Below are 70,431 nucleotides of genomic sequence, written 5' to 3' on the forward strand. Positions count from 1 at the left end.
GGAATGTTTCTAGATGTCTTGTTTATTATTCATTTATTAAAATTTATCCTAATAAATGCAATTCTAATCCTTCACACTCATGTAATTCATAATAGGCTTGTTGTTTACACACAATTTTCATGCACAAGTAATTCCTATCTATGGGGTTGCTAATTATTTAAATGATATTTACCAGATGACTAAAATTAATTTATTATTGGGAATTTAATTTACAAACAAATTCAATTTCAAATAACCCTATGTTTCTATTTAACCTAATTAATTAATTTTCACCAAGTTACCCTAAGGATAATTGAACTAAGTTAATTATGTACATGTGTAATTTATTCTAATATCACATAAGTCCCAAACACTCACATCCTAATAAAGATTTCTAACATGCAAATTTATTTTACAATTACCAAGTATTAAATTAAATTTATTTTACATGCCAATATTAGTTTAATTTACAAACAAGATTGATTTTAATTTACAAAGTATTTATTTAAATTAATTACATGCAAAAGTCAATTAAATTAAAAACAAAGTTAATTTTAATTTACCAAATGAAAGTTCTATTATTACTACAATTTCATGCCAATGGTTATTCGAGAAGTTTAGAACTACTTACTTGTTGGTAAATGCAGTTGCCATTGGGGCAAGCTACCCTTAAAAAAGGGTCTTCTCTTCTAGTATGGCAATGATATCCCTGGCTTACTCCCGTTTAGCTCCATATAAGCTCCACAAGAATGCCCTCTTTGGTACTTACCTTAGGGCTACTTACCAATTTTGTTTGTAATAAAAAATAAAGAAACTAAAGAAAATAAAAGAAATAAAGAAAATATTAATAACAATTTACATTGGATTCTAACTCTAGTCTCCTAAAGGGTTAAGATTCCTAATTAGTTACAACTACCTAATGGTCTGAGTCTTCTAACATGATCCAAACACTTTATAACACTTCTTGAATTAAAAGAATACATAAAATAGATCAAATATCAATTAAAACCTAAGAAAATACAAGAACATGCATAAATATACAATTTTCGAATTCTGGCAGATTAACAGTAGCAAGAAATTTGATTTTTTAAAAATAGTTAAACATGCCTAAAAATCATAAAAAAATTACAGAAGATAGCCTACATATCATACAGTAACATAAAATTTATAAATCAAACAAAACCCTAGCCGAATGATCTACATAAATCGCAACTCTTCTACGTGACAGAATCGTACTACTTTTTTGTAAAATTCATAACTCATTAACCACAAAAGATATGAATGCAAAACCAATTGGAAAAGATTCATAAGATTCTGAAGTTAATTTTAGACACTAGATTTGCACAAAAATATTAAGGAACAAGGGAGATATGGGCTCCACAAGTCGGATATCCTGCAAATCAGATTTTACAGGAACCCTAACTTCAAACAGCCATAACTTACAAAATATTAAAGCTTTTTTAGTGATTCTTGAGCCTAAAATTAATGGAATTTCGTGTAGAATATGAATATAATTTTTACAAATTTTTTACAGATTCGGAAAATAAAGAAAAATAATAAAAATACGAGAGACAGAAACTAAACATGTGTAGAGTTGTGTATCCCCTCAAATTAAACATGATTACATGATCAATATGAACATATAAAATAAATTGAAGACAAAGAGCATAGAATTAAAATATTGTGTGGCATAGATCTTGAAAAGAAAACAATAAAAACTGACCTTCTAGAAATCTTGTATGAAAATCTTCTTGAAGAAAAGAAAAAATAAGGAAGAACTCAAAGAGTCTTGAATATCTCTAAATTTCTTATAGCTTTGAATTTTCTCTTCCTCTTTCCTCCCATCATCCCCTCTTTTTTTTTTTTTTTTTTTTTTTCTCCAGTAGGGTATTTATAGGGTTTTGGGAGAGAGGTGTGATAGGGTTTGGAGTCTTAGGATGATAAAGTTTAGATGACTTAAACAACTACGATTGTAGAATTCGAATAAGACTGGGATATGGGAGAGGTGTTTCAACCAATAGGAAGACAGGAAAAAATGGAAGGCACCAATAGGGAATGAGGAAGAGGTGTGGTAGGATTTGGAGTCTTAGGGTGATAAAGTTTAGATGACTTAAACAACTGCGATTGCAGAATTCGAATAAGACTGGGATATGGGTGAGGTGTTTCAACCAATAGGAAGACAGGAAAAAATGGAAGGCACCAATAGGGAGTGAGGAAGAGAGTGGGGTCAAGGAGGAGAGAGATATTTTGTTATTTTAATTTTTAGAAAATAATTAAATGGGTCCCATTTAAAATTCCTAACTAGGCTTTCTTAGGCTCATAGAGCCCAATTAAACTTAATTAGATCCATTTAAGAACTACCCATATTAAATTTAAACAAAATAAAATTTTATTTAAATTTAATTAAATTAATTTCCCCAAAATTTTATTATTATTTTTATTTTTTTCAAGATCATGCCACGGAATTAATAATTCAGCTCCATGCCTCCAATTACATCTTACAGTCATATAATTTTTCATCATCGGGTTTCCCACGGCCTCAATGCACATACTCATCACAAAATAAGGGTCTACAATATGGAAATAAATATAAGACCTATTTGCCATTGTTGTTGAAAATGCTGTTGAAAAAATTATTTTTTTTAAATAGGCTAGTTAGAGGGTATTAAAAATAATTAAAAATTAAATTTAATAAGTTTTAGTTATAAGAATACTAAAATAACAAAACAATTTTTTCAAACTGTTTTTTTCAACAACATCTAAAATGATACTTTTATTCAGAAAAGTAATTTCAGCATTTAAAACTTAATGTCAATCAAGCTGACAATATAATGGTTGAAAATAGATGTATTATGCCATAATAAGTCATATGCCAACCAATGAGCTTTAGTTATGTGGTATTATAGTGGTTTCTAGAATGAAATATTTTAAAATATAATTATTATATGTATAATGATTGTATTATAATCATTGATCATACAAGTTCTTGTCATAATCAACTATTATAGTATATCTGTTGTACATATAACAATTGCATTGAATAAATTCTCAAATTAAGTCTGTAAGGTCTCAAATTCGAAAAGAAAATGAATGATAGATTATTAAATAGTGAATTTTTTTTATTTATACCCCATATATCATAAATACAAAACATATTATGAGATTTATCTATTAAATATAAAATCACATATATTTATGACTTGAGCCTATAATAAATCAGATTTAGATTAAGTAGCCATAGAAAACCATGCACCAATGATTAATGAAGGCTTTCAAAACAAAATGGTTATGATAGAGTGTTTATTAGTATATAAATGCTGCTTTTATCCATAGTCCTTTGAGATTATGTCTATACAAAGACTCCAAAATCTTACTTTCTCTCATAACAAAGCAAGTGCAAGTGCAAGTGCCCAATTATATTAAAGGACACAAAGAATATCTTTATTAAAGAAAGTTCTTCCCTTTGCTGAATTTCAAAAGCTACATACAATTCATTTTGACAACAACTCAATTATACAAAACCTCATTTCAGGGCAATTTCTTGCTTGTGACTTGAATCCACCTTAATTAGTCTCCCTTAGTCTGCACTCAAAGAACAACACCTCCAGATTCATATACTAAATCCAAACCCCTCCATCTCTTCTCCAACCAACCAAAAGAAGAAAAAGAAAAAATGTCCACACAACCACAGCAACAACCTGTTGTGGTTTACCCCAACACCGTTTCTGGGCAGCCACCACCAGCTTCCCACTCCCACTCAAATGGATCATTTGGTACTGTTTTTATAGTTCTTGCTGTGATTATTGTTATATCAGCGATTGCTTGTTGCCTTGGCAGGCTCTGCAATAAGCGTCAAGACAGCAAACACAGCAAACCCAGTAAGCAGAGCCAGCAAAACACTAATTTTCGCCCCAAAGAAAGGGGAAGGGAGAGGGAGAGGGAGAGGGAGAGAGTAGGGGACCTTGAGTTTGGGTTCGACAGAGGATTCCCAATAGATAGAACAGGTGGAAATGGAGATGGTAGAGGACACAAGCCATCTGAAAATGGTCGTATGAAAGCTGAAAGTTATCCTGTTGGTGATGACCATCTCAAGCCTGGTCCATAAAAGATCATGATGATAGGTTATTTTCTTCATGTATGTTACTTTCTCTGTTGATTGCTATTTCTGCCAAAATCCCTTTTTTTTTTCTTTCTTTTAATTTTCTTAGATTTCAACTGCAGCTTGAAATATGTAATTACAGAAACTTGATCAATTACTGTAATTTTTTTTTAAATCATATGAAATGATGGGGATTACAAACTATTTCGAATCATTTGATTGATAATTCACTTATCCAAAAATGTGCAGAAATCATTCCATTCTATATATGTTGGAAGCCTCTAAATAACTTAATTTAATGAGAAATTATTTTATTTACTGATATTTTTTTTTTTCAAAGATCAAAGATAACTTCATTAAACTTCATCAAACAGCAGGATATATCCAAATAAAATATGGATCCTAGTCTAGACAAAACCAGCCCAAAAGTCCATCCACAAGAAACAAGCCCGGCCCATACATGGGTAGCCCCTAGATGGAGTTCTAACGAAGCTTCCAAGCATCAATGCCCGTACATTTTCATTTGGCAACCTAAACAATGCCAAAATTCAATCCAAGCTACACCCAGTGGATCAAGAGATGTTGAAATCTATTTATTTTATATTTAAAACTCAAATACTTTAATTTTTTTATTCATAATAAATTACTAATAAAAAATATCTCAAATAATTATACTCCAACTCGATTTGAAATTTTGGATAATAGAAAGTAGCATAGTAAATTGATTTGAGCTATCATCTCTCTATGGAAGCAACAGAAAACATGATGAAACGAAGATTCATTGCAGTGGCATATGCGTAGTCTCCAAATAATATATATATATATATATATATATATATAGAGAGAGAGAGAGAGAGAGAGAGAGAGAGAGAGAGAGAGAGAGAGAGAGAGAGAGAGAGAGAGAGAGTATTTAGTTCAAATCGAATCGAACCAAATTAAATTATATATTTTAGAAATTGAATTGAAATAGATGAAAAATCAAATTGAACCGAACAACTCTATTTCGGTTCAGTTCAGTTCAAACCGATCAGTTTTTATTTTTGATTGATTTTTTAATTTAGACTTGATTTTCAAGTAATTTAGTCTGATTTTGACCTTGGTTTGAACCTAATAACCATTAATCAATGAAATTAAATAATTTATATATATATAATTCATAAATTCTCTATAAAAATAAATCAAATAAAAAATCAATAAAATTATTTGATTCGATTCAGTTTAATCAATTTTTTTATATTCAAAATCAAACCAAACCGAAATAATCAAAATTTTTATAATATAAAATCGAACCGAACCGAATTATCTTAAAAATCGAACTGAATTATCAAATTAAGATGGTTTGATTCGGTTTATTCGATTTGAACCGAATAAAGCTCACCCCTATATATATATATATATAAAATAAAAATCTATATGTAAAATAGATGTAATTTGCTTATCATATTTTTAATTAAGATGAACTAAATTTAGATTAATTTTTCGTGTTTCATGAGGTCCAAGATGAAAATCTTAACTCAGGGTATCTCGAATTCTGCTTCTTCTTAACTCAGGGTGCCCATCTAAATACTTAGGGCATCAAGCGTTGGATTTTCTTAGAGAGAGGTTATCGTCCAAGCTTCGAGGTTGGAAAAGTCGGTTCCTGTGAAGGGAAGGAAGTGCTAATAAAATAAGTGATCCAATCGATTCCTTCCTATGTAATCTGTTCAAATTTCTAGTGGTTCTAATTTTTGAATTCCAAAATTTATCTGCTAAATTCTGGTGGTCGCAATCAGAAGGGAATGGAATTCACTAGATTAGTTGGATCGCTTGGCTCGAAGCAAAAGGGATGGAGGTATTGGGTTTAAGGAGCTTGATTTGTTTAAATCTCCCTATTAGCCAAGCAAGCTTTGAGATTAGTGGCCAGTCTGGATGCATTGTGGGTTAAAATTCTTAAAGGAATTATTTTCCTTATTCAAACTTTATGGAAGCCTCATTAAGGAGAGGAACGTTGTGGGGGTTGGAGAAGCATTTTGGAGTATAGGTCAGCTTTGAAGATTGAACTTAGATGGAACATCACTTGTCCATTGTTCTTGAATGTGTGGGAGAATCCGTGGATTCCTTCCATTATAGGATTTAGAATTACTAGTGCCAGACCTCCTAATAGTCCTATCATCTACATTTCTGATCTTATTAATCCAGTATCAAAGACATGGGATGCTCATTTGTTGCATGCTTGTTTCTCTCCCCAAAGGTATAGAGAGATCTTGAAGATTCCGTTGGGTGAGAAAGCAAGGGAAGATAGAAGAGTGTGTCATTTCACTAATCATGGATGTCTCACTGTAAAATCAGTTTATTATCTTCTAAAAGGAGGACGTTCAGTAGTTCAAGAGGCGGGAACATCCACTTCCAGGCAATTATCTCATTCTTTTTGCGATAACATTTGGTCCTTAGATGTTCCACCAAAGATTCGCAATTTTTGTCTAGCAAGCCTCATGCAATTCACTAGCAACCAACGTAAATCTGTTTAAAAGGAAATGTTCAACTTCCCTATTTTAGTTTGAACACATGTTGTTTCTTTGCCCACATGCTATAGCAACTTGGTTTGCATCAAAAGGCTATGAATCTTTCCCTTTCTGATGGAGTTCCATACAACTGTTCATAAATGGTTCAGACAACCAGATGATGCAAATGGCAACTTTATTTTGTTGGCAAATTTGGAAAACTAGAAATAGAGCTATTTTTTATCATGTTATGCCTAATCCACTCTTGACTAACATGAAGGCTCAGAATGACTTTGAGAAAGTTCAGAACCTAGTGCTTCCACAACAACATTCTTTGCCTTACCCTTTTAGCTACGTCTATTCAGGTTCCAACAGTATGGATCCCTTCTCCACCAGGTTTTCTTAAAAAAAAATGTAGATGCTGCTTTTGATGGCTATCCTTTATGTTTTCTTGCGTTTGGCTCCCTGCTAATTCATCTGCAGATTGGGTAGCAAAAAAATTCTAGATTTCACATGTATAAGCAGGGATGGGTTTCTAACCCTCCAACGCAGCTAGAAGCTCTACTGTACAAGGATAGTTTTTCTCTTCGCTAATGAAATATATTTTTCAGAGAAAAAAAATAAAAATCTTAAGAAATAAATGGAAAATACAAAGTCTTTTATCTTACTGTTGGTTGTCCTTGATCAATGGTCCAGATCAGTGCCTGTAGATGATTGCATTGTATGGAAAGTACAAACATATGCAGCAACCGTACAATTATTGTTATCCCTAATAAATAATTTGCATTCGGGAAATTCCCACAATTGTCTCAACCTGCAAAAATAAGCTGCACGCTTTTAAGAAAAAAAAAATTATTATTAATATTATTAAAAATAATAATTAATATATATATATATATATATATATATATATTTCTGAAACTCAATTTCCGCCGGAGATAAAGCGCCAATAGACGAAGAAGGAATGGCGGATGGTGAAATGTTGTAGGTGGGACGTGAGATGGAGCAGCATCAAGGGAGAGTAGGAAAGCAAAGAAAACAGAAACATTCCTTTTTAACAAAATGATGCATAAGTTGCAGTGCAGTTATGGGTACCTTTCAATCCACTGCCCACTATTTACCTTTTGAACCATTCGATGGCCGTTTTCTTTGCCAGTCAAAAACCCTTTCTCTCTCTCTGCAGGGATCAGATTCCTCTCTGTCACAGATTTGCTACTGATTAGGACGATTCTCTCTTTCTTCCCTAATAAAACTCAAAAGAAAAAGAAAAGTTTGTTACTCTTGTCGCGTATTAGTAATTGGGCTTTAGTCCATTTGCTCTTTTCTTTTTAGAGAATACATGAAAATAGTGAAGGGCGTCTCTATCTGATTTTAATAAGAGAGAGAGAGAGAGAGAGAGACCTGTTGGGAAAGGAGGAGACATGAGAGGTTTGGAGGGAGCACTAGAATGGCTCAGACCCCTTGTTCACTCTAACGCTTGGGACTACTGTGTTGTTTGGAAGTTGGGTGATGATCCTTCAAGGTGCCTTTTCTTTATAATGTTCATTCCAGGGCTTTTTAATGCTTACCCATTTCTACTTTCAGTTTCCTTGCATTTCTCTCATTTTTCGAATTTCTTTTTATAGATTTATTCAGTGGATGGGTTGCTGTTGCGGTGGCGGTGGTGGTGAAGTGAAAGAGGAAAGAGGAGAAGAGAACCACTCGGCCGCTCTTTGCAGGGATATGTATTTTAAGCATCCAATCAGTACTAAGGCATGTGAGGCTCTTGCCTGTTTCCCTCCTTTCATGCCTTTATATTCTGGGTACTTACTCTCTCTTTCTCTCTCTCTCTCTGTGAAACTCCGATCAATTTGTTAAATTGTTTTTGTATGCATTTGGTAATATTAAGCCCAAGCTAAAATCTGATATGTGGGACTGGAAGCAGGATTCATGGAGAGGTGGTGACATCAACTCAATCAAAGTGGCTTACCCATGCCAATGCCTCAGACTCGAATCTCTCTCCTGTGATTTCTTCAAACTTTAGCTCTGTCCTTGTATCGTTTATTGCTTTGAAATGGGTTAACTGTTCCTGATCACATTTGTTTTCTGATAAAAGTGATGAAATAAAAAAAATTGTACCTGTGATCTCATGGTTTGTAGTTTTGATTGCCAATAAAGAATGGGAAGGTCAATACAATTGAAGGCATGCAGTATTTTAGAAAGTTCTTATGAGAAACCTTTTTTATGATTTTTTTTAATCATCAGGAACCAGAAATATCTTCATCCTTTGGTAAGTGATCATCCAAAGAATATGTCCATCATATAATTAACTTGAGAAATGAATTTGGCAGGAATTTGTTGGCACTCGAGTTCTGATCCCAGTATTTGGTGGACTTATTGAGCTTTTTGCAGGAAAACATGTAAGGTTTATATATGCCTTGCTTTTTACTAAATTTTCATACCATGATTTAGATATCCTCCTCTAGTCAAGTAAAAAATATGTTCATTTTCTCAGATAACAAAAGATCAGAAGATTATAGAATTTATTACAGCTCAATTTAATGTCCTAAAACAAGAGGCCTTGATTGCACATGACTATTCCAGCATCAATGAGCTGTGTCTTGATCCATTTCTTGAGCAGAACTTGCAAAACTTGCCGCCTCCCAGCCACTTGTTAAGTTTGATTCCTCGAACACAGTTTCATCACCCATTAAACCAACCCAATAACCATTCTAGCTTTGAAGGGTCTTCCAGTGTTTCCAATCCTTCAAATGAGCATTCATCATTTGACTCTCATTCTGGTCACTTATCTCGGAAAGGAATTTTGAAGCAATCAATTGGAAAACCCTGTGGCAAAAGAAAATCTGACTACGATGAAAACTTATTGAAGCAACAAGCAGGTCTATTTCCAGATTGTAACAATAAAGCTGCAAAAGTTATCCAGAGGTCTGAAAGAGAGAATTTCAGATCTAAGAATCTTGTCACTGAGAGGAACAGGAGGAACAGGATGAAAGATGGCCTCTTTACTCTGCGAGCTCTAGTTCCCAAGATATCAAAGGTTAAGATAGCTACATCTGTTGGCTACCATAAGAGTCCTTTTCTCTCCTGCAATTTCTGATCAATTGTGTCTCACTCTTTGAGTTCCATTTTCATTTTCTTCATGAATAGATGAATAAAGCTGCTATCCTTGGGGATGCAATTGATTACATTGGTGAGTTGCAGAAGGAGGAGAAGAAACTCCAGGATGAGCTCAAGGAAATTGAAGAACAGGAATGCAAAAATAGCAATGCAGAAATTATTGCTTCGAAGTTGGAGACATTATGCGAAAGTAGCAAACACCTGCTTCCTCCTGAGGGCAACCAAAATTCCTCTGGTTTTGGTGAAAATAAAAAGACTGAGGTATGAAGCAACAAGATATGATTTCCACTCTTTTCTCAGCTTCTGAACCCTATCTATGCTTGGCTTTGATACCACGGTTATAGCTGCTATATTTGGGAAGAAAAAAGCAGGAATCATGTGATTTTGACAATGTTCATTACATGCTGCATTAAGTTTTGCATCTGTTCTTTTCTCAGGTGCAGATAGAATTAAACCAGATTGGCAAGAGAGAATTCCTGATTAAGCTCTTCTATGAGCATAAGCGAGGAGGGTTTAGGAAGTTGATGGATGCTATTTATTCATTTGGTCTTCAAGTTGTTGATGCTAATATGACAACATTTAATGGCAAGGTGCTGAACATTCTCAAGGTTGAGGTGAGATTTACAAAATAGATCCTATTATTTAATCGTTATCATATTGTGGATTTAAGATCCCCAGAAATTCAATTAATCTGGTTCGTTTATCAAAAAAATAAAGGACTAAAGAAGTTGGTATTAACGTGATAAAGTCCCTGCAGGCATCCCCTCTTCTTTTCACCTATATTTTGTTCAGTTACTTCCAATATATCTATCAAGTTGTATCTCTTTTGCAAGGCTAATGCGAAGGACATTCAACCAAGAAAATTGAAAGAGTCGTTGCTGAAGCTGGGAGGTTAGACAATTCAGACAGATACCATGTAGCTAAGGTTACAGAAATTTAAGAGTAAAAATAAACTGGGGGCTCCCTCCTTTCATCTATGTTCAGCTAAGGTTGTTGTAGTGATCCACCCAAATAGCTATGAGATTCAAATATAACATCTAGTTGTAAACATTGTGAAAGTCTTCTTGTGACTGATACAGAATTATATTTCCCCCTACAGCTTTGCCCCTTGTATGGGCAGATTTTCGTTAATGGGGATCTTGTATATAACCTTTCTTACTTTAATATTAAAAAAACAAGATTACAGGAGCTTTCAGAAAAATTTTCCAGGATGTGCTTATAATATGCAATTATATTGGTGAAATGATGGTTCTTCCCGCACGGAAGGATCAAATGCATAGTTTTAGGAAGAAATAAAATACCAATAGTAGAGTGACTATTCCTAGCCTTTCACAAATAAAATTTAAAACTGAAATAGAAAGACGTGCAAGATTAAAAATTAATAATAAATTAAAGAATAAAGGATAACTAGTTTTTTTTTTTTTTTGTGAATTTCTACATATTTTACATCACAATTAGAAGTTTCTCACTAGAAAGTATTTGGCTATGCACTCAAGACTGAATCCATCTTGCTCTAGAGCTCTAGTATCAACAAGCCATGACTGCTGGTATTAGTGAAACCAAAAGGAATGTAGTAAATGCATAAAATTCTGGAGTAGACTCACTCTGAAAGCTTGAAATTCCATTGCTCATTTGAAGCAACTAAACAATTAAGTTAATTTTTTAAGTCGAAATGCAAGTTGTTGCTGGTGTGGCCTGCTGTGGTGTTGCCGTGTCCTGCTAATGCAAATGTCTGTTGCCCCATCACCTTTACATATTCCGACGACTGCCTAAGTTGTCCTGAGTCCCTCCATATCTCTTGTCGACACCATCTCTCATGGCTTGAGTTTCTAACTCTGCACTTGCGAAATTTGAAATTGGTGGTCCTTGGGAGCTATATTCTCTGCTGACGCTGTCAAATTCGGAGCTGTCATCACTGGCAAAAGCCATCTTTCTGAATCTCATAATGTCCTGATTGTACTGACCAGAATCATATGCAGTGCTTTGGCCATACTTCACACCATTTGTGAGATCAGACATGTCTTCACTGTCCAAAGCTCTCACCACCTACACAAGGGATAGGCGAGAAAGTTTATTTTTGCAACTAATTTGATTAAAAGAACCATAATTGTATTATCAATTCATTATAAAATCAGCTTAAAGAAAATGAATCAAACAAGTGAGGTTTTTAAATGATCACCTGCACCATCCTGGGCCGCTTTGGAGCAGAATGGCGAACACAAGCGGCTGCTGTCTCAATCATTCTCAACATTTCGCTCTCAACATAACGCTTTTCAAGCCTAGGATCAACTAATTCACCAAGATCACCAGTTTCAATGGCATGAATGAGGTTTGGACGAGCCTGCCAATGCGACAATCATATTCAGAAGGAATGAAGATACAAGCATCAGTTTTAACGGCAAAGTAAAGGTCCTGACAAGGAAAAAAGAAAATTTCTTATTCATACCCATTCAACCAAACTTTCATCCCCCAAAGGCTGAGTTGGATCAACAGGTTTCCTTCCAGTTATAAGCTCCAGAAGTACAACTCCAAATGAATACACATCAGACCTATCTGTCAATTTTCCACTTGATGCATACTCTGGTGCCAGGTACCTGAAAGCCAAATTGAACAATAATAAAGACCTGGTAACTCGTGCATTATTGACCTGTTGTTTAAATTAAAATAACTTGAATAAATTGTCAGGACACCCCTTTCTGAGAAGGGTTTGGAGTTAATGGCCGTCAGGTCATGGAATAGAAAATGATTGTTGGCCTTAACCAAGTAGAATTAAACTTTCTGGCAAGTTGTATGCCGAGGAGCTAAGGAAAAAGGATGTCAAAATGTGGAAACAAATGAAGCAAACAAAAGAATCTGTACCCAAAAAAAAATAAAAATAAAAATAAGAGAGTAGAATCTGAATGCAGCACAGATGTTGCAAACAATCAAAACCTACCCAAATGTCCCCATGACTCGAGTTGATACATGAGTCTGAGAAGTATCATTTAGTCTGGCGAGCCCAAAATCTGCTACCTGCAATTAAAGTAGTTCTAGAATAGAAGTTCAGAACTGAAGAGTTCATAAAGAAGGCACACATTGAGCAGCAGGGGAAGAGGAAGAAAGCAATGAACGCTTGCCTGTGCTTCAAAGTTATCCTCCAATAGAATGTTTGCTGATTTAATGTCTCTATGAATAATTTTTGGATTGCCTACAATCGGTCACATTGTGAAAAGAAATTAATCAGCATTCTGTTTTAGATGTTTAACAAACAGTGAACTTGAACTTTAAGAGCATGAACTTATTAAAATATATTGTTTTCTAGGTACAGATACTAACTTGCACATTATTAGCAAGGCATGTATTTATACATGACTGGAGTACTTACAATCTTCGTGTAAATACGCCAAACCCTTTGCAGCACCCATGGCGATTTTGAGTCTTTTAGGCCAATCCAACACCGGCATTCCTTTTGCTGTTGGCACAAATCAGCATCACACCAGCATAAGAACATAAAATTTTGCTAGAAAAATGAAAAAAACAATAACAAGAAGAAGAAGAAGAATGATCACCTTACCATGCAAATGATGCTCAAGAGTTTTATTTGGAACGTATTCATAAAGGAGCATGCGTTGACGATCACAGATGCAATAGCCTACCAATGACACCAAATGCCGATGATGAACCCGACTGATAATCTCAACTTCAGCCTTAAATTCCCGGTCGCCCTGTCCACTACCTATCTTAAGCTGCTTGACAGCCACCACTCTCCCATCTTGCACTTGCCCCTTGTAAACACATCCAAACCCACCCTCACCCACAATGTTTTGACTAGCAAACCCATTTGTCATTTCCATCACCTCTTCATAGCTGAAATGGGTCTTAGTGCCACTTATCAAACCTGTATCTCCGCTGTTGTTTTGACTCCCATAGCTATCTGGTGATTGTGAAATTTGCGAACCATATGAGTAATTCGCCTGGCCAGAGAAACCCGAAACATGTGGCAGCTGTCCGTTGTAATATCCATCTACATAAAGAAAATGGAAGAAAACCTTACATTAGATGATAATAAGGTATTAATTAAACAGTGGTGGAGCCTCAAAATGAGCAGAGAGTACTTCACCTGTTTGCACCACAAAATTTTTAGGGGGCATGTAATGGGTTGCATAAGGATCCTGTCTTTTCTTTTTCCTTTTCACAGCAAAAATGATTGCAAGTAATGCAATTAGTACTGAGCCCACCACTACTGCACCAATCAATACTTTGGTTGTGTTATTAACAGAAATCGTGGTGCTGGTTGCGTACGATTTCGTACTAGAGGAAGTTGAGGATGAATTTTCAGATGATGAGCCCCTAGATGCACTAGTACTTGCGGATTGTGTAGGAGGGGACACAGTTGATGAAGTGGAATTTGAACTTGATGATGTAGGTAGCGCATTTGAAACTGGGGGAGGAGGGGCTATAAATTCTGTTGGCGGAGGTGGAGACTCTGTTGTTCCCTGTGACGCAGGAGGTGGAACAAATCCACTTGGGGGCGGTGATTTTGGAGAGAAGTTACCAGGAGGAGGAGATGATTGGCCAGATACAGGGGGCGACACATTCTTCGAGGGGGTAGGAGGGGGAGAAGTGGAAGATATTGGTGGTGGTGACAAATTGGGCGACGGAGATGTTGAGGATGTTGGTGGTGGTGAGGCTGCCGGAGGAGGATGTGAATTTGTTGGGGGTGCCTGAGTATGAGGCGGAGAGTTGGAAGGCGGTGGTGATGACGATGCGGAAGAGTTGGAAGGCGGTGATGATGACGATGATGGAGGTGAAGGAGGAGGAGAGCTTGCACTTGCTGGAGGCGGTGGTGGTGGTGATGATGTTGGTGTTGGTGAACTATTAGAGGGTGGAGAGGCTAACACAAGACTGGCGGACAATGAATCTGGTGGTGGAGGAGGCGGTGAATCTTTTGGTGGAGGTGAAGTGTTCGTCGAATTTGTGGCAGCTGAAGCAGTTTCGGAAGAACTCGGCGTCTCCGCCGAGTCCGACATTATCCTTGCAGAGACAATCTTTCTCTCTCCTTTTCTATTCCCTCCCTTTATTTAACTTAAAGGATTCTTTCAATTGGATTTAACATAAAATTTTCTCTGGTAACAAAAATCTATAAGCGTTCTTCAATTTCCTCGATTCTCCAAAAACAAAAATCTTGAACCAACCAAAGAAAGAAAGAAAAGGGTGTTAAAAAAAATCAGAATTTGATTTGAATTTGCAGACACAAACCCAAAAGAAATATGAGATGAAAGTGCAGATGTTTCTCCAAGAACCACACCACCGCCAGCAGAAACCTATTCTGCAAGCCTAAAAATTCTCCATAAATTTTTATGGTGTAGTATTTGTTGGGTTTTTTTAAGATAAATCGTTTGATCGTTTGTTATCATCGTCGTCGTCGCCTTCTGTTGTCAATGTGTAAATCTTGGTCTCGTCCCTGTCAATGTCTGTGCTTCTATTACTCGTAGCCATGATTTCCGTTATTCGTTAACTGTCACTCCCGCGTTTTTTAAATATAGCACCTCTTCCCTCCTCAAGTTTCGGGTTACCGCGAAATTGAACGCAGCGTCTGTTTTGTTTCCGGGTAGAGGCCCAATACACCCATTCCAGTTAGGCCCAATTCATGTCATAGACCGAAGATTGAGCAGTTAGGACTATGGACTGGGAGGTTTCTTTTTTTTTTTTCCATAGAGGAAAAGATAGGCAATAGCTTGGTAACGGGAATAAGTTATACCTTAAAATTATGATAATTTTAAGAGAATTTTTATTTTTATACAAGTCACGCACGCGCTCAATTCACAATCGATGTGAGATCTCAAATGACTAACTCATGAGACACGCTCACTAACAGGTGGACCTCAACCCATAGCTATACCGAAAATAAGACTCTTTACTTATTTTCACTCACAAGGTTTCAATTTCTTTTTTGTTTACGTAGGAAAGACAGACAATTACTCAATGATAAGAAAACCTACTGGTAAGTTGATTTACTCATGTTATTGATTGATTAAGGTTGATTTAATTTATTTAATGGTTAAATTAATTTAAAGGAGAAATTGAATAATTTTCTTGCAATTTTAATTTGTGTTTGGCATTCTCCAAATAAAAACAAATCATTTAATCATTTTCATTGACCAGCATTTATATTTTGCTAGTCAAAACTTTTCTTGAGCTGCACTTAAGCAGTCATTTCTCAATGCGGACGCATCACGCGACGTCATTAGAGCGGCCAGATTTTGAAATTAAAACAATATGCAAATTGTACGTTATAAAATTAAAACAATAGTATGAAAAATTTATTTAAGATTAATATAATACTAAATTTGTTATTTACATATTAGTTATATTTTCAATATAATTTTAATTTTTAATAAATTAAAATAAATAACTTGAATTTGAGAATGAGATGCTAATAAAACTAATACTTTATGAAATCCATCTTTATAGATATCTCTCATATTATCTCTTTTTTCAAGTTTTCTTTTCTCCATTTCGTTATTATCTTCTCCACATATTATTATTATTCTTTGTCCATGTATTTTTTCTCCTTTTCTTTATCTATCATTATTATATTGATATATTTAATATAATTACAATAAAAATATAAATAAATTAATTGATATAAAGTATATACAATTTTATTAAAATTGATAGCCTATGAATGAATAAATTGACAGTTTTAAGTATATGGAGTAGTAAGAAATGAAGAATATTATATAAATAAAGTTATTTATGATATAATGAAAATGTATAATATTATGAAGTTTATGATAAGTATAAATGCACCCACATTTTTTTTTTATAACAATGCACCACTTATTTAGGGTCTATTTAGTATTATTGTTATAATTATTGTTAAGAAATTTTTTTTTTTAAACGTATTAATTATAGAATATTAAAAAATAATTTAAAATTAAATTTGATAAATTTTAATTATAAAAATATCAAAAAAATAAAACAATATTTTCTAAATTATTTTTTTAATAACATATAAAATAATACTTTTATTTAAAAAATAATTTAAACCCTACAAATTCAATATCAAATACACACTTACTTTAGGTGTAAGATTTGTGGCCCAATTTGATTCAAATAAATTTAAATAACCCACTTGATTTGTGGTGTGTTTCTCATTACAAGACCATAGGGTTGGCTGCCTAATTGCGAGTTTGGCTTCTCATTGAAAGACCATAGGGTTGGCTGCCTAAGTGCGAGTTTGGCTTCTCATTACAAGACCATAGGGTTGGCTGCCCAAGTGAGCGTTTGGCCGCGCCAAACTCCATCAGCAATCATCTGTCGCTTTCTTTTTCTAAAAGAATATATAATGAGAAAAAATATTATCCTATTATAAATTATAATAATAAGAGTTTTTACTGTTATATATAAATTTACGTGATTTAATTATAATTCAAATAATCTCTTTTACAAGACTTTTATTATTAACATTAATTTCAGTTATAATTCAAATTGAAATTACACTTAATTAGGAATAATAATAAAATATAAATTCTATATCACATAAAAAAACAACCCTCCCCAGATATTTCTCTACTTAAGCTAGAAAAATAATTTTTTTTTCTCCTAGTTGTATTAAAATATTGAATCACACACTAACATATCAAAATTAATATTTTTCAACCTTCATATATTCTTTTCATACTATGCAAATGTGATTTTTATGTATTTTAGTTATCTATCAAAACAATTTTTTATTAATTTCAAGAAGGTATCATCCATACATTCAAGGATTCTCTTTTATTTGAATTTTATTATTGAAAAATTACTATTTAATTTATATATTTTAATGAAATTAATTATTTAATTTTTATATTTTAAAAAATTTATTATTTAAGTTTTTTATTTTAGTTTATTAAGCTATTTAATCTATCATTTAATTTTTTTATTAGTTAATGAATTTTAATGTCAATAATCAAATTATGATTTAATTTTTATATTTTAACGAAATTAATTAATTAATTTTTATATTTTAAAAATATATTAATTAATTTTTGGAATTTAGTTTCATTAATTTGTTAGTCTATGTGATTTTTTTATATACCCAAATTATGTTGACCTTCTCTCCATATTTTTCTTCCCTTGCACTACAGTACTACACCCTTCTCTTATCATTCTCTCTCTATTTTCATCTTTTGAGAGAAAATAGTAAAAATCATTTACCACAAAAAAGTTAATTACTTCTCCTAAATTTTCAAGTAATCAACATGATAATTTAGAAAAATTATTTTTTAATAAATAAAATATAAAAATAATGCCCAACGAATTGAATAAAAATATTTAAATAATTTAAAAGAAAAAAAATTTAGTATCCCACAACAAAATTTTCATTTCATTTAGAAATATTTTTTAAAAAAATATTATTTTTTTCAAAATACATAAACTTATTAATTAGTTTCATTAAAATTTAGAAACTAAATAATAATATTCTTCAAAATATAATATAATGAATAATTAATTAATTTTATTAAAATAATAAAAATTAAATAATAATTTAATTGATATTAAAATTTATTAATTAATAAAAAAAAATTTGAGAAATGAACTAAAGAATTTAATGAAGGTAAATTTTAAGAACTAAAAAATAATTTTCTTTTTTTATTATATGATGCAATGAGAAAAGGCAAAGTGAAAAAGGGTTCTCATTTCTGATGAATGAGGACTAGCAAATTGATTCCAAACCGACTTTTAATTAATTAATATAAATTTTGTTGGCGTGGCAAAAGTCAAATTTCATTATTTCTTAAAGGAAAAAAAATCTCTTCCCACACAACATGCACGGCTATAAGCTTGCATTCGAAGTAAGCTAAACACAATCTTTCCACGCCCTTCTCGCTAATTCTTTAATTAATCACGTATTAATAAATAATTTAATCTAATTTTTTATGTAAAATTCTCAAAATGCCCTCAATTTTTTATGCCGTCTCTCTCCTTCCTTTTGATCAGTTGGGGGTTATTTATATAATTTTGCTGCTTATTCAGAAACCCAAATTCAACTGGAAGGAGGCGGCTTGAGACCGCCGCCTAGCTCCGTATTTCCAACTCCGATTTCGATTAGGATTAGAACCTGCGTTACGGAAGGTATTGAACCGCCAAAAATAACAAACTATAAAAAGAACACGAAAGATTGGTTCTTCAATCTTTACAAATCTTGTAGATGATACCCTTCTCTTTCTTTCTATAGACAAGTAGCTGTTTTTCATTCAGTTTTTTTTCAACGTTCTTGTTTCTTCACCAGCTAATTATGTTAACCAATCAAAACGCACAAACAACTAAACTTCAGGTAGGTAGTTTCTCTTCTTCTTTTTTATTCTTGTTTTCTCTGCTTCTTAATTCGTTTTGCTGGGTGTTATCGATGGTAAACGATTCTTTATCCCTATCGGCATTGTGGGATGTTTAGTTGTAAGCTTCTTTGTTAGTAAATACTTCTTTTTTTTTTTTAATTTGCTTGATGTGGTTTTTACGGTTTTTTGATTGTGTGTGATTTCTGCTGAACAGAAGGAGGAACTTGAAATTGAAGATAGAGGGTCTGTGATAGTTGACAATGATGACGACGAAACTGGGGATGCTGGTGCTGATAACGGTGAGGCTCATTCGGGTTACAATAATGACAGTTTCGAGGATTTTACTCGCAATGGAATGGTCAAGATTGGAGAAGGAACCCTGGAGCATGACATAATCAAGAAGACTTTGCTCGAGGGTGTGGGAAGATATGCAAAGGATACGAAGATTGTGGCCATACACAAGAATTCCGTTTCCGGTTCAGTAGGAAAAGCTCGGTGGCTTACTTTCAGGATTTTTGCAAAGGCGGTGGCTGAAAGGCGGGCTGGGAATGCTAATCTGCGGTTTGCTTGGTATGGTGCTTCGAGGGAGGAGATTTGTCAAGTCATATCCCATGGATATAGTCAGTGTGGTGAAACCGCCAATGGCCAATCTCATGGGGTTGGCATTTCTCTGTCTCCTGCAAAATTTTCCATTAATAGGTAAGTTTGATTTAATTGATTATAATTTTCACTAAGATTGCTATATATTCTGGTGATGCTCTGTTTGATTGCCAAGAAACTTTGGGAAAAGGGAAGAAACTGAATATTTCTAGTTTCAGAACAAGAAATACAAAAAGCAATAATCTTTACACAAACTAAAGAAAATTAGAATGGTGATGATTTTACTTTGTTCTTTGTATTTCACAGTGTGGAATCATCGGCTGTTGATGAAAATGGTCAAAGGCATATATTGTTATGCCGCGTAATACTAGGAAAGATGGAAACCATTCCTGCTGGTTCCATGCAATTTCAACCAAGTTCAACAGAGTTCGATTCTGGAGTTGACAATATTGTAGAGCCTAGAAGATTCATTGTGTGGAATGCTTTCATGAATTCTCACATCTTCCCTGATTACATCATCAGTATTAAGGCCCCTTCCTTTACTGGTAAGCAAAGTCAGAACTTCAATCTTTCTTTGTTTATTTTAAAATTTAGTCACATATTTCTGATTGCTTCCTATCTGAGGTTGAACTCATTAATTTATTTGTTAATTATTATTCAGGTATGAAGAGAAATCAAATGAGGCCCCTAAGACCCACCTCACCATGGATGAGCTTTCCTGTTCTGTTGTCTATATTGTCACAGTTTTTAGATCCTTCTAAGATGGCTTTGATTTTCAAATTTCATGATGACTTTAAAGTAAGTATATTATAACCATATCTATTGTAACTTTAAAGTTCAGTTTCGTTTCCAGAACTTCTTTCTGCATTCATTTATCATCTTGAGCATATATATGCTTATTTTGCAAATATGTTCAATTCGCAGAAAAAAAAGATTACAAGGCTGCAACTAATCCGAAGGGTGAGGCAGATATCTGGAGACGAGCTGTTAGTTCACATAATTAGATCTTGCAAGGAAAGGTATAACTTTCTGTGTCAATTATCTAATCTCAGGGGTATCATCCAAATATATAAAGGTATAGCTGAAATCTTGACTTTTGATCCTCTGGTTAGGTTCGGTAGCTGGAGAAGTATGACTAGAAAAATATTTCGATAGTTTCCCGCCTGAGCAATGATTGTGGCTGGACACAGTTTACTAGTCTGTGAATCTGAATAGCCATTTTGATATTAAACCATTTGCTGAAATAAAATTAAAGGAAGAAAGAAACTATAACTCACTTTCATTGTATGGACCAGGGAATCCAAGTCGTCTGCAAAGCAACACTTAACAGGAAAAAGAAAAAGTAAAGGAATAGAAATAAAGAGAGGATGAGGGTTATCAAAGCTTTTTATTTGCTTGGTTGAGGAGCATTTGACAATATGAACATGGAATCCACAAAAGAACTTATTATGTTATGGTTCAGTTCTTTATTCTCCAACTAAAAGATTGAAAATCTTATTCTAATGCAGCTTGTGATCAGAGCATCTAGCAGTGGCAGCAAAAATTGACATTCTTCCATTATGCAGCCAGCTTTTGTGACAACACCCAGAAGCAGCAACTAATACATGAAGAAATGTAGAGTAGCTGAGATTGATAGCATTCTTTTACAATATTTGATATTACAGTTGTTACAGGTGCAGTTGTTCCAGCAATTATGTCAATTTACAAGATTGGTTTCTTGAATATTATTTCAAGTACAAATTTACAAGATTGATTGGATTTTGGTTCAAGTTCCAGTTCTTTGTCATAGTGAAACGAATGGATTTTACAGCGAATATTATGTCCCACTTTGATTTAAAAACTGTTTTTGCCACTTGAATCTCGTAATAAATTTGTCATCAATATTAACATGACCGCACTAAACACATCATCCAAGTGGATAGGCACTTCATAAAGGAAATGCTAGATGGTGGCTTGATCAGCACTGCATGCATACCAACAACTAAGCAACTAGCAGATGTTGGGGCTATCAATTTCGAGATTTCAAGAGAGTAAAAGCAATCTAGGACTGGAGACATCTATTCACCAGCTTACTTAACTTCTATTTATAGAATAGCTATGTACAGCCAGAATATCCTTATAGAGTAAAGTTTTACAATTTCAAAAATTTTATCTTGCTACTGATCGGTAAAGAATTTCAGTGTTGAGGAAATTAGGAAGAAGCTTGCTAAAATGATTATAATTAATAAGTTGTCATTTAAGATTGTGGAGGCTGAAGAAACGATTCTCGCGCTTTGAATCAAGATTCGTGGTTCTATCTCATATCATTGTTGTTAAAGATTGCATGAAAATTTATAAAGAGAAAAAAATAAAATTAAAGCAAGTTTTTACAGTTTTAACAATTTTGTCTTACTACTGATACTTGGTAATCAATTCAAAATCTAAATTACATGTGTTTAACTGCTCATTGGATTAGTAGTGAATGAAACTACATGAAAGAATCGTAAATTTTTGTTTAGTTTCTAATCATAAAGGAGAGACAATTGGTAAAATGGTTGAGACATGTTTGTTAGATTGGGAGATGTATCATATTTTTACTATCACTGTTGATAATGCAAGCTCTAATGATGGTGCAATTGGGTATCACTGAAAAGGAAACTAAGGATTAGAAAGGTACCATCATGGGTAATGAGTTCATGCATGTGAGATGTTGTGCTCATATTTTGAATCTACTTTAGAGGACCTTAATGATTCAATTCTTAAAATTAGAAATGCAATGAGATATATGAGGTCTTCTCTAGGGGTAGGCATTATTTGGTTCAAACTAAATAAACTGAACCGAACCGCTTTAATTCGGTTCGGTTCGGATTTATATTATAAAAATTTCAGTTATTTCGGTTATTTCGGTTCGATTCGATTTTTAAAAGAAAAAATCAGTTAAACAGAACCAAACCAAATAATTATATTAATTTTTGAATTGATTTATTTTTATGGGAAATTTATGAATTATATGTAATTTTATATATATACATTATTTAATTCCATTGATTAATAGTTATTAGGTTCAAACCAATGTCAAAATCAGACTAAATAACTTTAAAATCAAGTCTAAATTAAAAAAATAATCAAAAATCAAAATCGATCTATTTAAATCAAATCAAACCGAACCAAAATAGATCGGTTCGGTTCAATTCGATTTTTCATCCATTTCAGTTCATTTGGGTTTTTAAAATTTATAATTTAGTTTTTATGATTTAATTCGGTTCGGTTCAGTTCGGTTTGAACCGAATGCTCACCCTAATCTTCTCCTACTAGGTCTCAAACTTTCAAGATGTGCGCAGAGAAAGCAAAAATAGAAAATAAGAGTCTTCTTTTCCTTGATGATGAAACTAGGTATATTTCTACTTATAAGATGCTTGAAGTTACTGAAAATTTTGAAAAGAATTTTAATAAATTAGAAGTAGAAGGCTCGAAATGATTTTCTTAATTTGATGGAATAAAAAATATTAGTCCTCTTAATAAAGAATATTGGAAAGTTGCTAGAGTATTTGTAAAGTTTTTGAGATTTTTTTATGTTATGACATTGCAGTTTTCAAGTTTTTTATATGTCACCTCAAATGCCTTTTTTTTCATGAGCTTATGGCCTTAATAGATAGGTTGACCATATTGGAAGAGAGTAGTGATACTTTTGAATTCAAAGGCCATTCAAATGAAGAAGAAACTTGATAAATATTGGGAGAATAAGGATAATCTTAATTTCTTATTATTTGTAACTGTTGTTTTAAATCTCGCTTTAAATGCTATATGTGAGATAATATTTTGGTGGAGTTTATGGAAGTGTGAAGGCTAAGGAGATGGGGGATAAAGTGGCAGCAACATTGATTAGATTGTATGATCATTAGATTAATTTTGAGACTCTTATAATTTGAGTTAAACTTCTGATGAGATGAAGTAGGCACACATTTTAACTTTTTAATCTAAATATGCAAAGAATAAGAAGGGGATACAAAGATTAGAAAGCAAGTCGGAGGGCAGCAAAGTATTTGTCAGAAGGTTGTCAAAAGCCTGAAAACAAGTTTGATGTTTTGGAATGGTGGAAGATTAAGGTTGTCATTTCTCAATTAGCTAAGGATGTTGTCTTCGCTATTCCTATTTTCACAATTACATCAAAGTATGCATTTAGTGCAAGTTGTCGTATTCTAGATCTATTTAAGAGTTCTCTATCACTTTTGATGGTTGAGTCTTTGATATGCTGTCAAAATTGATTGAAGTCACGTACTCCGTTAAACTTTTTGAGAAGAAATGAATAACGTAGAACAATTTCATCTGATAATGTGTTTTAATTCTTCTTTTAGCATATTTGTATTTTTTCAATTATTTTCTTTTTTTTTATAATTTTTAAAATGATGTCAAGGAGAGTAATATCTATCTTTTCTAATTAATGTCGATGAAATATATATTTTATTGTATATTTTGGATAAAATTATAGAATTGAGTTAATTTATAATAATTAATTAATATTTTACAATTTGTATATTTTTTTATTAACATTGATGACACTTATATTTTGGATAAAATTATAGAAATACATTATGACATTATGGAGATGCAGAGGGACATCCCACAACCCCACCATCCCAATTCAAGGCCTTATATGACAAGAGAAGACCAAACCAATGATCCAGTTACCATTGTGATCTCACCACAAGCAAAGCCCAACCCAAATCTAATCTTTTAGAATAGAAGAAAAAAAAAAAAAAAAAGGATATAAATGATTCCACTTTCATGAGTTCTCTCACAAAATTAAATCTTATAAAATACTAAAAATATAATATAATAGTTAGTCTGTCATAACATTGGGGTTATTGTAGTTTGTGGAGTTTCTCCTCCCCTTTGATTTATAGTTCAGTTATTGCTGTAAACAAATTGCCTCTAATTAAATAAGACTTAAATTTCATACGAATTATATGAATTTTTTAAAAATATATTATGAACTTTGTTCGAACATGGTGTGTATAATTTCTTGAAGAAAAACTGAAGAAGACAATGAATGAAATGAATAAGAAATAGCATAGAGAAGAATGGCAAGTTGACAATAGTAAATTTTGGAATAATTTTATTCATTTTAAAAATTATAAGGATTTGTTTGATTATGAAAATTTTTAAAAAACTAATATAACTATTTAAGGGACTAAAATTTTACCCACAAGATTTGAAGTAGGGGTGAGTATTCAGTTCAAACCGAACCGAACCGAACTGAATCGAATTAAATTATGAAAATCGAATTATATATTTTAGAAACCGAACCGAACCAAAATTTATGAAAAATCAAATTGAATCAAACCGTTCTATTTCGGTTCGGTTCAAATCTATCGGTTTTGATTTTTTATTGATTTTTTAATTTATACTTAATTTTCAAGTTATTTGATCTAATTTTGATTTTAGTTTGAACCTATTAATCATTAATCAATGAAATTAAATAATTTATATATATGTAATTAAATATAATTCATAAATTCCTCATAAAAATAAATCAATTCAAAAATCGATTCAATTTGATTCGATTTGAATATGTGAAATTACTATTCAGTTCGATTCGATTTAACTGATTTTTTCTCTTCAAAAATGAACTGAACCGAAATAATTAATATTTTTTTAATATAAAATCAAACCGAGCCGAATCGATTAAATTTTAAAATCGAATCGATTGAACTGAATTAATTCGATTTGATTTGATTTGATTTTTTAATTTGAACCGAAATCTGTTCACCCCTAATTTAAAGACACGTTTATTATAATGTAAAGACCAATCATACACATATATCTTACTAATGAATGGTCAACTATTTGACAATGATTATTCTAAAAAAAAAAAAATCCTATTTTAACAACTTTTTTCTTTACTAAGAATTTATTTTCTTTAGTATAAGACAATTAAAAATCCACAAGGTTAGAAGGTTCTTGCTTGTAGCATATAATCCATAAATTAGCTTAGGCCTAAAGAGAGAGCCAGGTTGATGGGTATGGTAGAGTTTCCCGCAAGGAAAGTGGTGGATTTGTCAACGATACGATGGGATGGAAGATCCACCAACTATGTGAAGAAATGACCAAGTCAAGTCAAACGCTCTCAACGAAGCTGAAGGCCTTTTAGACTTTTGAAGCTTTCTTGTAGCAAGAGGAGCCGCATGGGGCAAATACAATTATACTAAACAATTCTTGGTAAATTATCATTTAATATCTGTATTTTAATAAAATTAATTATTTAATTTATATATTTTTAAAAAATATTATTTAATTTTTATATTTTATCTCTGTTAGTTTGTTTAATTTTTTATTTTAATTAAATAAATTAATTAATTTTTATATTTTAAAAAAATATATTTATTAATTTTTATAATTTAACTTTATTAATTATTTAGTTTCATAATTATTTTCTATACATAAATTACTGTAATTTTCTTTCCCTTATTTATTTTTTATCCTCTCTTATTTAACTCTCTATATTTAACACTCACACTTTTCTCCTTCTTATTCTCTCTTTTTTTTATTTGCCTATAAAAATCAAATGATATATAAAAAAAAGTTAATCAGTTTTCTTAAATTTCTAAATAATAAAAAAAAATTATTTTGAAGTGGAGAAAATATGAAAAAGAAGATCAAAGAATTGGAAATTTAAAAAAAAAATTTATATAAATTTAGATTTAGTCTCCATATAGTAAAATTTTTATTTTTATTTTTATTGAATGATATATTTTCTAAATATATATATCAGATTATCTAATTAGTTTCACTATAAAATGACTAAATATTAGTATTTTTTAAAATATAAAAATTAACTAATTAATTTATTTAAAATAGAGAGATTAAATAATAATTTAAATATTATGAATAATAAAAAAATTTAATAAAGAAATTAAATAATTTAATAAAAATTAAATATAAAAATTAAATAATATATTTTTTAAAACTCAAAGATAAAATAATTAATCGACTAAATAGTAATCTCTCTTACAAAACTTTAACATTCGAGGTACTAATTAGAAGCTATTGTTCTGTAGTAAAATAAGTAATAAATTTGTACTCACAATTTTTATTTAATTATATCTCTCGATTTGATAAGATATTAAATTTTAAATATTTATTTTTTATTAAAAAATATATTTTTTTTCATAAGAAGTTTTTAATATATGAAAATAGATATATTCACCGTGTAAAATTAGCCAAATTAATATAATACCACTAATTTTAATAATAAAAAAGTTGGTTATTGTAATTTATTAATAGCTCTACCCTTCTGCATTTGATGTATACTAATATACACTTAAATTTTGGCATTTTTAATTCATAAATTAAATTAAATTGTCATTGAATTAGTAATTCAAGACTTTATATGAGTAAAATTAATTAAACAAATAATTAATAATCTTAATTTTTTTAAAATAATAAATAATTAAGGATACAATAATTTTTAAAAATTAATAAAAATAAATGGATGAAATATTAAATCAAAATTAAAATTGATTGATAATTAGGATGAGTAGTTATAAATCAAAGAAAATGAAATGATGACTACAAACATTTATTGCCACCCCACGTAGCCTATGTACTCGACCTTCTTGTTCTATGATTATTCCTTCTCAACTACCATTATCATATCCGATTATATATTAATCTAAGTAATATATATGAGAGATTAATATTATACTAATTAATTGATAAGATAGTCAAATTAATTATGGACTAATTAATTAAATTTCTAGAATCCAAATAATTGACCTAAAAGCTATAGAATTCTTGATTCTATGGATCTTGTGTGGCGTACTGACCCTTTCAATTCAACCTTTAGATAAAAGTCTATGAATTATATAATGTGAAATTCGTAGAACAGTAGCAGAATATACGTACGAAGCTTCAAAATTCATGCATTATTCTTTTAAATTAAATATTTATATAAAAATTTATGTAAAAATTAATTAAAATTTATATAATGAATATATGAATTTAATGTAAATGTTTAATTCAATTACTAGTAATTACTTGAAAAATTTACTACTGCATTTAGGACACGTGGGCAGCGGACAAGTATCCGCGTACAAGCTTGCTTTTTTTTTTTTTTTTTTTTTTTAAGCAGGGCGGACAAGGTTGCTTGTCAATTACTCACCTGGGAACACGAATATTCTCATTAACCGTCAAGGATCAAAAACCTTTTCTTTCCTCCTTAACATATCGCCGATATTTCGGAACTCCTCACCCAGAGATTTCGGTCTACCTTTCGTCTCGGAAATTTATATATAAACAATGAACTCTTGTCGCAGCCTCCACCACACGAAAAATTGAAACGCAAAACACCAAAAATAACCTCGTTTAAACAAACTTTCGTACTTCTCTCCCTCCATCCATCCAACCACCGCCCATCGCCACCACCACTACCACTAAAACATCGTGTCTTCCACTCCTCTGTAACACCAGAAGATCAAATTATAAGGAAGGAATTGTAGAGAAGAAATGCAGATGATGAGTTCCAGTTCGGCTGTCTCCGTACATCCAAGTTTCAATTCTTCTTCCTCTACCGAATTGGCGGAAATCGCCGGTAACTTTGAGGAGGATTTTAGCTTGAAATTGAAACTAAATGAAGCTTCAGCAAATGAATTAGAGAGCTTCAAGGATGAGAAACCGCTGCATGAAGAAGAAACAGAGGTTGAAGACGAGGACGAGGAGTTTAGTTTTGTTTGCATTAATCCCGATGGCTCGCCGATATCTGCTGACTGTATATTCGAAAACGGTCAGATCCGGCCGGTTTTTCCTTTGTTCAACAAAGATCTCCTATTCGCCGACGGTGATTCGGAAGCTAAAAACTCCTTCGCGCCAGCTCTCCGGCCTCCGTTGAGGAAGCTGTTTGTGGAGGAGCATGATCAAGTTTCGTCGGTTTCGTCCTCGGAAGCAGATGAACCAGCGGGACCGTCCTGCGCTTGGGAAAGGAAAGCCGTCGAGACTTCGCCGGAGGTCTGCAAAAAGAGCAACTCCACTGGATTTTCAAAGCTAAGGAGGTTTCGAGAACTGGTACTCCGAAGCAACAGCGACGGAAAGGACGCTTTCGTCTTCTTAAATCACCATAACCACAAAAATCCTTCAACAATAACAGCAACAGCCAGTGGAAAAACTATAAAGGCTGAGAACAGCGAAAAAGCCGTGGAGAAAAAGCATAAGCCAGGGGCGAAGAAGGAAACAAAGGCATCGTCGGCGCACGAGAGGCTCTACGTAAGCAATAGAGCGATGAAAGAGGAGCACAAACGGAAATCGTATTTGCCATACCGGGTTGGGTTTTTCACCAATGTGAACGGGTTGAGCGGGAATATTCATCCGTATTAAGTTTGCACTAGGGATTACTGTCAACTTTATTTTTTTTTTCTTTTTTTTTTCAGAATTAATTTATTTATTAATTTTTTTTAATGAAAAATGTAAACTGTAAAAGGTGTTGGATATTAGGAATCATGTCCAGAAGAGAGTTAGTGATGACTGGAATAATTCTATAATGAATAAAGGTTCAATTTTCACCCCCGTGTATTTTTGAGATATTTAATTTAAATTAAAAATTAAAAATTTTAAATTAAATTTCTTAATTTTTAATAAAATTAAGCACAAATTGATTTTTGAGTTCAAGAATCGGTTTCCTTTCCCTCTCAAACTCCACAAATAGAACTTTTAGAATATGGAGTTATGGTGGAAGAAGTATTGGGTTGTTTTCTTTTCCTTATTGTTGTAGTGCAAGAGTTGGCAGGAAGAAAGAAAAACTGGCAATTAAAGGACTTGCAAATGGCAATGCCTATGCTCCTCATTGTCAAAATTTAGACAGGAGACTTTTTCAATGTGATAAGGTGAAAGCAGGAGGCAAAAAAGAAGAACCGTATTGTAATTGATAGATAGGACAGGTCCTTTCACATGATAAATTTGTAAAAAGTTAAAGGAGTTTTCAAGAAAATGGAGCTTGAAAACTGCTTGATTTTGACATAACATTCCTCTGTTTTCCGGGAAAGGAAAGTAGTAGGTGGGTGGTTCACACTTCACAAAGACAGACAAAGACAAACGAAAGCCTGTAGGAGTTGCTAAGTTCTATGAGCATCTACCCATCCACAGAGGGACCATCTTTAACTTTTAATACAAAAGGAACCAACCACTTTCTCTTCCCAGAAGCTCCCAAGAAATTCTTTGTTGCTTGCTTAGATAATCCCTTAATGACACAAGCCTTCTAGTTAATCTTCGTTAACTTTTGAAGAACATGTTCAACACCATCTCAAATCAAAAAGATTAATGTCGTATGAATTCTGTGGTTATATAGGAAATACTCCAAGCAACTCTCAATGCAACATTAAGCATATGGCCAATATCTAATCCAATGGCAGGCAGGAAAAAAGAAAATAACAGTAGGCAAGAACTCTTCAGATTGTGACCATCAGTTACTAACAATAACACACGCATCTACTCTGCGTTATGTTTTGTCCTTATGCATTGTCATTATGATATGTGATGCCTCAGCCAAAACTTGTTACACATGGTGATGAAGGCCATGTTCCTATTTGTCCATGTACACAAGCAGTTGATGATGAAAGAACGGGATACATCAGCGCAAGTCAAAGATTTCAAACCTCAGGTTAGAATTTGTATATACATTGGAGCAGTGCTCATAAATGGGGCTTCCATTTGCAGGTTCGCTGTGAGTATGAAATCCAGTCTCCTGACACTCCTTCAGAACATCCATCCCATCTGGGTCAGATAGCCTGAATATTCCATAGCTCCTGCATGCAAAAAATGAGACAAAGCCCGAAATTGTTAATACAGAAAATCATCTCCAATTTTTACACAGATTTGTATCTAGGCATTGATGAGTGTATTTCTTATTGTTCTGCATTAAAAAAATATAGCAGACAGCTCAGAATTCTTCCTTCTTTTTTTTTTTTTGGCAAATAATACACAATTTATTTTGTGTTGCTGATATTTTTGCTTTACAACCTCGCTAAACATAGAGTAAGGGTAGATAGAGTTTCAAAATAAACTTCTACTCTTGGTAAATTAAGTTGGCTTAAGGAGACTGTCACATCAAATTAGTTAGCTGCCTTGAGCCCATGCCTTCTAATGCTTTCCAAAATTCAAGCCACCCAAACTTCATAGACTGCACAGCCAAACTATCTCAAACACATGCAAAGCAGAAAACAAGCATGCACAAAAAATGAATGAAACTACGATGAGAATGTTGAGTTGGAAGAGTGCTAAGACAAGAATGGATGGATTATATAGCAAGAAATCTGAGTCAGGCGGTGTCTTCAAAGAAAGAGTGTGAGCAAAGACAAATTGGTCTTGTGTGACAGAAACTAATGTCTAAACTAGTAAGGATTGGCATAGTGCTCATTAGAGGTGCTATCATGCAAGGAGAAGGCTTAAAAAATGAGGAATGACCATGTCTGTGATAACAAACACCATTGAAAAACAATTTGAAAGTCATACTGTGGAAAACTACATATAGCAAATGCTATAATCGAAAACCATGCATTGGGATAAGGTACTGTTACTTTAACTTGTATAAATATGAACAGCTTTTGGATATTGAGTGGGAAGAAAAAGTGGGGGTGGGGAAGGGAAGGGGAAGACATCTTCACATCAATTGTTCAAAATTCCAACTTGGCAGTTGTTTTAAGTGTTGTCTGAGAGTTGCAAACCTTGAGGAATCTGTTGGAGCCATGACAATAGCAATGGCCTCTGGTATCATTATCTGAAAGCAGAAAGAATAAAAGAAATGAAAATTGTCAAATTTTAATAGCAACATCAATGGCATAAAAGAAAACAGATTCAAGAAATACTGGATCAGAAGTATTATTAACAAGAGGGTAAAGATTCAAGTAAACTTTGTCATTTAGTAGCATTTCAACTATTTTGCAGGACTTCTAATGCCTTTAACTATCAAAAAGGATAATGACCTTACCTACCACAGAAACTGACATAACTTGATAATTGCAATGGAATCAACAGTTGACTTGATTACCTGATACGAGTATTGAGTGTGTAGATCTATTGATGACATGAAACAACTTTGAGAAGGATGTGTCTGAAAATATAGATAATAAACTAAGCATTAATTCTAAGGGTATTTAAAAGCTAGCATTAAAAAATAGAAAAGAATTACTTCAAAGAAGCATTCGAAGTTAATAAAGTAAAATAACATCACAGGAAAGGAACAAACAGACATGAATCCATCCCACAGGAAAAAGTGAATGTTCATTCTGTATGGCAAAAAATTCTTCCTCTTTTATAGCCTCGCACTGTATCCGCGATTAGCAGTAAAGAAGTTAGGCCCCATAAAATTTATAGCAACTGACATCAAAAACCCAATCAAAAAGAGTACTCACAGAATTGGAAGTTGACTTTTGTTTGGGAATTATCAGGGTGGTAACATAGTAAGTGCCCTTTTCCTGTTCATTAAGGACAAAAGTATATACATGAGATTCAGTTAGATTAATTATCTCTCAAATCAATTTCAATTACCCTAACAGCTAGGGCGAATTAGAGAATGAAGCCTGACAATACAAAAAATGTTTGTAACAGTCCACAAAATTGCTAATAAGGTGTTAATCCCATTGCACAGGATCCAAAATGACAGAAAATCAAGAACCATAATAAAGAATATAACCACCTGCTAAAGCATATTATGAAACAGATAGACACAATAATTGGCTTTGATTATTAAATATGGCTTGACTGTTATCTAATTTGATACCATAGGTCAATTATCCCACTTTGTCAATGCAGCTCACTTGACTGCTATCAGAGGTGACACCAGTGGTGAATTATCCCACTGGATCAGTGAAGAACTGGATTTTAGGTTGAAGCAATCATTCAAGACGGTGACCATAACGGAAATTCCAGTGAATGTTTTCTTGTACACACAACGTTTCTAAGATAATAGCAATCATTTAGGGATGGTAAGGGAGAGAAGCAAAACTGATATAGTTGGAGAAACAAGAGGGTTCATGAATATATGTTGTCAAACCTAGCTAAGAAACAGTACAGTTTTGTACAGATAACATAAACCATTAACATTCTTTAGAAGCCTAGACAGATAGAAGCAACTTTTATATAATAAAACAATGCTTTTCAGTTCTACATTATATGGGCAAGAGCATGAATCTTACAAGGAAAGCACCAAGAACCCCACAGGTTTCCAGATCCTTCTCTGTATTTTCTCTAGCAAGTTCAAGAAAATTGTCCATCAACCGTGCTGACTAAGAAAAACCCAGAAAAGGATGACTCATCAATCAAATAAACTCCATCAACCGTGCGGACTAAGAAAAACCCAGAAAAGGATGACTCATCAATCAAATAAACAAACTTAAATATTTCGTTTCAGAAAAATAACGAACAAGTATGAAAATATGACAAACAGCAAAGACAAACACACACGCACGCGCTCTTACACATAGTGTGCAGTTCCTAAGTTCTTACTACATGTATGTCTTGGAGGGTGTTAGATGCTGCTGGCTGACAGCATGAATTTGTATCTGAATTGGCAACTGGTATGAGTGAAACATGAGCATGTTTAGGTGGCTTCTCTACACATGAAAGTACGGGAGAAGGAGAAGACTGAGTAACAGTATGAACAGAGATATGCTGGCATTTGCAGTCTGTCTGAAACAGGTTCTGACGGGGAAATTCAAGTGTATACAAACAGAGGCTAGAATCCATTGAATACAAAGGTGCTAGCTCAATGTCATCTTCATGGATGATACTTAATCTGTAATACAACCAAACTTAAACGCTGTGCCATAGGAAAATACTTCACACAGAAACGTTAACGTTAGCTAATTAAGCCCAAAACACAAATTTTATAAGGTTTTTACGTTTCATAGCATGTAGATATGTAAGGAAAAATACCATACCTTTGATCTCTTGCTTCTGCCATACCACAATTCTCAGCCTGTCATAACACATATTTTAATAAGAAACAACAGTATTCAGATGTGATGTGAAGGACACATAATAATCTCAAACTGATACGTGTCAAATATATAGCCAGGGCATGGGTATTTGTAATCTGGTTTTCATATAAATACCCAACATGTACTAAGGAAGAGTACAGTTATTAATCAATGAAGTCCGGTTACAGTCTTCTACTATCAATTCTTCTTTCTTGATTCTTCTTATTCTCTCGGGTTTCTTTCTTGTGTGTTTCTTGTGAACATTTGGTTCACATCACAAACTTTTTCTCAATTCACGCCCTTAAAACTACAGGCCCAAGTAATTAAAATTAAATGATTGATTGAAATCAACCTGTGGAAAATTCAACTGCGAACACCATTTGTTCTTACTGTAACAAAAGGGACATCCTTAACAAAGATGTGATGCTAGAACAACTTAACATGTCTTAAAATCCTCTGCAGTTGAAGCTAATCATTCTCAAAAGCTATCAGTTGTGATTATTACTCCCCTTGTCTATTAAGTAGAAACCATAAAGATTGGTAATTTTTTATTTTGCTCTCTTTCATCTTCCTATTATAAATTTTTATGCAAGCAAAAGCTAACCTCGAAACTTGGAGGTGTTGAATCATGTCCAACCACCGATTTCAACGTTCCCAGCTCCTGAACAACTGTCCGTAAAATGAAGTAAATAATTTTCAGCGTCGCTGATGGGGAAAAGGGAAAGGAAAAGCTTCAAGAAGAAGGCCAACAAATGGAGGAGTTAGATAAGGATAGAATCTAAGTTGATGTGTTACTTTCTTGTCTTAAGCGGGCGATTCAGTTGATGGATGGGCACTAGAAATTGAGCTCGAATCAGGTGTGAGCTTCTCTTGCAATGTTTAGTGGAACTCAAAGTGACCGTTTTTAATCTGTTGGATCGGATTCCATCCTGCAAGGTGCTAATTTTAGCCCAATTCATTTCCCACCACATATCCCCTCCCGCCATCAAGCTCCTGTACTTTGAAGAACTTCAGCAACTCAACATTTCTGCATTGGAGTATCGGCAATCAAATGCACATAAACCATTCTATCTTGAATTGGCTTCAAATTGGCTGGAATGATATGATAATTTGATGACTAAACTGGCTGCTTTTCAGCCATTTCACCATGAGAGGTGTGTCAAGGCCCCCATTTTCAGTTTTTAATTCTTTGATTCTTGCATTATTACTCAGGCCATCAGGCATTGCATTAACTTTTTTTGTGTTCTTGACATTAGTATGCCACCATGGCATAGAATTTTCACCATTCAATTGAGTAGTCCCAAGAGCATCTTGTAATTTAGAGCCTTCATTGTGCACTTGAGACAGTAAAGCAACCCCCCAGGGCTATTTTGAAAGTAAGCAAGCAGAAAGAAGAAAAAAAATTTTTCATTTTAGCAGGGGTTTAAATTTATATCTTAAAAACTGACAATGAAAGAATTTTGTGAAATTTCTATATCCAAAAAAGTTTCATTCCAGTTTCTTGGGTCCTCTTTTGGAAAGAAACCCAACTCCAAAAATTCTCAATTGCCCTCTCCACTGCCATTGGTGCCTATTCTTACAGCCCAAGAGTTATGCATTTGCCTCTCACTTCTGGTCCTTAATCTCTCTAATTTAAAAATCATTTGTTTATTGAAATTAATTTTGTCCCATAAGCAGCTGCAAGAGCCATTATCATCATATATAATATAACTAAGGAAAGGATTCTTGACTTCAATAATGATTTATTAGTTTCTATTCATAACAAGCGATTGATGGTAGTTCTTAATTGAAGTTTTCATACATTCGTGTTTGACCCATGACCCTTTCTGGTATTGAATTAAATTTTAGTAGAGTATTAATTAATTAATTAATTAATTTAAGCTAAACATAAAATATAGAATATCTTTTGTATATTATGATTGTTGTTAATTTGTTTATTGAACCTGTTTGGCAGGTGGGAACAGAAGAGTTGAATAGAAGCATGGCTGGAAAATTTGGAAACTGTATGATGCTTTGTTGTTCAAGAACCAAGAATGGTCTCTGTGAGTTGAAATTTGACTGTGCAATAATAGGTTTTATTACCTTAATTAAGAGAGATAAAGAGGTATTAAGATAGATTTTAAAAAATATAAAAAATATTTATTATATTTAGTAAAAAGAAGAATACAATTAAAAAAAATTAATTTTTTTAATTTTTAAAAATATGAATAATTATTAAAAATAATTTCTTAAAAAATGACAGAGAAATATAAATTGAAAAATTGAAAATGTATGGCTTATCAGTTAACCAGGAAATAAATATTGGGAGTTGAGAAGGAGTTCAACTTTATCTGGGGTGGGCTATAACTGAATCAACTAGGAATATCCAAATCTCAGCTGTCTCTCTATTCTCCAGGATTGCATTCAATTATTCCACTTTGGATTTCCTTTCCTCAAATCTATACCATTACTAATTTTCTAATCCTCCTTATGATTCATTGGTTTAGTAATCAACGATAAGTAGATTTGAGAGAGATTACAGGTTTGAATCTGATAGTTGTAAGTGTATGATTTAATTCGAGATCTTACAGTTCGCTATCTAGTTCATATGATTTTCAGATTATTGTGAATGTTCAGATAGTGATTTGTCTGATTGGCTAACAATTAAAATAATAATAATAATAATTTTCTAATCCCCACTTAAACAATAAATAGAAAATTTGCCACCTAATTGTCTAATTGGGGAATTATTTTTTTTTGTCAAAAAATTTTTTCCCCTTTCTCCATTAGCTATATTTTCTAATGAGGGATGGTAACATTTTGATATTAAAAAATTATATATATTGCAAATACTCTTTCCTAAATTAAAGGAAAATTAAATTTAATAATATTATTAAAAATAAATTTAATTAATTATTTAAATTTATTTATATAAAAATTTAATATAATACAAATTTTATTTCTTTTAATAACATGTATAAATTTCAAGACATTCAATTATTAACAATAATATATTCTATATATATATTAATAATAAAAATATATTTTATATAAAATTAACTAAATTAAGATTATATTGGAATGGATGGATGTATATATATAATTTAATGTAAATTTTAATCAAATGCATAATAAATTTAAATGACTTTAGATAACTTTTAGTATTCAGTTTTAAGATGAATTTGAGTAATTAATAATAAATTATAATTAAATTTAAATTTTAAAAATATTAATAGAGTTAAAATTCTAATGGGTAAAATTACTTTATTACCCTCCTACATCATAAGGTATAATAAGATTTTTACGAGTATAATATAAAAAAACAGCAATCCTATTACGTAGCTATTATGCAAAAGCTCATTTATTTTCTTTCTATAAAATGAAAAATAACAATCATAAAATCTCATTCAAAAGGAAAGCAGGGAGGATTTTACGTCAGTCGTGACGAAAAATATTGATTTATTAAAAAAATAAGAGAATTATATAATAATATGATAATTTTATATAAGTAATTTATATGAAAAAATAAATTAATAAAAATAAACATATAAAATTATAAATATTAAATAATATATCCTTTTGGACTTTCCTGAAAAATGATGAGTTGATGAGCGTTACAGTCACGTTCCTTCCTGCCACGCGTTACCAATTATGCGTTCTCTCCGTTGACTTACCCACCGAAACTGACGCTAGCCATTCAATTGCACCTTCTTCCTCTTCTTTTTATTTTTTTCCTTCCTATTTTCGGCATTCTTTGCTGAACTAGTCCAAACGCCGTCGGATCATCCAACGACACCATCTACGCTCCCAATAAATTGCTCCATCTTTAATACCATGCACTGCATCACTCCATCTTCAATTTGATTTTCGGTTTTTGCTCCCTCTGTATAATTTATCTGTATTTCGGTGAAAGGGTGATCAGGCAGTGAAAAGAAGCTGATTAGGTGGCGAATTCCCTGCCCAAACAGAGAACAGAATCTAGAGAAAAAGGTCCGTAGTATGATGCAACGATCCCGATTCCGAGTTTTACACTTTCTGATTTTTGATGCTTTCTTTTTTCTCTTTTCTAATCCAATTCGTTTCCACAGTTCACCTTCTCCGTTGGCTTCATGATGATATATATTTCTATGAATCATTTCCATTTCTCTGATAATCTATTTCATGATCATGGTTTTGTAGTTATTGATTTTGAATTTTCTGGTTTTTTTTTTTTTGTTTTACCCTTCATTTCTGATAGCTTCTGGAATCGATTCACAGTATTTTAGCTTTTGATTATGAAAATGATTTTATTTATTTTCCTTCGTGTGTTTTAATGTGTGGAACCATCAGCAGAAGGAAGAAGACATGGCAAACAACTCATATGAGGAAGCCGTTGCAGGACTGTCAAAGCTTCTCAGGTACTGTGTCCTTTCCTTTCATCCTCCCAAATAAATAAATCCTTAGATAACAGAATGATTTTGTGTCCTTCATCGGCATTTTAAGTCTTTCCTCAACTAATCAAAATCATTACCATATGCATTTATTTTCTTAATCATTCTACAGCGACTTGTAGACGCGTTGTTGAATGGAAGTTTAGATCATTGTTCTGTTAAGATGGGTCCCCTCGTTACACCCAACTATTAACTGTGTTGTTGTCGTTTCTTTGTTTTTAGTGAGAAAGCTGACCTTGGGAGCGTCGCCGCCGCAAAAATAAAGCAGATAATGGCCGAGTTAGAGGCTGCTTCTACGGCGGAGTTTAACCCGGACGAGCAGATAAAAGCCGGGTTCATCCACTTCAAGACAGAGAAATATGAGTACGTATTTTTTTCTTGGCTTTGGTAGTTAGTCGGTGGAATATGCTGTCCGTCCGATCATTGTCATTAGTTAAAAATAAATAATTTAGGCACATTTATTCTGCCACATCATTTAATTAAATTACTCTCCATTATCTTTTCATATGTATTTTTAATTAATAAACATAAAAATAATATCTATAATTATATTACCATAAAACTCTCCAAACCTTCTAAAATCATGTTACTTCTAAAATTATGGTGTATATACCAAAAAAATCCTCTTTATTTTAAGTATAAATTTTATTAAATAACTTATATTTTTCGTTATGTTATAAATAATATAAAATATTAAAAATATTTATTTCTCATTATGTATCTAATAAATTTTTATAATATTAAGGATCTTAAAAAAAATTATAACTTTATTATGCTCTGTTGTTATTTTATTCAAATATATAATATTAGACTCTTAAAATATATGAATAATGAGTGTAATAAATTATTATTGAATCAAATTTTATATAAAATTGACCCTTTAAAAAAAAATTTGTCACTTCGCTCCTGATTTACTTGATCTACCTAAAAATTTTTCGTTTAAAATATTAATTATAAAAGTTCATGTTACATTTTTTCTTTCAGTAATTCAGTATTATGTTTCCTGTTTTTTTCCTCTTATTGGAAGATTTATCACTTCTATGTACTTGAAATAACTTTTTAAAATCAAGATATAGAAATGCCAAATTCGAAACAGCAGTAGCATAATTGGGCTGATAACGTCACTTCTCTTTTCAGCAAGGATCCCAACCTGTATAGTGCACTCGCCAAAGGCCAGAGCCCCAAGGTTAGTGTATGCATGGGCAATTCTAGATAATAATTGTGTTTTTTTCCCCTCAGTTATTTTCATTTTCTTATAGCATAGAGAAAATGCAATTATTGATACATCAAAAGATGACCATCATGCAATCTACAATTTCTATTTAGAAAGCCAAATTTGACTTTCATATTTGGGTAATAAAAGAACAATTAAATAGCTAAGCTTTAATTATATTTATATTAATAATATATAAGTTGAAATCTAGGTGCCCTTCTTTGAAATTTTTTGTCATGCCAAAAGAATGTGGGGTGTGGGGTCTGAAATGAGTCAAGTACACGGTCTCCTAGCTATTTATCCATCTAATCAAGTGGGGTTTCCATATAATGGCTATTTTGTTCTTATCTTCTTTCAATTTAAGTATTCATTATGGGACCATACACTAATTGACCTAATTTAACATTTTGTATATGCAGTTTATGGTATTTGCTTGCTCTGATTCTCGAGTTTGCCCTTCTCATATCCTCAATTTCCAACCAGGGGAGGCCTTTGTGGTCCGCAACATTGCCAACATGGTCCCACCATATGATAAGGTTTGCTTAATATTAATCCTTTCATAATCAATAGATCTCTTAGAAATCAAAATATTATGGTTCCACCTTAATTAGCTTACACGCTAATAACATTCTCTATTTCAGATAAATTTAATAAAATAATTCATTTGCCTTACATTTTCTGGATTAAGTTAATTATATGAAACATGGTAGATGATTAATCTACTGTAATACATGGGACATCAACATGGCCTAGATTTTAATTAACCTCCTAATTAACTTTTTTACGTATGTATATATTGATAACTTTTATATCTTTGAATTATCTATTGTTTGCCTACAGACAAAGTACTCAGGAGCGGGGGCAGCCGTTGAATATGCAGTGCTGCATCTAAAGGTGAATAGTCGATTAACTTTTTACTCTTAACACCCCAATACGTTAATTCTTTAATGGTGTGGCTCTTTTATAACCAACAATGGTGGCGGGGAACGTGAAGTCTAGTCATTATACTTTTGCCCTACATACTTTATAAAAATTTTTCACTTATAATGCCAATTGCCAAATGGACCCAGGCCAACCACTATACTGAAAGAGATGGATGTCTTCCGTGTCATTTAATTTTTCTACTTGATATAAAAAATATTTCTTGGATTTATTCATGGTAATATGCTGTTTTGTTGCCTGCACTGCATATAAAAAAAATGGATAAATGCTGTAAGTTCTATTACTCAGTTAATCGGTTTCTTATCATCTTTTCTTTTGAATCTTGAGAGGTCAGGTGGAGAATATAGTAGTCATTGGCCACAGCCGCTGCGGTGGTATTAAGGGGCTCATGTCTATCCCAGATGATGGGACCACTTCTAGGTAAGCCTTCAACCATATATATATATATGCTTAATTTGTTATAATTAAGAAATTAATTGAACATAATCCGCAAGCATTTTAACTATGTATGTTGGCTTTCTTGAAGTTCTAAAAGCTAGGTTCCTCTCCCATTTGCTGCTGTTGCATTTCTTATATTTGTAACAATTCATTTATTCTTAGTTTGTCTCCGGTCGTGTCTATTCCAGATGAATAATCTGGAATATATGGCTAGGAAATTAATGCTTTATTAACATGGAGCTATATTATTGGAAAGGAATCTAAAAGGCAAAAAAAAAAAAAAAAAAAAGGCAAGAACAGTAGCTTTCAAACTTCAAACTTCAAATTTGCTTTTGAATAATTCCACTGCATCATCCATAGCTGCTTTTCTTTCTTTCCCCAGCAGATGGTGAATTCTTTACTTTAAAAGAAAGTTTGTGATACCATTTATTTAAATTCTTACCTAGCATGCCTTCACGTTTGTTTTTTTTTTTTGTTTTGTTTTTTTTTTTTTTTTTTGGTAATTTCTCTCTTATACGTTTATTAATATATGCAGTGAATTCATAGAAAATTGGGTCCAAATCTGCTCAACTGCAAAGGCCAAGGTTAAGACAGACTGCAACAGCTTAAGTTTTGAAGAGCAATGCCACAATTGCGAGAAGGCAAGTTAAATTCAGTGCAGCTTAATTTTAATTTGTTTCTTTATTTGTAGTTTATTATTATAATCACGTTTTGGTTTAAAGGAAACCTTCAAATAAATAAGTTTGAAAGGAAAAAGGTTCCCTTTATAGTGCATGCACCATAATAAAAGAGATTTCAAGAATCGTAAGGAATTAATTAATGCTTATATATAGTTGTTAATGGAAAAATGCAGGAGGCTGTGAATGTTTCGCTGGGAAACTTGTTGACGTATCCATTCGTGAGAGAAGGATTGCTGAAAAAAACTCTGGCATTGAAAGGTGCACACTATGATTTTGTCGAGGGAAATTTTGAGCTATGGGATCTTGATTTCAAGATTACACCCTTTTCAGCTGTATGAGCTATTCCTGCAACCTCATGTGACCCTCCCTTCCATTTCACACACACATATATATATATAATAAGTTTTTCTCTTGCAGTGAATGCTGTAAATTTCCTAATGAATAATATCTTGATAAGATGAAACTGTGGCCTATGCCTTTGTATTTACTTTCCCTAATAAAATTAATTTTTTTTTTTTTAGTTCATTTTGCCTTCGAAACATGTAGTTTGTATTTTTTTTCCTTGACATTTACACTACAAATAAACCAATTTCCATGGGAGAAGTTTGTGCTATGAATTGAAAATGCATGGAATATACTGAAAAAGGCTCCCATGATCCATCACCTATTGTATTATCTTAAATACTTAATGAGTATATAGCACTAAATTGTTGATGAAAATGGGATTTTTTTTTTCTGTCTCATTTGTATTCATCTGAAAAGATATTATGTTATTTCTCATTTGCATATATAAATTCTTTTACTGGATGTAATTAAATACCACAATATGATTCAAATCCAAAATCAACTTAACTCAACTAAACTTTTATCTTAAAATTATTGTGGTCGGCTATATGGATTCTCTTTCTACACCCTAAACGTTTTGGGTTAAATCTTCGTAAACGTGTAATGCTTTTAGATCATATTGTACTATTCTCTTTAAAGTCAGTTTATATCTACCACTTCTTTTCTTTCTATCCTCTAACCCAATGTGCTCTACTTGTTTAACTGGAGCCTTCGTATATTTGGCTTCACATGACCAAACAACTTCAATTTTCCTTTTCTTAACTTATACTCAATTGGCACCACTCCTACCTTTTTTTCTAATACTCTCATTACAAACTTTATCTAGTCTAGTATGGCTACTCATCCATTTTAACATTTCCATCTCCAAAACTCTTATCTTAGACACATACGACTCCTTCATTACCCAACACTCAACACCATATAACATGCCGATCGTATAGCTGTACGGTAAAATTTTCCTTTTAACTTATTGAAAATTTTGCGATCACATAAAACTCCTGTGGCACTTCTCTATTCCAACTGTTCGGCTTTAATCCTATGACTAACATCCTCCATCTACTTGAAGGATTAAGCCGAGATATTTAAAGTGATTATTTTGGGGCAATACAATTACGTCTAAACTAACTCATTCCTTATCACCAGTTCGGCCTTCACTGAACTTGCAATGCATGTATTCTGTCTTCGTTCTACTTAACGTAAAGTCCTTTGACTCTAGAGTATTTCTATAAAGTTTTAGCTTTCTATTAAATCATTCTCGGATCTCATTTATAGAATTATATCATCCATAAATATCATGCATCAAGAAATATTCTCTTATATATGTTTCATCAATTATGGCTCAAAACTAAAACTAACAAGTTTGATCCAATTACGGCTCAAAACTTATATGAGATGCCAAGGTTCGAAGCCCTTTGGAGACTTAAGGGGCCATGGCGATCCCCAAATTAAAATTTTCTCTTTTGATCATATATATAAAAATTAAAGATTATATCTACATATGAAAATTTTATTTATTTTTGACTTCTAAAGTATTTATTTTTAGTAAAATATTATTTTATAAATTATAAAATTTTATTTTTTAAGAAAAATAAACTTATATAAGTTCTTTTAAGAAATAAATCTCATAACATTTATATTTCTAATAATCAATTAATAAGTATTTATGATTAAATTTCATAATAATTATTTTAATTATCAAAACTAAATGATAGCCATTGAAGTCTCTTCCTTCTATGCCAAAACTGCCAATCAGCAGAAGATTGATCAAAATACAGTTCATATAAAGCCATTGAAGTGATTCCAAGTGATAGCTGAGGGCGTAAGGTAATTATCAATCCCCCTAGCTTAAAACTTGAATTAATATACGAGTCAACCGAGATAGATTAAACATCCATATCTTAATCCTTGTTTATTCATTTATATATGGATTTTGTGTATGCCAATTGCAGAGTGATGCTTTGAGGGTCTTTGCTAATGATACAAAGAATATAAACTATGGTTAAGTAATCCATATTTCTTTGAAGAATATATATATATATATATATATATATATATACATATTTAGTAATTGAAAGGAATGAGTCAAGTGGTGCTAAAGTTGGAAAACTATGAGCATGAATGTAAGGTGTATATGAATTATAAATTATTGGACTATGAATACAAAATGTAAGTGAATCACACATCTGTTGGGTAATAATGTTTTATTCAAAAATTCCTAAATTTACAGTCACATTGAAACCTATTTAAGTTTGCAACTTAATTGAATCAAATATATAATAACATTATAACACAAACATATATCATCACAAATGGGTTTATTTAACATGAAGTCATTTTTGTTGGGCTTTGTTCTGATTAATCTGATTGTGCTCAATCATCATCAGGTGGAGGCAATCAAGTACCTGGATCCAGGAGTCATCGACCCTTGTATTGCATCCGGAAATAAACTTCCAGGATGTCAACCTAATAAAGAACAGCCTCGTCAACAAGCTAATACTTACAATCGTGGATGTTCATCCATCCATCGATGCCGCAGTGATTGATTAATTCAAATGGACAACCGAAAAATGGTTAATAGTCCTGTAATTATGTATTTTATTGTTGCTATATTTTGTCAGGATTCATCATGACATTCTTATTTTAATGTTTTGCAATTTCATTTATTCAGTCTTTTAATTTCATCCTTAGTGTACACATAAATAATTATATTATGATAATTAATTATTTAATAATAACAAATCTCATATATCTTTTTTTATTTTATGTGATTTTTGCCGCTTATATTGTATTGTGATTATTTTATTATTATGTAATTTTTAAATTATTTATTGTGTTAAATATTTTTTATATAAAATTTTAATTAAAAATAAATATAAAATATATTTTATATTATAAATAAAAATATTTAAATATAAAATTTAAATTAGCGAACTATTTTACCAATCAAATAAAATTTTAGATATCATATTATAATTTATCGTTATTTTTTTAAATTCAATTTAATTTATTTAATTATAATTGTGATAATTAATTAAGTTTTGATAGTAAGACACATAAATTTTTTTTTATTATGATTATGAAAGGCTTTTTTATTTTTTTCAAGAAGCCCTTTGTATTTTATTGTTAATGAATTATATGTTACTATTCATCAATGACATTCTCTCCTCTTTTCTTTATATATATATATATGATGTTTTATATAAATAGGAAAAATTTAAGAATTATGTGGAATTACTTATTATAAAATTGTGAATATATTTGATAATATATATTAAGAGAACTAGGATAAGTTATTAAAATAATAATTAAATTTAAATAAAGTGATTTTCATATATGTTTTATCCATTTTTCATTTATATTTTAAATAATATAACCAATTAAATTTAGTCATTCATTATTTTAGGTCAACCCAAGGTTTCAACTTTCAATGTTGATATATTATATAGATTATAAATTAATTTTAATTTTTTATTTTTCATATATTATTTTCTTGTCTTAATTAATAACTTATTATAAAATCTTATATTTGATTAAAGTTAAGTATAAGTAGAATTAAGAATTTTAAATTTATATAAATATTAAAATTAATTAAAATAATAAAAATATAGTTATAATTAATTTAAAAAAAATAATATTTTTGGCAAAATCAATATATCTCCTTCCCATATTTATATATAATATAAATTATGTGAAAAAATGAGAAACCTATTTTTGGATGAAGACAATAATTTAAATCTTAAACTTTAATTGAAAAATCTATTATATTTATGTATGTTATTTGAATTCATTAAATTCTTCACCTTTAATGTATGTCAAAATTATATTATTTCAAAATTATGAAAATAAAATTTCTCAAATGAAGTAGGTGGAGACTATTCTTATTATGACAAAATAATAATTTTTAAACATTACTAAACACGTGAAAAAGAAATAATATTTTTTAAATCTCCAAATTATAAAATAAAATAAATTAAGTTTATTGCTAAAATTAATTGAAATCATTAAAATTGAAAATCTAATAAATCATAAAAATTAAAATGATTGAAATAATTTCAATTTAAATATATATATATATATATATATATATATATATATATATATATATATATATATTAATTAGATTTGATTAGTGTAACGTTGTTATAATGAAATCATTAATTTTCTATGAGGGATGTCAAAGTAAAGATAATTTCTTATAACTATGATATTTTTTTATTTTTCATTTCTAATTAACTATTTTAATTAAAAATTTTTTAATGAATTTCAATAATTTTTTAAGTATTACTATGAATTGGTATTGGAGTAATTATTGCTATTAAAAATTTATATTGTAATATTAAAAAAAATTATAATATAATTTTTGGCATTTGTCAAAATAATAATCTAAATTTTTCTTATTTGAGTTACTAAAATATTCTAAATTTTATTTTTTTATTAGCTCAATTAATAATATATTGATTTTGACAAAATAGAATTAAGAAAATTTTAGATATAGATTATTTTTAGTCATTATTTACAAAATTTATATTTTTTAGTCGGATTAAGTAATTATTTAATAAAAAATTATAAAAATTAAAATAAAATTTATGACTTATATAATATTATTTTTATTAATAAAAAAATTACAATCAAAAAATAAAAAATCTATTTACATAAAAATTATTAGTGATGTGTTAAAATAATTAATTTAGATTTATTAAATATAAGCTATATACTAACTTATTTATACTCTCTCTAACTTTTTGATAAGAATTTTATTATATTAAATTATTTTATCATTAATACTTGCATGATCATTTTTTTAATTATTTTATTATTTTTTATAATATAAATTTATCGGAAGTAATAATTATAAATTATCAAAATCACAAATTTTATATTATAAATATCTAATTAATTTATCATATATATATAATATATTCATTTTATTCACCTATATATTAAAAACAACTTATTAATTTATTAAATAAATTACTTTATAAGATATTAGAGCAAATTAATTATTATCTATAATGCCTATAATATATATATATATATATATATATATATATATATATATATATATATATATAAAAGTGAGAAGGAGAATAATGAAATTGTCAAAAATACTTTTAATTTTTAAATTTATTTATAATTATATTTTTTTATTATTTAAAAAATATATTTTAAGTAAAATAAGAATTAAAAATTATTGATTATAAAATTCTTATTGTATTAGGTTTCTAAATAAATTATTATAACATTTATTAAAAATAATTAAAAAAAAAAACTAAAGTAGAAGGGATGATGAAAAAATGTTAAATTCAATTATAATTTTTAATCTTATCTTTTTTAATAATTTTTTATGGAAGATATGTTAATTAATTTGAATTTTTAATTTTATTTAATTTTTTATTAATAATCTAATTATTTTTTATATTAATCTAATAATTTAATTATATTCTATAAATATAATTAACATATTTATAATATTAGTATATCAATTTTCTATTAAATTAATACTTTTAAATTTTATTTAATTAAAATTTATATTAATTAATTAATATTTTTACAATAATTAAATAAAATAATTATATTAAATAAAATATTTTTATCCATTTAAAAGTTGACCCTTATCCATATAACCGAGAGAAAATCTCCACTAATCTAGAGGAGGATAAACCCATATGAGCTTGAAGAACAAGAGTAAAAGAAAAACCAAACAACGATCCTTCTTCCAAGGGGAAGTCACGTGGAGTTAGATCACTCGTTGCCCCCAATTAAAGATCAAACGGTCCCTATTCAGTCTCTACTTAAAGCAGTTCACTTCTAGTTCTGGAGCCGACCTGACGTGACGGCCACTTTTCTTCTCTCTCAATCAGATCTCTTATCTCCCATCCTCTTCAATTCCAATCTGCTTCCAAGAGGTGATCCCAAGGCCTGACTTCCTCTTCTTCATTCTCCTGTCGCTTAATTATTTGTTGATTTATCGAGATTTTATTTATAGTTATTATTGATTAGTTTCTTAACCCTAACTAGTTCAAATGTAGAGTTTTACTCTGTGATGTTGCTTTGTTCTGGTCGTAGATGCGTTATTGTCCTTGTTGATCTGTTTCCTGAGTTATGAAATTTGGGGTTTATTTTGTTACAGAGATAAATGGCGATGGTTTACCATGCAAATTTGTATTATTGGAGTGAAATTTGTGAATTATATGTTTTTCTGCTTTTATTTTTTGATCCCAAATACATTTATGTTTGTTTTACTCTTTAGATGATCATTTATCCTGGTTCGATGGCTAGATATTAGTATTTGCTATGCATTTTGGTTTCAATCGCCTTCAAGGGGGTGGGTTGCTTGTGATGTATTTTGGGTGTGAACTATTCATTGCAAATGTTAGCCTTATGATTTTACTGTGTTATAGTTTTTGAGCTGAGTTGGTTTCCATTGACCACTGTTTGTTGCGGAAGGTTCAGTAATTTGATAAGTGTAACATTGCTGGAGACGAATTGGTTTCTTATAGATTTAGTCCGCTTGGACTAGCATACTTGATTGCCAACCAAATAATTTCTTCTCTATTTTTTTGAGAGGTTCAATTTTTGTTTTGCTGGATGAATTCTTAACATTTCTCTCATTCTTTGTTGTGCATCCTGCTATTTTTTATGGACTTGGGGGAATTTATACTTTAATCTCCCACTTTGTTAAGTTAATCATTTTGTTTCTCTTGCTTCTATAGGTTTTGTCAAAATGGCTGAGTCAAAAACAGGATTGCGGAAGCCTGTATTCACCAAGATTGACCAGCTCCGCCCAGGAACTAGTGGACATACTCTCACTGTGAAGGTTGTTAGTACAAAGATGGTCTTGCAGAAGGGTCGTCCTGATGGTCCTCAAGTACGCCAGATGCGTATTGCGGAATGTTTGGTAGGAGATGAAACAGGAATGATTATCTTTACCGCTAGAAATGATCAAGGTATTTTCTTTTTTTTTTTTTTTTCTTTGAGTCTCTATTGAGGTTTGTGTACGTTAAGTAATGAAATGTTATGTGAATGGCAATTATGATATTTAGCATATTGGTCTTGGCTCTCTCCAACAAGTATGTGTGCTTTTAGTTCTTTGATTGGTGGTGGTGGTTAGGCCATCACTCATTGCATTTTTATCTATGAACATTTAAATATAAATTTGTTTGAAAGGCTTCTTGTAGTTTTGGTTACATTATGGCATTGCAATTGGCATAAGCTCAAGCTTTTTTCAGCAAGTTTCTATTTTCCCCCTCAGTCAGAGTGATTTGCCCTCATGGGACTACCACTACTAGAATGCTGTAATAAAACTAAGTTGTAGTTGGTACTCGTAGATGGTTCATACACAATATGTTTTAATAATTTTTTGTACTGGGATAAAATTTTACCTGATATCAAATGGACAAAACACTAGGATGTTAATGCTTTTTGATAAAATGAAGTGTAATAGGAAGAAATTCTTGAATGGTTTATATTCTCGGAATCTGTGTATATGGATTGATTGGGAGCAAGAATAGTCATAGACTCATTGCTACTGATGTTGGAGTTTCATTGGTTGTAATCTTTCTGGAATTGTTGATATGGCTGCTTGAATTGATTTGATGTGCCTAAAATACTGGAATTGATGCTTGGAGGAGTTTTTTCATCTTATTGGCAGGCATAAAAAGTCCTATTTTTGTAATGAATGTTGAAAGGGAAATGAAAATATAACATCTACATGTGCAAGTGCAACAGTCCAAGCATGAGTAATGTTATTATTTGCATCTTGACATCTTGAAAAGTGAATTATCCTCCGTAAGTTATGTAGTTGTTTTAAGATTTCCCTAGTTTAGAGGGGTTTCTTAACATTTTTATTCTTTATCCTTATTAGTGGACTTGATGAAAGAGGGAAGTACTGTAACCCTTCGCAATGCAAAGATTGACATGTTTAAAGGATCAATGAGACTTGCTGTGGACAAGTGGGGACGTGTTGAAGTAACTGAACCTGCCAGTTTCACTGTGAAGGAGGATAACAACCTATCACTGATTGAATATGAACTCGTGAATGTTGTTGAAGATTGACTTCTCTGTGCAGTGTTGCCCGCTTACTAGATGGTGATCTGAGAATAAAAACAACTCCAACAAAGCAAATTACTGTTACTGGGCATGTGTTGTCCAAAAATGCCTATGAAAAGTTCACTTTTAGAAAGAAGAAATCTGCAAGCTTGCGTACTAGTTGCTTTTACCTTGTGGCCGATCCAGCACAACCCTTTGATTGGGCTTCCAAACAGATGGTCAAGGCTGTAAAAATCGATAAGTTAAAGCAGCTGCCTTTGGAAACTTGGTTTGGTTTGCTTGCTACCTATCTATATTTTTGGACAGTAACTGAACTAGCACTATGTGATCACAGATATAAATTTCTACCAAGTCTATGTTGCTGTACTCTGTTATTATGGTTCATGCTTAATGTTTTTACATAATTACCATCATTAGATCTTATTTTTATGCCTTAATTTTAAGAATTTGATAGATGGTATACAATTTTTTATTGTTGTCCAATAGTGAAAATTGAGTTGATGAAACAAGCATAAAACAACTATCTGTGGTCTTGACTTGTAGCAACCTGTTTTTTGAACTATTGGACAACAACAATAATATGACAGGTCCAGATTTCCAACTATACTCTTGTTTATTGTAGGAAAAGAGGAAAACCCAGTTAAGTTCTCTCTTGGTTGCATATGCTTGGCATGCTTTGTTTGCCTGGCTGTGGATGATTTGTTTGACTTCCAAACAGTAATCAAATTTCTGTAGGGCAGGATGGTTTTTAATTCTAGTCTTTATGGTGAAAAGCTAACACTCAATTCTGTTACAAATTGCAATATTTATGCCAATTCGCTGTTTTGTTATCTATATAACGAGGCCATTCTAGCATTTTTCCCCCTCTTTGTTGCTGTCCTCCATTTTTACTTTTGCCCAGCTGCCCTGCCTCCTCTATCTCTGTCTCTTTCTTAATGGAAAGCTTAGGAAACCAAGTTTAACTCTAGCCGATGGCACTAGTGTCTGTTGGTGGTGGGGTTTGATTAAGGTTTAAACTAAAAACAAATAGCTGATTTAATGTGTTGTCCTCTGCAAGCTTCGCTCATGGTATATAGCTGTAGAATTTTACTTGCTTTTGCTGAGTTAGTAACATTTTTTAAAGAAATAATTATGTCTAAGAATAGTGTTTGACTTTAGGTATGATTAGGTTGATTGATTTTTCTCTGCTCTCACAATCACTCTTTCAATTCCTGATTATCAGCTATATCGTAATTATAATTATATATTTTTAACAGGAAATTAGAGAAATGAAGCATTTCTCATTCTAAAATGTCCAGAGTAAGCCTTCAGTTGTCTCCAATTACATGGATTTAAAGGCCTTCAGTTGTCTCCAATTACATGGATTTAAAGCATCACTTTGGTGTGGTCTCTAATATTAGTTTAGATTTGTTGATAACCAATCTAAAAGAATTTTGAAAGAAACGATCCCGCATGTGAATATGTGATAGTATTTGAGGTTAATTAAGCACCTCGATAATTTATAATCATTATTAATGTAGATAATCCAAGTGTTAATAATTAATTAAAGGAGGACGTCAGCAGCTTCAAATGTGGAAAACATGTAGAAAATATTAATTAATATATTACCTTATCAGTCGAATAATGCTTTAATTACCCTGCAAATTAGTTTTCCTACATATTTAATTTGTATTTATAGATTGATCACATGAAAAACCGTGTGTTTATCACGTGATCTATAGTACGAAATCTTGATTAAAAAGCGTACACACGTGAGATGGAGGTCCAGATTAAGTGTAACATGGATATTCTGACTAATCCTATTGAATTTTCATATTCGGCTGATCTGATAAAGAATGAAAGAAGTAAAATAAATAAATAAATAAAATACAAGTTCAAAGTTTAAGATTTAATTGGAATTAAATTATATATTATTAACTAAATATAAAATTTATATTATATAATTTTTAATTAATAAATGTTATATGGAGTTTGACTTGTAATTATAGTTATTAAATTTGACTCAAACTGAATTGATTAGTTAAATTGGTAAATTGATCTTTAAATTTATTTGAGTTTGTAATGGAATTAAATAAAAAAGTCACCTAATATGACAAAAAAGTCACCTAATATGACTTGATTGATTCAATTAGTCAATAAAATTAATTTTTTTAATATTAGTATGAAGAGAAAACTCAAAACCTCATTAAAAAAGTTTTTGAACTCAGTAATATATTTTCTATTTCAATATACTTATTTTTTTTATATATACCTAATATTTCATGAATATGAAAAATAAAATTATAAAATTTATAGAAATTTTTTATGTATTATATTATTTTATTTTTTTATAAAATTTCAAAATATTATTAAAATTTATGTAAATATAATTTAATAAATAATAAAATTTTATTTTAAATAATTAAATTTTAATTAATTATATTTATTTATATTAATTAACATTATATTTAATTAATTTATATATATTTAATTAATTTTTTAATAATCAATTAGTTGCTGATTAAACCATTAACCTTTCAATATTCTCTGTCGGGTTAACCTTCAAATCAAATTTAATAACACTGCTTTTAATCAATTATATATGCCTATACTTCAACTTCATATAAAGTTTCCATTTTTAAATTCTTATTTATAAATTAAAATTTTAAATTAGATAATATTTTAATATAATAATAAAAAAAATTTGGGAGGGTGAGCATATGTTCAAGCATCACGAGAACTGTTGAAAGATTCGTACAGAAGATTGGTAGATGTTAGAAAAATAATAAATCACAACTCAGAAGCAATGCATGCCACTCAAGCATGAGTGACCATAGTTCATGCTTACTATCAATGCTTTAAATTCTCTCGATCATCCAAGGCCAACTTGCCAAATTATAATCACCGACAACCACTTTAAGTTCTTGGAATTACTAATTTATGCATGCTTAATTCATCAACTTTCTTATTTAATACCTTGATTTTTTTAAAAAAGAAATCCTTTCGATGTGCAATAACAAGTTTATAAATTAATAATTAAAAATTAACATTTTACTACTAATAGATTCCCTTTTAAGCTTTTGAATTATTTATGATTCTACCACTAAATTTAAATTTCAACTTTATCACTATTATTTAAATTTGATTTAAAAAAATAAAATTATAATTTTAATCCTAATTTAATTAAAACATGAATTATAATTGCTTAGTTCAAATAGGCATATTTTTAAATATTAAAAATAACTTAATATTTTTAATAAAAATGAAATTTTGAAAAAAAAAAAGCAATAAATCAATTACATAAGTATTTATTGTATTTAGTAGAGATAAAGAGAAAAATTAGAAAAAAAATAGTTAATACTCATTGGTTTTTTAAGTGCAACAAATAGATAATTTTGGATAAAAAAACACTCAAATGCCACAAATAAAAATAAATGGAGAGACTAATTATTTTTTGAGAAAATATAGAGAGTGTTTAATTTAATTTATAAGTTTATCAAATTTACTCACAAGTAAAAAAAAGTTATAACTATATTAGTATTTAATTTAACTTATAAGTTAAAAAATAATTAAAATAAGTTAAATCATAAATAAAATATACTTAGAAAGTAATTGGTACGAAATTAATAAGCGGTAATCGTTATTCTTATAATTTTAACTCTCATTAATATTGTTTAAGTACTTTTCATCTTATTAATATTTATATCTTTTAAGAAGGTTGAATATTAAAGTTCTTGTTGAAGTTAATAATTACCTTTCTTCTTAAATATTATACTTACAAGGTAATATTTAATTCTTTATTTTTTAATCATCTATTAAACATACCCTTGCTTATAAGGGTGTGTAACTTTTTTGATCAAATAAAAGAATATATTAATTATCCTAATGATTTTTAAAAATATTAATATTGTTCTCCTTTTAATAGTCACAACATTTAATTATATATCCATTTTAATCATTTTAATAAATAGAGTTATTTTTAAACATGTTTTAACTAAATATTTATTTATTTAAAATTTAATTTTAAATAATTTACTTTCATATAGACTTCTTCACTCCTACATCAGAGAGAAATTTTTAGTTGAATTTGATTTAATATGATTATATAAGTATTTATTCTATCAGGAGAGAAATTTATCCCAACTTTGGTTTATCTATATATTCCAAATCAAACCCCCAATATGCATTCCCACTTCTCCAGAAAAATGGAAATTCAATTGCTGGTGTTTCTCCTCCTGTGCCTGTCTCTCTTCTTTCTTTCATCCTCCAATGTAAGGGAAATAATAATAATAATAATAATAATAATAATAATAATCTTTCCTATATCGAGTGTGTTCTCTGAAATTTGAATAGCTAATGATTTTTTCTTTCTTTCCAGGTGAATTTTGCCAGTGCTAAAGAGTCATCAGCCAGGGAGAACCCATTCACGCAAAAAGCATCTTTGATGCGATATTGGAGCAAGCAGATAAACAAGAAGTTGCCAGTTTCTCCATGTTGTGGCAGTGGGTGTAGAGTAGGCTTTGAGGCGTGATGAATCACTATCTTTAAGGTATTAATTGCCCCCACTAGATTGCTGCAAGGTTATGACAATATACCTCCAGGATACAACAAAGCCTGAAATCTGCAGACAGCAACTCCTGAAGATTTCTCTTAAGAACTCTTTATGTGAACTGAATTTAGAGAGACTAGAAGAAAAGAAGAAGAAGTAGAAGTAGTATATATATCTGGATTTAAAAACTCATCCATATTTATAAAGAATGAAAAGTCATGGCACCTTTACTAGATAGACACATCTGTTTATCTCCAATATATACAACTGTTTATGTAATAGACATGTCTGTTTATTAAAAGATACCTATACAAATAGTTGTGACTATTTATATAGACATATCTGTTTATTAACAGACACCTATATAAATAGTTATGACTTTTTGTATAGAATAGACATGTCTGTTTATTAACAGACACCTATACAAACAGTTGTGACTGTTTGTATAGAATTGACATGTCTGTTTATTAACAGACACATCCACTTGTTAATAAACACATCTGTTCGTAATTTATTTACGAAAATTACAATATGATAATTATTTTATTTCACACATATACTTATCAAGTGCCATAATAGAATAATATATATTGAATTATATATATATAATTCTATACATATTTCATTCTTGTCATTCCTTCACTTTCTTATATTTTAACAATATAGGAATTATTTCTCTCTATACTATCTAACATACAAGCTATTTATAACAATCCCCCACTTAGCTTGTATTGTTAGATCCTATTGTTTCATGCATAATGAAAAGTATCTTTCGATTTAAACTTTTCCTTAGTGTAAGTATTTCAAAGTTCTAAAGAAATCATGGTGGCCTTAGCTTAAACCTAGATTCCTATTAAATAGAACCAGAAATACTACACACATGAATCAATTAGTTCGACTTAAAAGTTCACAAAATTTTTAGCATGAATATGGCCTTGTGCTATCTCCTGTTTTCATGAACATTTACAAAAGTTTTTCTTACTTTTGTTGAAGCTGCACCACTTCCTATGTTCATATAGGTGAAGTTTCCTTTGTAATAATTTTAAACTTCATTAAGAGTATAAATACTCATCCTCATTCCATTAACTTAGTACACTAAGTACTTAATTACAATATTTACTAATGACTTGTTATTACCCTTTAAATTTTATTTAGTAATAATACTATAAAGTAGGGTTCCCATCAGTGGTAAATTTAATGGAATATTCTAAATCCTAATCAGCACATGTACTTATGATCATAACTCTCGAGAGCCATTTTATTAAAGGATTTGCTAGATTATTATAGGATTTAACATAACATGGTAATAACACCATTAGAGACTAATTGTCTTACATTTTCATGTCTTAAGCTTATATGTATATACTTTCAATTGTATATTTTACTATAAGCTTTAACCATCGTGATTTGACTATCACAATATAAAGAAATAGATAGCACAAGTTGTGGCCACAACTTAATATCTGATAACAAATTTCTCAGCCATTCTACTTCTTTACCAACATTCGCCAATTATAAATTCGGATTCTATCGTAGAATGAGTTATACAAGTTTGTTTCTTTAATGCCCAAGAAACAAAACCTCCACCTAAAGTGGACACCCAACCAAAGGTTGACTTATTATCCTTAGTACTACATATCCAATTGGCATTTATATAACCCTATGATCTCCACCATATTTGTTTCACTAGTCAACCATATAATCACATGTTTATAACATGACAGTCTAGATTTGTACCTTATTTGTAGAAATAAATTGCTCCATAACTTATTTAAAATGAGAGTATCCAACAATAAAGAACCAAGCTAAACTTGCACACACACACAAATGCATACTCATTTGTCCTTTTGTCACTTCTTATAAATGACTTGTAAGACTCTTATATTTACTACTCAAAATGTACCAACCTTTTGGCCAATTAGTTCATCTCTTCATGCATGTAACTATTTAGAAGAATTGCATCTTTTCATTTAGTTACATCTTTTGGCCAAGGGACACAACTCTTTGCATGGATACAACTCTTTATATGGTTTTAGCACATTTGGAAATTTATCACAGAATAATCTATAGTTTATAATTCTTTTTTTTTTTTAATATCCAAAAACCCTTGAAATTTCTTTCCAGTATTTCATACTAATATTACTAGTATAACTTGATAATTTAAATATTGCGAAAGCAATATCAGGTCTAGTGCAATACCTAGCATATATTAAGCTATCAATAGCATTAGTATACTCAATTTGAGTAATTATTCTACAAAAATTTATAGTCAATTTACAATAAATATCATATAGAGTATTCGCTTCCCTCAATATAATGAAATTAACAAAGAGTAAAACCCCCACTATGTTACAGCTAGGTAGTTTAGGCAGATCCCTCAAGGATAATAACCAAAATATAAATCTAGACAGTAATTTTAAAATTCTTTCAAGAATAAATTAAAGAATAAGAATATTGATTGTAGGTAAAAATGAAGAGAAGAGACAAAAAAGAAAAGTTAATAGATTTTTTTGTTCCAAACTGCTATTTATAAAGCATTTGCATCTCTTCAAACATATACAATAATTCACTTTGTATCTATTAGAATAGTTATATCTGTTCACTTACACCTTTTAGAATAGATACAACAGTTCACTTCGTATCTCTTATAACAATTACATCTATTCTCTTATACCTTTTACAACAGATACGATCGTTCACTTTGTATCTCTTAGAATAATTACATCTGTTCATTTATACCTTTTACAATAGATACAACTGTTCACTTTTGTATCTCTTAGTATAATTATATCTGTTCACTTATACCTCTTAGAACAGATACAACCATTCACTTATACCTTTTAAAACAAATATAATTATCGGTAATAAATAGTTCATTTTGATATCTTTTAATAAACAGACATAACTCTTTTGAAATGAGACAAATTTTTCTATCACTAATATTTTAACAATATCCCCACCTAGTTAGTGATAGACACAATCAATATGAATTAGGATTTATGCATATAAAAAGTGTTTTTCGACTTATGTACATAAATCTTATTATCTTCTTTAACACATTTACCATGAGCTTTAGCATCATAATATAACCTTACATTTCTTCTAATTATAAGCATGTCATCAACATAAAATAAATTATCACATAAAAAAAAAACTTTTAATATGTATGTATTTCTGAAGCTATTTAAGAGAGAAGTCGTATGTAGCATACAATAATTTCTTCCTATAATCATTCAAACTAGAAGTATGATGTGCTATTATTCCTCCTAATTGCAATGATTTAGGAACTACCACTTTCAAATCTTTAAACTTTGAAACAAAGATATGCAACTCATGGACTTATCCATAACAGGCATATTATCAAGTATTTAGAATTCAAAATATTTTATAATGAGAAATTTATCCATACCTTTTTTTTCTGTATTATATTCGAATTCTAACGAATTCCATATTTCCTTTGGAGACTTGATAGAGGTAAACAAATCTTATAGCCTATCTGATGAGTTATTGAGAATATGATCTCGGCATGGCAATTCATCTTCTTTTCTTGATCTGCTTTCACCTTCTCAGTGAACATAATTTTTTTCCTTAAAATAATCAAGTTTCATGAACTCTTGATTCATCACGGAGACAGCCTTAGACTCTATTGCGATTAATACCTTAAAATTGTTGTGGCAGTGGGTGTAGAGTAGGCTTTGAGGCGTGATGAATCACTATCTTTAAGGTATTAATTGCCCCCACTAGATTGCTGCAAGGTTATGACAATATACCTCCAGGATACAACAAAGCCTGAAATCTGCAGACAGCAACTCTTGAAGATTTCTCTTAAGAACTCTTTATGTGAACTGAATTTAGAGAGACTAGAAGAAAAGAAGAAGAAGTAGAAGTAGTATATATATCTGGATTTAAAAACTCATCCATATTTATAAAGAATGAAAAGTCATGGCACCTTTACTAGATAGACACATCTGTTTATCTCCAATATATACAACTGTTTATGTAATAGACATGTCTGTTTATTAAAAGATACCTATACAAATAGTTGTGACTATTTATATAGACATATCTGTTTATTAACAGACACCTATATAAATAGTTATGACTTTTTGTATAGAATAGACATGTCTGTTTATTAACAGACACCTATACAAACAGTTGTGACTGTTTGTATAGAATTGACATGTCTGTTTATTAACAGACACATCCACTTGTTAATAAACACATCTGTTCGTAATTTATTTACGAAAATTACAATATGATAATTATTTTATTTCACACATATACTTATCAAGTGCCATAATAGAATAATATATATTGAATTATATATATATAATTCTATACATATTTCATTCTTGTCATTCCTTCACTTTCTTATATTTTAACAATATAGGAATTATTTCTCTCTATACTATCTAACATACAAGCTATTTATAACACTCCATTCATCCTTTCCAAGGCGTCGCCTTTGAACGCTGTTAACTCAGCTACTTTTGTCAAACTTGCCGCTCAAAATGACCTCTCTTCCCACCTCTCCACCTTCTGTTCCTCTGCCAACCTCTTGTGCTTCCCCGACTTGTCATCCAATCTTGACAGTCAGACACATGTCCATGACAAAGACTCCAGCTTTGCCATCTATCGCAACCAGAACTTTACTAGTTACGGCACGAGTAGAGCCGATGGGTTCGAATCGTTTAAGAACTACTCAGAAGGCGACAATTTCGCAATCGATACCTTTCGCCGGTACAGCCGAAACTCTCAGGATCGCAGAGACGAGTTTTCACATTATGCTCACGGTGCAAACCTTGCTGATGACAACTTCAACACCTACGGCACCGGCGCTACCGGGGGCGAAGGTGATTTCAAGAAGTACAATGAGAATGTAAATTTCCAAAATCTCCGATTCAATTCGTATGCCAATGATGGTGAAAGCAGGGCTCACAGATTCTCGACTTACGTAGAGAATGCGAACTTGGGCGTTGAATGGTTCATTAGTTATGGGAAGAATGGGAATCGATCCCCGAACGAGTTCGTGGAATATGATCAGAGTACGAATCTGGCTGAATCTAATTTCACAAATTATGGTAATAACGAAAATGGAGGTAATGACACTTTTAAGTCTTATGGGTTTGAAGGGAATCAAGTTCCTAGCTCTTTCAAGAGTTATGGGGATGGAGGAAAAGGTGGTATAGAAAGCTTCACTGGTTACAGTGAGCGTTCCAGCGTCGGTACTGATGCGTTTAAATCTTATGCCAAGAATTCCAATGCAGAAAAGATCAATTTCACCAGTTATTTTGGGCAATCTTTTGCCTTCGGAGACAACTTCACCGGTTACGGTCAGGGAGCTGAGGGGAAGAGTACCGTTGGGTTCAGTACATATGGAGAGGGAGACGGATTAAGAAATTTCAAGGAATATGCTAAAGAGGGTGTCACTTTTGCCGAGTACAACGTCACTCGAGCATTACCAGCTGCCAGAGACAATCTGGTCAAGAAATGGGTAGAGCCAGGCAAATTCTTCAGGGAATCAATGTTGCAGAAAGGGACTGTGATGCCAATGCCTGATATTAGAGACAAAATGCCCAAAAGGTCATTTCTTCCTCGATCCATCACCTCAAAATTGCCATTCTCTACTTCCAAAATCTCCGAGCTCAAGGAAATATTCCATGCCAGTTATAGTTCTAGCATGGAGACCATACTTCTGGATGCTCTCAATGAATGCGAGAGAGCACCTAGCCGCGGAGAGACCAAACGCTGTGTGGGTTCTGCTGAAGATTTGATTGATTTCGCCACCTCTGTCCTAGGCCACAATACGGTGGTTCGCACGACTAAAAATGTAAATGGGTGGAAGCAGGACATCGAGATAGGAACGATGAAAGGGATCAATGGAGGCAAAGTGACAAAATCAGTCTCTTGCCACCAGAGTTTGTACCCATACCTGCTCTACTACTGTCACTCTGTTCCCAAAGTACGGGTCTACGAAGCGGATATCTTGGATCCACATACCAAGGACAAAATCAATCACGGTGTAGCCGTCTGTCACGTGTGAGGACTGAGGAGGGCCTACTGATATATACCACCATGTTCGTCTCTTCTTCCTTTCACTGTCATCCTTTCAAAAGCCCGTAGGCATGCATCAAGGACCCATTCTATTGGATGATAACCAAATAAATAAATAAATAAAAACCACAAAACAATGTTTTTGTCTTGCAGAAACATGCAGTAGATTAAAAACGTCCATATATACTTAAATGATCATGGAAGGTACAACATATTAGACAGTATTGCCATGGACATAGCATCTCATCTCTCTCAGCTCAAAGAGATAAATCAAACGATTTATTAAGAAATTAAGATGGTTTTAATTTATTATGAAAATTTTAGAAATATAATATATTTAATTACTTAGAAATTTATTAAGTGTTATCAAGAGTTTATTCTTAAAATATGCATATCTTCACCTTCGTTTCATTAATAGGAAGGCGTGTTCGACCCTTCATTATCATGATAATTATTAGATATTCCATAGCAAAAAGGTCCCACTTTATTGGACGACAACGGAAGTCACAAGAAAAGATGGGTAATAATTTGCCTAACCCAAAAAAAAAGAATCGTAAAATTTAATTGACGTCTATTATTACGAAGGGTAGACGTCACTTGTTTTTGTTGTGCTAAGCATCTTAATAAAATTGGGTAAATTTTGATAATTTTGATGATTATTTTTCAACTTATCTAATTGTAATATTATAATCTCTCAATTTAAAAATATAATATAAAATCTTATCAACTTTTAAATTATATACAGTAAAATCCTTCTAACTAGGACTGAGCAGAATTCGGTTCAAACCGAAAAATCAAACTGAATCGAGTCAATTCGATTTAATCGGTTCGGTTTTAAAATTAAATCGGTTCGATTCGATTTTACATTATAAAAATTTCAGTTATTTCGGTTCGATTCGGTTTTAAAGAGAAAAAATCGATTAAATCGAACCGAACTGAATAGTAATTTATATAGTCAAATCAAACTAAATCGAACCGAATCAATTTTTTAATTGATTTATTTTTATGAAAAATTTATGAATTATATTTAATTATATATATATTAATTGTTTAATTTCATTAATTAATGGTTATTAGGTTCAAACCAAAGTTAAAATTAGACCAAATAACTTGAAAATCAAGTCTAAGTTAAAAAATCAATAAAAATCAAATCGATCGGTTTAAACCTAACCGAACAGAAATAGAGCGGTTCGGTTCGATTCGGTTTTTCATCCATTTCGATTCGGTTCAGTTTCTAAAATTTACGGTTCGATTTTTATAATTTAATTTCGTTCGGTTCGATTCGGTTCGGTTTGAACCGAATGCTCACCCCTACTTCTAATCTCCAATTATTAGTTTTTCAGTTAGACGTTAATCTAAATAGCTCTAGTATAGAGTTTAGTCAATATTTCTCTTTTCTCTCTCAAGTCATATGTAAATTGAATCATTTTTTTCTCTATAGACAGAATAATTTTTATGCGTAAAGAGAATAATTTTACACTTTTCATAAAAGACGAGAGAGAAATATTGACTAAGTTTCATGCGGGAGCTATTCACATCAATTTCTAACTGAAAAATCAGTAATTAAAAATAAGAGGGATTTAACTGTACAAAATTTAAAAGTTTAGAGAATTTTATACTATATTTTAAAAATAAAAAATTTTAATGTTACAACTATATAAATTCAAAGACAATTATTAAAATTTACCCTAATAAAATTCAAAATGCTTCTTCTTCTTTTCCCTTGTGACCTGAATATCAATGCCACCTTTATATTTTTATGTGGAGTTATTTTTTAATATTTAAATACGAATTATTACTTATAAAATTTTATTTAATATCATTCACAGCAATATTCTAAATTTTGATTTGATATAAGTGTGACGTAATATTTTTAAATTTATGTAGATGGAGCCAGAAAAATGCTTTTGAAGGGGCCAATATAATAATAGAACTATATACTCTTAAATGTAGTCAATTAATTCACTAAACTTTATAAAAAATTTTAAAATATATATAATACATAAAATATTTCAAATAATTTTTAATAAATTTTCATTAAAATTAGTAAAAAATATAAGGGTTAAATTTTTATTGTGTATTTGTAACACCCCAAAATTTTAATTTTTATGAGCATTTTGGTATTTTAATTTTATTTAAATTTTAGGAATTTTTTTGAGATTTTTCGGATTTTAAAAATCGGGTTCGATTTTCCGAAAATATAAACTTTGATGATTTTTAAAAATTAATTTAAAGATCACGTGGCAAAACTAAAAATATATTTGGAGTCTACGTATTTTTCTGAGTTTTATGAAATTTTTTTCGAAATTTTTGGACCTCGTTTTCGGTCCCGAGGCAGAGTAAAAATTCAAAATTTTGTATCCTGAATCGAACCGGACCGGATCGGACCGGTCGAATCGGACCGGTCCTTTTCCTTCTTCCTTTTTCTTTCCCCTCGCGCGCGTCCCTCTCCCCTTCTCTCTCTCTTTTCTCTCTCCTCCCCTCCCCTGCCGCCGGCCAGCCGCCTCCCCTGCGTCCTCCCCTCGCCGTACGCCTCGGTAGTCGGCCAGCGTGGCCGCGAGCGGGAAAGCGCGCGATCTCCCCCATGCACGCGCGCGCCGCTTCGACTTCCTCGGCCAAATCCGGCCGATCCGGCCACCGATTGGATCGGGTCTTGTGTCCAAAATCATCTACTCGGCGAGAGCTTTCCATAGACACCAAGAACGCCGAAATCCATCGAGCGGATTGTCCGATTTTTGCTCGGGAAGATTTTAGCCCATTTCGACTTTTGGACTAGATTTCTCGAAAACCGTGAATCCCACTAGAAAACCGAGGCCACCAGCACGCTCCATTCGTCGAGAGCTTCGCAACGACATAAATTTCGAATTTTTCCGACACCATTTTTCGGTGGGTCCCACGGAACTTCGCAGTGTATTTTCGAGCATTAAATGAGCTTAGAAAATTCTGAAAAATTTATGTACTAACCCCCGTGTTATGGGCTTCGTGTAGGTATCCTCGATTCGCGGAAATTCGGCGATTGGACCGGTGCAAATTTCGGGCGAATGCACCGTTACCGGAAAAGTCTCCGAATTGGGCCGAGGTTTTGGCTAGCCCCCCATTGTCAGACGTCCCGAGCGCGTTCCCGAAGTCGGAATCGGCAAAGGTAAACCCAAACCTTGTTTTTACGTAATTTTCTAGTGCTTAAATAGGATTAAAAATCCATAAAATATTCGTGGTAGCTTAGAAAATTACGATTCTTTTTGCAATAGCTTAGTAATATTGCTAAGGACCGCGGGGCAAAGTTTTATAATTTTTAGAGCGTGGTTGGCCAGGTTATGCAAAAATGATCAATAATAAGGACTAAATTGAAATTTTGCGTATTGTGATGGATGATCGATTTGATGGGCCTGGGAGGGCTGTGTGATCTGATTGAACTGTTGATATATGGATTGTGAGTATAGAAGTGTGTTTTGAACCCTTTTGCAGGTTGGGTAGGTCCTAGGTATAGGGGAGACTCTGCCGGATTTTCGGCACGACTTAGGACGTAATTGGTCTTTTCTTTGTTTGTGTTGAGTCAGATTGTATTAAATAAATGTAATATGATTGTCAGGTGAGCCGGGACAGCCTTCTTCCTCCGCCCAGCCGCCACAGTGATTGTCGTCAAGTCTGTGAGTAAAATATTAATTTTAATTGTAATTTCGATATTATTATATGTTCAGCATGCCCATGCATCACTTATATGCATATATTTATGTAGTTAAACTCTAGGCACGATTTTTGATGCATGGATAAATGTTAAAGTGCCATGTATATTGTTGTGGTAATTTGGAGCAGTGTGCGTGCGTTGGCGTGCGTGTGATGTGGTGTGGACTATGGATAGGACGGGGCAGTCACGGCTTGAGTAATTCGCTGGGACCCGATCCTTCGAGGGGTAGTCACGGCTTGAGTAATTCGCTGGGACCCTCGATTTGGTTATTAAGTGGAAGTCCGAGCTTGAGTAATTCGCTGGCACCAGGTTGGATTTAAGAGAGCTGTATAGGGGATCAGCTCCCATATATTATGATTGATGTTACAGGGTGCGTGAGTGCTCCAAATTACCTTTGTGATGTTATGATGTGAAAATGATGTGGATGTTGCATTTCACTCTACAGGGTGCATTAGATTTAGATAGTTATAGAGATTATGGTTAAAATTGATATTTTACTCTCTGAGTCGAACGCTCACTCTGCTCAAAAATTTTTACAGCCGCAGGATGATATTTTATTCAGGTTAACTCGCTTTTATACTTCGCAGGTTGTTTATCGATATTTGTGTAATTTTATTTACTCCTAGAATTTCCGCATGTGTTAGCAGTAATTATTTGAATTTGGTCTGTAATATTATTATCATGTTGGACCTGTAAACTTAATATTTTAAGTCTGTTTTGATGGATTGGATGAGGGAGCTGAGCTCCCATTTATTATTATGTTGATGAGTATGTGGAGGGTGAACTGAGCTCCCCAATGGATTGTTTATTGTGTTTACAGGTCGGGTGAGTCAAAAACTCCCCGTTGGTAAGTCCATTTTATGGCCGGACTCTGTCCGTTTGTTTTCTTGAAATTGGGCCCAAATGGGCCTCAGCATTGGGTAAATGAACAGTTAGGCTTACTACGGGCCTCGGGGGCTTTAGGCTGGCCCAGGTCCTAGTGCCGGTCCGGCCCATAGGTTGGGTCGTGACAGTATTAATTATATACTTTTTTTTTCTAAAAAAAACTACATAATTTTATTCATAAATTTTTATTTTTAATTTTTAAATGATTATAAAAATTTGAGATACTTTAAGTTCTATAAGAAACATAAATAAAAAGAAAAATACTCATCATTTTAATATATTAAAACAATTATAAAATATCTTGATTATTAAAATTAATTTTTAAAATGCAATTATTTAAAATAATATATATATATATATATATATATATATATATATATATATATATATATATATATATAATTTTTAGCTCCACCACTAAATTAATGTTAAATATAAAAGTAATTTAAAAAATAATTAACTAACACATATTAATTAAAAATCATAATAGAGTAAAATTAAATGGAAATTTTTTTTTAAATGTTTATATATATATATATATATATGTTGTATGAATTTTGCGTTTTATTTGATATTTGATTCATTCAAATATTAAAACGAAAATTTTATTTATTTATCTAAAATTAAATTATAATTTACCTTTAATATTTATTCACTTCTTTAAAAATGAAAATGGGACGAGATTTTTAAAATGAATAATGTCTATTTATTTATTTTTTCATAACATAAGAAATTAATAACGTCTATTTTCTATTTTTCATTCTTCATGCATTTTTAAATTTAATCAAATGTGTTATTAATTTAAATTAAAAATATAATATAATTTTATTAATTTAAGACTATTTATCTCTTGAAAAATAATGTGTATATAAAAAATATTTTTAATAAAAAATATTTTTAAAAAGATATTATTTAATTTTTATATATATAAATATTTTTATATTTTAATAAAATTATTAAAATTTAAAAAATAATTTTTATTTTTTTAATTAAAAAATATTTTTCACAAAATAAAATATATGAAAGCTCAAATGATGACAATAACAGAGGATGATGATGACCTGAACAATTCTAATTTAGTCCTCTTCCACGCTTGGATTAAAGGCAGGCAGTAAATGTGGTCCAATGCCAATAAAATAATGTAAAACAAAAACTCATCACCAAATCAAAATTAAAGTCACCTCAACCGATAAATCTTAATAAGAAAAACAAAAAGGAAAAATTCAAACAATACCCCACAAAGATTTCCAGTGAAAAAATAAAGTTAGGGTTAATATAATTAAGCACAATATTGGGCTTCACTATATTAATTTTAACTTTATTTTCCAAAGCAGGAAAACAAAAAACCTGACTTTTGTTAGAAAAAAGAGCCATTACCAACAAATTAATGAATTTTAAATTAAAAAAAAATTCCCATTACCATCTTTTTTATGTCTAAAGCAAATAAAGCATGTACGTGTTGAACTTTGCATTACTTATCACCCACACTAACTAATCAAACTATGTTATAATATTCAAATAAAAATTAACTCAAAAGAAAAAGATTTATTCAAGTCTTATATTTAGCATCCTTCATACTTAGGCAATAACATATAGAGTGAACTTTATTGATAAATATATATATGGGTGGTCCACATTAAAACAAGTAGACAGTAGAATCCTGAAAAGGGAATGAACTGGATCTAATTTTCTTCCAAAAGCTAGCTAAACGGAGAAGATTTGTCCAAGTTTTATACTTGATTTGAGATAAGGATTTTGGGTCATGAACACCGACTAAAAGTTCATTCAATGATGAAAGGATATGCGGATTGACTAAATGGAAAGCAGTACTCTCTCAGGACCTATCCATTTGCTCATTCATGAGCAATTCAGGAGGGTGCTTCTTCAAGAATGAATTCATTCTCCTTTTTTTTTATTAAAGGAAAATTGAAAATTTTGTTAATAATCATCTTTCAAATAAACGAAATTATAAGAGAAATAAATTTGATATCCGTTAGGATGAGGGTTTGATTGCAAGTCAAATTTTGATCATTAAGGATAATGCTGGTTGTTCCAATCAATTAGATATTTATAACACGTAGAAGAGCCAATTAGAAAGAAGATGGTACAATTCATTAGTTAAAAAAGAATCTGAAGCTTTATTGGCCATTCAGAATCAACTAGCTAGTGGAAATGCTTATTCCAAATAAGATTTGAGTATAAGCTCATAATATTGATAAACCAGTAAAATGAGGCAACAAATTATCAAGTTTGGCCTCTAGCTAATGATAAATTGACCCCAAACATATACTACTTACAAACTAGACTGCTGTCACTTGTAAGCTGCAGATTTCCACAGAAGAAGCAATCTCTGAAAGATAGATCCCTTAATTCTGATGAGAGATGCAAGGGAAGTGTCTTCTTGCACGAATATAATGTGGGTAATGAGAAGGATATAATTAATATAGAAGGACAGGACCATACAGCCTGCAGGAAGCTGCCCAGTAACTTAATAGAAACTTTTTGTCTATTACATTGAACTGGCAGTAGCCCATAAAAACATAATTTAACAGTTTTATGCAGATCAAAAAATTGCAGGAGTTGGACATGGGGGAATTTGGATAGGATGAGACTGATAGCTATGATTGATTAATTGTTTGTATAAATGGATTTGATAGCATAACTTTTTTCAGAAGTGAAAATATAGTGAGAAGCTTAACTTAATTACCAAGCTCATTCATCTTTAATTGTGGCAAGAATTATCATTTTGGCTTTTTGGGCTGGGGATTTGAGCGGGCATAAGCATAATGTCACCAAAAATTGGAATTTAACTGGTGTGGAAACCAGGGCCTACTATAGTATACCACCATCTTTGTCTGTGTGCGCAAGTGGGACTAGGCATGTTCCAGGCATATCATGCCTTACCACTTGTAAATAGGACAGATAACCCAAAAATAAGAAGCGTCAAGATAATGGAGAAAAAAGAAGTGAGATAATTTGCTTATCAAGATAGAGGAAAACAATTATAGGATCCTATAATTGATTCACTTGCATGATTGAGTTTTAAATAACTAATGCCTCTAAGGCACACTCAAGCTATGTGAAATTTCATCAAGTTTCCTTGTTCCTTCTCTTACTGTGCAGCACGTTTTAATGTGATTTAGTCCTTTGCAGATGGCCTTCGTCCATAGCCTGAGTTATTGTTCTTGCTGCTACCTGAGAAAGTTAATTTTAATTTGCTAGCTTTGGATACATGCATGTCCTACTTGTATTGGTAGGTCTCATATACACTTTACTATCAACAAAGAATGCCTGAGCTCTTTAATCTTTATTTTATTTTTCTGTTCATGTATTTGAATCACTGTACACATTTTCGAGGATTTAATCCAAAATCATTTAGAATGGAGAAAGAGAATCCATATAGCCGACCTCAAATTCTTGGGATAAAAGCTTAGTTGAATTGAGTTGTATTTGAATCATTGCATTAATTAGTGGACCTTTCAAGTGCAAGACTAGTTTCTTAAGAAGTTTGCAGAACACTTGAGTGCCCTTGCCATTACTGATATTATATTAACAAATTTTTTTTTTTCTTTTTCCCTTTCTGTGAAAGAGAATAGGGTTCCATGCCTTGTCATCTTTTCTTTTATCATATATATATAAAAAATGAGATAGATAAACACTAGGCTTCTCCCACCTCATAATTGGCCAACAACCCAATAAAGATTTATGCTGTAACATTCATAAAGCTAAGTATTGAAGCAATTGGTCTTAAACATTCATGAGCAATTCCCAACTCATAATTGCTCTAGAAGACTTTCAAGTAATTAAAGGAAAACAATTTCTGGTCCATCCATCTCAAATCCCATGTGCGGCTTATAGGGGAACTGGCTAGCCATAGCTTCATTGTTGAAAACACCACGCAGAAGATGCTATGGATATGATATTTTCTTCTTTTCTGTGGATATATATGACAACAGCACACGACCGTGTTTTCTTCGTTTCTAGCATAAAATCAGGCTACAATATGAGGTCACTGAATTGTGAGGAATCAGAAAGAGAGAGAGAGGAAGCTCATGCAAAATAGATATGCGTACATACTTTCCTTCATATTCAAACCCCTTTCTACAAGATGGAAACCTATAATGATCCTAACCTGATGCTATAATATCTTAAAAAAATAAATTAAAAAAATGAAGAAACGTCATAGCTGCTAGGTGTAGTTATCAATCAAAGTAAGGCTAGCTAATAATAATTAAAACTAGTTAATTGAAGCTCTAGCAAGCTTAATCTATGATGGGAAATTCACTTGTGAGCAAGCTTACAAGTTGAAGTAATAATTAAACATATGTAAGCGGAAATTTAGGACATTATATAGTTAAGGATAATCTTGTTTAAAGAATATAGCCTAGAAATAATCAATGAAGTTGCTGGCTACTCTGTCTTTCTATGTGATAATGCTTTTTTTTTAACAAACGACAAACGCAAACTGAGATATTCTGTACTTCTGCAGCAGAAGAAACTGTAAGAAAAATATACAATATACTGTAATACAAACACGGCTCTTGTGGTTGTTAGAATCTTTATAATTTGACCATAGGCGGTACTTAAAAATTTAGAATGAGTTGTCTCTTTTGCAGGAAATGACAGTACACGTGGGAGCACATGAGATTAAGAAGCTAATATGAAAATTTTTGGATCTACTTCAAGAACTCTGCCATTCTCAGGCAACTGGAGCTTTATTTGCTTCTAGAAAGCGAGTGATCACTTGTAAATCACCATTAAGTTCTATGCGAACAAGTACCAAGAAGGCAAATGTAGCTACTCGAAATTAGGCAATGGAGAATCTTCTTCACTCTTTAGAAGAAAAATTAGAAAAAGTTTAACTGTTGATATATCAGGAGCCTGTTGGTAGGTTAATTAGTTCTAAGTTTACCCTTTTTTCAAAGTTAATTAATTGATGCATTTCTTATAGACAGGTACACCGACAAACATGTGGGTGCAACAGATATAATATAATGGGAAGTTGGTGAGAGTCAAACAAGGTGGATCTTTCTGTGCAAAAATGCAGAATGTTATTAACTAATCAGGATTAATTTTCTGCTTGAGTTGCAGATTAAAAAATTAAAAAAAAAAAAGAAAAAGATGTGAATGTGATCCAATGCCCAAAAAGATAAAGCCAACGCTCACTAATCAAAAAGCCAATTGACTATTATATCATTTCTATAGCCATGTTAGAGGCAAAATGAGTGCAAGAATGAGGTTCCTTTTATGTATTGAAGTTTGGGGGAGAGAGAAGGAAGAGAAGATTGAAGCACATGTTAGTGGGATATTAATCTGCACCAAAAATTGCTGCTACTGGCATTGCAAATGCCATTTATATTCATTGAAATTATAGTAATTGAAAAGCAGGAGCCGGGAAGCATCATTGGAGCAAATGCATGCTAAAAACACTGATAGTCCCCACATAGGAAAGTTCCACTCTTGGGGATTCTCTGGACATTACCCCTCTATATGGAATAAGCTTCTATAATTTGCTGCAATTTTCACGCCACAAACAAAGATATATAAAATTATTGGAGATTAGGATGAATCTTCTTTACATACACACGCTTTTCTTGAAATTGTTTTTAGAATTTAGTAGGTAGCACGTTAATTACTGACATGATGTGACTTTTTTGGAGCTTGGTGGCTCTCCATACAG

The 70,431-nt window shown here is 31.4% G+C and overlaps 9 protein-coding genes across 15 annotated transcripts; 7 read left to right on the forward strand and 2 right to left on the reverse strand.

Moving 5' to 3' along the window:
• Nucleotides 1-3,439: 3,439 nt before the first annotated feature.
• Nucleotides 3,440-4,289, forward strand: LOC110639039 (uncharacterized). The gene has a single exon (XM_021789809.2). The coding sequence runs from the start codon at nt 3,653-3,655 to the stop codon at nt 4,082-4,084; it is 432 nt and encodes a 143-aa protein (XP_021645501.2). The 5' UTR covers nt 3,440-3,652; the 3' UTR covers nt 4,085-4,289.
• Nucleotides 4,290-7,501: 3,212 nt separating this feature from the next.
• LOC110639038 (transcription factor bHLH90) lies at nt 7,502-10,870 on the forward strand. 2 transcript variants are annotated; one of them, XM_058149736.1, is made up of 8 exons: nt 7,502-8,080; nt 8,184-8,360; nt 8,480-8,561; nt 8,889-8,957; nt 9,053-9,595; nt 9,706-9,936; nt 10,113-10,289; nt 10,509-10,870. In XM_058149736.1, the coding sequence occupies exons 1-8, from the start codon at nt 7,980-7,982 to the stop codon at nt 10,569-10,571; spliced, it is 1,443 nt and encodes a 480-aa protein (XP_058005719.1). In that variant the 5' UTR covers nt 7,502-7,979; the 3' UTR covers nt 10,572-10,870. The 2 variants fall into 2 exon arrangements, with proteins under 2 accessions (XP_058005719.1, XP_058005720.1); XM_058149737.1 differs by having other exon boundaries at nt 7,503-8,080; nt 8,483-8,561.
• Nucleotides 10,871-11,292: 422 nt separating this feature from the next.
• Nucleotides 11,293-14,714, reverse strand: LOC110638997 (proline-rich receptor-like protein kinase PERK13). Its single transcript, XM_021789744.2, has 8 exons — nt 13,775-14,714; nt 13,229-13,678; nt 13,040-13,126; nt 12,792-12,862; nt 12,611-12,687; nt 12,122-12,269; nt 11,855-12,016; nt 11,293-11,721 (listed from the first exon to the last, which is right to left on the reverse strand). Exons 1-8 carry the CDS (start codon nt 14,682-14,684, stop codon nt 11,425-11,427), a joined length of 2,202 nt encoding a protein of 733 aa, XP_021645436.2. The 5' UTR covers nt 14,685-14,714; the 3' UTR covers nt 11,293-11,424.
• A 3,991-nt stretch (nt 14,715-18,705) lies between these two features.
• LOC110639011 (probable inactive poly [ADP-ribose] polymerase SRO2) lies at nt 18,706-21,355 on the forward strand. Of its 3 annotated transcripts, none has more exons than XM_021789757.2 (6): nt 18,707-18,979; nt 19,195-19,679; nt 19,887-20,125; nt 20,242-20,378; nt 20,505-20,655; nt 21,089-21,355. In XM_021789757.2, exons 1-6 carry the CDS (start codon nt 18,941-18,943, stop codon nt 21,106-21,108), a joined length of 1,071 nt encoding a protein of 356 aa, XP_021645449.2. In that variant the 5' UTR covers nt 18,707-18,940; the 3' UTR covers nt 21,109-21,355. The 3 variants fall into 3 exon arrangements, with proteins under 3 accessions (XP_021645448.2, XP_021645449.2, XP_021645451.2); XM_021789759.2 differs by having other exon boundaries at nt 18,713-18,979; nt 20,505-20,599; XM_021789756.2 differs by having other exon boundaries at nt 18,706-18,979; nt 20,505-21,355.
• A 6,339-nt stretch (nt 21,356-27,694) lies between these two features.
• On the forward strand, nt 27,695-29,113 carry LOC110639016 (uncharacterized). Its single transcript, XM_021789772.2, has one exon. It carries the CDS (start codon nt 28,065-28,067, stop codon nt 28,926-28,928), a length of 864 nt encoding a protein of 287 aa, XP_021645464.2. The 5' UTR covers nt 27,695-28,064; the 3' UTR covers nt 28,929-29,113.
• Nucleotides 29,114-29,975: 862 nt separating this feature from the next.
• Nucleotides 29,976-34,380, reverse strand: LOC110639017 (AMSH-like ubiquitin thioesterase 2). Of its 2 annotated transcripts, XM_021789774.2 has the most exons (9): nt 34,128-34,372; nt 33,485-33,522; nt 33,051-33,339; nt 32,741-32,830; nt 31,958-32,020; nt 31,796-31,870; nt 31,594-31,656; nt 31,271-31,323; nt 29,976-30,352 (listed from the first exon to the last, which is right to left on the reverse strand). In XM_021789774.2, the coding sequence occupies exons 2-9, from the start codon at nt 33,505-33,507 to the stop codon at nt 30,178-30,180; spliced, it is 831 nt and encodes a 276-aa protein (XP_021645466.1). In that variant the 5' UTR covers nt 33,508-33,522; nt 34,128-34,372; the 3' UTR covers nt 29,976-30,177. The 2 variants fall into 2 exon arrangements, with proteins under 2 accessions (XP_021645466.1, XP_021645467.1); XM_021789775.2 differs by lacking the exon at nt 31,796-31,870 and having other exon boundaries at nt 34,128-34,380.
• Nucleotides 34,381-37,211: 2,831 nt separating this feature from the next.
• Nucleotides 37,212-41,725, forward strand: LOC110639046 (carbonic anhydrase 2). 2 transcript variants are annotated; one of them, XM_021789831.2, is made up of 9 exons: nt 37,212-37,492; nt 37,832-37,899; nt 38,155-38,295; nt 39,070-39,118; nt 39,565-39,681; nt 39,986-40,039; nt 40,422-40,507; nt 41,061-41,166; nt 41,379-41,725. In XM_021789831.2, exons 2-9 carry the CDS (start codon nt 37,847-37,849, stop codon nt 41,541-41,543), a joined length of 771 nt encoding a protein of 256 aa, XP_021645523.2. In that variant the 5' UTR covers nt 37,212-37,492; nt 37,832-37,846; the 3' UTR covers nt 41,544-41,725. The 2 variants fall into 2 exon arrangements, with proteins under 2 accessions (XP_021645523.2, XP_021645522.2); XM_021789830.2 differs by having other exon boundaries at nt 37,213-37,492; nt 37,835-37,899.
• Nucleotides 41,726-47,292: 5,567 nt separating this feature from the next.
• LOC110639027 (uncharacterized protein At4g28440) lies at nt 47,293-50,012 on the forward strand. Of its 2 annotated transcripts, none has more exons than XM_021789792.2 (3): nt 47,293-47,456; nt 48,264-48,497; nt 49,415-50,012. In XM_021789792.2, exons 2-3 carry the CDS (start codon nt 48,275-48,277, stop codon nt 49,603-49,605), a joined length of 414 nt encoding a protein of 137 aa, XP_021645484.2. In that variant the 5' UTR covers nt 47,293-47,456; nt 48,264-48,274; the 3' UTR covers nt 49,606-50,012. The 2 variants fall into 2 exon arrangements, with proteins under 2 accessions (XP_021645484.2, XP_058005721.1); XM_058149738.1 differs by having other exon boundaries at nt 47,443-47,467.
• A 3,721-nt stretch (nt 50,013-53,733) lies between these two features.
• Nucleotides 53,734-60,170, forward strand: LOC131181624 (polygalacturonase 1 beta-like protein 3). The gene is made up of 3 exons (XM_058150482.1): nt 53,734-53,849; nt 53,957-54,071; nt 58,552-60,170. The coding sequence occupies exons 1-3, from the start codon at nt 53,760-53,762 to the stop codon at nt 60,168-60,170; spliced, it is 1,824 nt and encodes a 607-aa protein (XP_058006465.1). The 5' UTR covers nt 53,734-53,759.
• Nucleotides 60,171-70,431: the final 10,261 nt, after the last annotated feature.

The sequence above is a fragment of the Hevea brasiliensis genome, chromosome 7 (genome assembly GCF_030052815.1).
Source record: "Hevea brasiliensis isolate MT/VB/25A 57/8 chromosome 7, ASM3005281v1, whole genome shotgun sequence".
Taxonomy (NCBI): domain Eukaryota; kingdom Viridiplantae; phylum Streptophyta; class Magnoliopsida; order Malpighiales; family Euphorbiaceae; genus Hevea; species Hevea brasiliensis.

Excerpts from the sequence above, each read along its gene's own strand:
- LOC110639039 (XM_021789809.2), top strand. The coding sequence starts at position 3,653 with ATGTCCACACAACCACAGCAACAACCTGTTGTGGTTTACCCCAACACC.
- LOC110639038 (XM_058149736.1), top strand. The coding sequence starts at position 7,980 with ATGAGAGGTTTGGAGGGAGCACTAGAATGGCTCAGACCCCTTGTTCAC. Across the intron at positions 8,361-8,479 it reads TTCATGCCTTTATATTCTGG|CAGGATTCATGGAGAGGTGG; the intron begins GTACTTACTCTC and ends TGGGACTGGAAG. Across the intron at positions 9,937-10,112 it reads GTGAAAATAAAAAGACTGAG|GTGCAGATAGAATTAAACCA; the intron begins GTATGAAGCAAC and ends TTCTTTTCTCAG.
- LOC110638997 (XM_021789744.2), bottom strand. The coding sequence starts at position 14,684 with ATGTCGGACTCGGCGGAGACGCCGAGTTCTTCCGAAACTGCTTCAGCT. Across the intron at positions 13,127-13,228 it reads TCTTGAGCATCATTTGCATG|CAAAAGGAATGCCGGTGTTG; the intron begins GTAAGGTGATCA and ends TTGTGCCAACAG. Across the intron at positions 12,017-12,121 it reads ATGAAAGTTTGGTTGAATGG|GCTCGTCCAAACCTCATTCA; the intron begins GTATGAATAAGA and ends TCGCATTGGCAG.
- LOC110639011 (XM_021789756.2), top strand. The coding sequence starts at position 18,941 with ATGTTAACCAATCAAAACGCACAAACAACTAAACTTCAG. Across the intron at positions 18,980-19,194 it reads CACAAACAACTAAACTTCAG|AAGGAGGAACTTGAAATTGA; the intron begins GTAGGTAGTTTC and ends TCTGCTGAACAG. Across the intron at positions 20,379-20,504 it reads AATTTCATGATGACTTTAAA|AAAAAAAAGATTACAAGGCT; the intron begins GTAAGTATATTA and ends TTCAATTCGCAG.
- LOC110639016 (XM_021789772.2), top strand. The coding sequence starts at position 28,065 with ATGCAGATGATGAGTTCCAGTTCGGCTGTCTCCGTACATCCAAGTTTC.
- LOC110639017 (XM_021789774.2), bottom strand. The coding sequence starts at position 33,507 with ATGGCAGAAGCAAGAGATCAAAG. Across the intron at positions 32,831-33,050 it reads CCCTCCAAGACATACATGTA|TCAGCACGGTTGATGGACAA; the intron begins GTAAGAACTTAG and ends GGTTTTTCTTAG. Across the intron at positions 31,871-31,957 it reads AAAAGTCAACTTCCAATTCT|TGCGAGGCTATAAAAGAGGA; the intron begins GTGAGTACTCTT and ends TCGCGGATACAG.
- LOC110639046 (XM_021789831.2), top strand. The coding sequence starts at position 37,847 with ATGGCAAACAACTCATATGAGGAAGCCGTTGCAGGACTGTCAAAGCTT. Across the intron at positions 37,900-38,154 it reads GGACTGTCAAAGCTTCTCAG|TGAGAAAGCTGACCTTGGGA; the intron begins GTACTGTGTCCT and ends CTTTGTTTTTAG. Across the intron at positions 40,508-41,060 it reads GATGATGGGACCACTTCTAG|TGAATTCATAGAAAATTGGG; the intron begins GTAAGCCTTCAA and ends TAATATATGCAG.
- LOC110639027 (XM_021789792.2), top strand. The coding sequence starts at position 48,275 with ATGGCTGAGTCAAAAACAGGATTGCGGAAGCCTGTATTCACCAAGATT. Across the intron at positions 48,498-49,414 it reads TACCGCTAGAAATGATCAAG|TGGACTTGATGAAAGAGGGA; the intron begins GTATTTTCTTTT and ends TATCCTTATTAG.
- LOC131181624 (XM_058150482.1), top strand. The coding sequence starts at position 53,760 with ATGCATTCCCACTTCTCCAGAAAAATGGAAATTCAATTGCTGGTGTTT. Across the intron at positions 53,850-53,956 it reads TCTTTCTTTCATCCTCCAAT|GTGAATTTTGCCAGTGCTAA; the intron begins GTAAGGGAAATA and ends CTTTCTTTCCAG. Across the intron at positions 54,072-58,551 it reads GAAGTTGCCAGTTTCTCCAT|CTATTTATAACACTCCATTC; the intron begins GTTGTGGCAGTG and ends CTAACATACAAG.